At 39.6% G+C, this 64,700-nt stretch overlaps 3 protein-coding genes across 3 annotated transcripts in view; 2 read left to right on the top strand and 1 right to left on the bottom strand.

The window, feature by feature from the left end:
- Positions 1-13,681: 13,681 nt before the first annotated feature.
- On the bottom strand, positions 13,682-22,755 carry ccdc32 (coiled-coil domain containing 32). The gene is made up of 4 exons (XM_039741831.1): positions 22,415-22,755; positions 17,903-18,204; positions 17,576-17,732; positions 13,682-14,872 (listed from the first exon to the last, which is right to left on the bottom strand). The coding sequence occupies exons 2-4, from the start codon at positions 18,168-18,170 to the stop codon at positions 14,692-14,694; spliced, it is 606 nt and encodes a 201-aa protein (XP_039597765.1). The 5' UTR covers positions 18,171-18,204; positions 22,415-22,755; the 3' UTR covers positions 13,682-14,691.
- A 136-nt stretch (positions 22,756-22,891) lies between these two features.
- On the top strand, positions 22,892-41,541 carry pcmtl (l-isoaspartyl protein carboxyl methyltransferase, like). The gene is made up of 9 exons (XM_039742020.1): positions 22,892-22,959; positions 24,999-25,131; positions 25,312-25,416; positions 25,878-25,909; positions 33,912-34,016; positions 35,820-35,940; positions 36,094-36,179; positions 36,431-36,600; positions 41,273-41,541. Exons 2-9 carry the CDS (start codon positions 25,020-25,022, stop codon positions 41,283-41,285), a joined length of 744 nt encoding a protein of 247 aa, XP_039597954.1. The 5' UTR covers positions 22,892-22,959; positions 24,999-25,019; the 3' UTR covers positions 41,286-41,541.
- Positions 41,542-52,707: 11,166 nt separating this feature from the next.
- The window catches only part of rpusd2 (RNA pseudouridine synthase domain containing 2), a 15,060-nt gene continuing 3,067 nt past the window's right edge, over positions 52,708-64,700 (top strand). Inside the window, exons 1-3 of the mRNA XM_039741863.1 lie at positions 52,708-53,612; positions 59,558-59,854; positions 60,179-60,268. Of these exons, the coding sequence (XP_039597797.1) occupies positions 52,785-53,612; positions 59,558-59,854; positions 60,179-60,268 (1,215 nt within the window). The 5' untranslated portion in view covers positions 52,708-52,784. The remainder of the gene's footprint in view (positions 53,613-59,557; positions 59,855-60,178; positions 60,269-64,700) is intronic.

Consider the following 64,700-nt stretch of genomic DNA (forward strand, 5'->3'; position numbering starts at 1 on the left):
ACAACAACTGGGCCCAATATTATAACAGACCATTGTATCCTTGAAGCAGTAGTGCTAAGCCACTACACTACCATTCTGCGCTCATTTTACAATGTACAGCATTCTTCATAATAAAGAAGCACACAGATTACCAGTACATATATAAACCATATTAACCTGATTATATTAATTAATTGTCACACGTGTGAGTCTGTTATGTGTCCTACTGTGAGCGATTTGAAAGGACACAGAGGTGTAGATACATAATAAAGGTTGCAGTCTCTGTTTGGGTAACATATCTGCTACTGTCCTCATGCAAACAGAATGTGAGTGCACCTCACTTCTGCTCCATCCAAGCCAAGCCTTTCCGAACTGTAAAGGCACTCATTTAACCAGCAGGAGTTCTTGGGAGAATGTTTGGAGGATAACAGACTACTGTGAAATGAAACACCAGGCAGTCATTTTACTACTACTTTAATTGAATGGGGTTTGCCCAGGCTGGGACCCAATTCCTCTTACGACTGTTTTTTTTTACTTTTTTATATCATGTACATGTAACTTTTTTTGCATTAACTTATGTTATTTTGGACTATACTGTTTTTTGTTTTTATATTATTAATTTAGTAAAAACAAATTACACCTTTTCCCTAATTAAGGCACAAAGACCTGCGATTGGGCCAAAAATAATCTATAATATATACATCAGAGTTACCTAGGGTGAAGAAAGGGTTTCAGAAGTTTCATTTTTCGACATTAATATAACAGACAAGTCCTTTGCTGGGAGTGTGGAGGAACTTTATAAGATGGAAACTACTCTGGCAATAAGATGGAAAATATTCTGACAATACTGCCAGTTACCCCACCATTACTGGCTCTTCAAGCTCAAGTTCACTTTTATGGTTATGTGTGCATAATACAATGGAATTCTTCCTTGCAACCCTTAGCGAGAAGAAGGCCAACTGATGAACTTATTCCTGCAAACACTCACATATTTACTTACTCATAAGGGTTCAATTTAGAGTTGCCAAATGGCCCACCTGCATATTTTGGGGACATCAGAGAAAAACCGATGCAAACATGGGAAGAAAGTACAAGCTCCCCACAGATAATGGCCAAGTGCAGGGATGGAACCCAAAATACTTGATCCAATACGGTAACATTGTCAAACATACTTAAACCATTGCAGATCATGAAGGGCTGAAGCCTATACTTGCAGTCAGGCAGGTACCAACCATGGACAGTGAGCAGGTCCATTGTAGGTTTCTGTAAAAAAGACTAATTTCTCTATTAAATATTGACTATAAAAGGTGGATACTTACAGAATTCTTAACTTCATATAAATTCTTAATGTTGAAAGGTCTATTTAATTTTGCTGCAAAGTTGCCAAATTGGCCTCTACACATCATGACACTGAACTGGACTAAGCAGGTTTGATAACGAATGAATTTTTATCATTGATTATACCCTACGCTGTAAAAAACATTAAAGTGAATATAATTTGCAGCCAAAATATATAATGATATTTTTTAGTTACTGGGGTGTTAATTAGTAAGTCAGTAAAAACTGCAGAGAAGACTGCCCTCTGTCGACACAGGCTGCATCACGAAACAAACTTTCCACTTACTCTCTGCGTTTACATGAACACATTTAACTCTTTTAGGGTGTACAGTATGTCGACTTTTGTTGACAGCAGGGGTTGAGGGCGGATGTTGACATTAATCAACATCTAGGGGCAGAAGGCAATAATCAGCTGTAAATGTTGACAAAACCTGCCGTTATGTTATACGTAGGCCCTCTTTGCTAGGAGGATTTTTAGACTCGTTGAGTTGCCATCGAATCCCTGTATGTGCATTAGTAACGCAGAATAAACAAGGTCTACAATGGCATCAACATTGGGTGAGAGAGTGAAGTAAATGAGCAAGGCAAAATACTTTGTGCACATTATATATTTATTTTTTTGTTTTTTGCGTATTATTGCTGAATCTGACTTAGTGAAGTCGAAACACAAGTAGCTGTTTTTTTCCAGAAACTGCCTTTCAGTTGATGAGTGATGACACAAACAGGTATGTAATAAGTATGTGTTAAGTATGTGAATTTACAGCATAAAACAGAGTGACATTTGTTGTAAATAGTGTAAGATGAGCACTATATAGCACCCGACCTGACACAGATTCACACAGAAGCACTTGTAAAATAAAACAAATATTTATTTTTCTTCATTGTCCCACAGGCAATACACAGTCCCACAGCACAGCATGCAAGTAATGCAAAGCACTTTCTTCTTCTTCTTGGCACCACCACTCCTCCCAGACAACCTTGTCCACCTCCACCCGACTCTGGCCGCTGAGTGGTGGTCTCTGGCTCCTTTTATACTTCACCCAGAAGTGCTCCAGGTGCTTGATCACCAAGTTCTGGCTGCATTTCCGGGTGTGATGAATATGCTGCCCACACGGGCTCAAGAGTCCCAAACTCAGCACCCCCTGGCGGTGCCTGTGGGATTTAATAAGGCTGCACCCAACTCCAATTTCCATGGAGCCCTGTGGGAAACTGAGGCACTGCTCCAACCCAGGGGGGTGGCCATCTAGCATCCAGGGGGAGGTATTGCAGTGTCCAAGGCTGCTCCCCTGAATATAGTGTGCAGTGGTGTCCTGGCTGGGCATGGACCCCGGCCACCTGCCACAATAAATATTTTATGTTGACCATACCGGTACATGAGCATCTTGTGTTACACCCAATGCTGCTTGAATAATAATAATGTAGGAACTTTTACTGCAATAAAATAAGTATTGCCTTAGGTTACTTGTCACTTAATAAGTAATCGGACTATGTAACTTGTGTTACTTTATCGCGTTATCCTACTGTTCTCAAGATTGTGTTGTTGAGTTTAACACTGCGTTTTCAGCTCATCAGTACAAATTTAACGATTTCTGAAACATCGAGACAGATTATTTCAGCCAGGAGAAGGAATAATGCGATTGCCTGAGCATTAGCCTCTGGAAATTAATTTTGTGGATGTTTTTTACCCATGGGCTACTGAAAGTGTGTGTGAAGCAAATACATGCGCAGGCTGACAGAGTGCAATGGACATGCGCACACCACAAAATGCTTAACAGCAACTTAGTTATGGGTTTACATGACAACATAATCGGATTGTTCAATGAGAAATCTGTTAACCATTTTTCTCTGAAGTCAATAACCCAATTTTACTAACCGGAATAATTGGTTTACTGTATATGGCATTTTAGAAATCAGGTTTCTGTGAATAATCAGGTTATTGAAGTGCATGTAAACGTGCTAATTGTGATAAGTACATTATTGAGTTTTGAGCCATGGCCCTCAGCAGCTGCAGTATCAATTGATATTCATGTTTGTTTAAAGTCAGGTTAAACTTATTTTGTTCATTGCCAAATTTGTATCTAAGTAGTAGGCCCTAAAGATTCAAGTACCAGACAAGTGGTACTTCAGGCGGCCCTTCAAAAGCCACATTGATTGTTACTGTTATTCTCTTATTTGTTTTCTGAACGTTTTGCATCCTGTCCATGCCTACACTGTGCTGTTTCCCTAGCATTAACTAAAGACCTACCTATCAGATGGACTGACATCTTCTAACTGGACATGTGTGAGTGAGTGTGGACAAAAGAGTGAGTGTGCCAGGTCATGAATCTCCTCTTGCCTTGATTCCAGTCTTTTGCACACTTCATACACTATGCTTCTCCATGACTTTATTTTCATGTATCCATAACATAATGAAATTCTTACTTGCATTTCTCTTACAGACTAGTGACTATAATTCAATACCAACAACCGACAATGAAAACAAACCTTGACTGTGAATATCGCATCATTGATTTAAAGCAACATCAGCTGAGCTATAAAAAAATACTCACGTGGCTGCTGAGCCGCTTTAAGACCTGTGGATCAAACCAGTGGCGCACATGAGAAAAGCGATGGATGTAGGATGGTTGAGGTTTTTCATTATATTGTTTGCCTTTCTTAGGCAGTGAGTGTATAAATACTCTATATCCTGAAGAGAAAAGAGCCAAGTACCAAGAAAGTGAAATGATCCATGGATGTGAAAAAAGAAAAGATTCAACACTTTGAAAATATAAGGATGAATGGATGACACAGTACTTGCTTCCTTAGTAATAATTAAAATTATAACTAGATGCAGTAAAGTCTTCAGTATATTCAGACATCATTCATGTAATGATGCAATTAAAAGAAAATCATCATTATTCACAAAATTATTATTGAATGAGATGTGTGATTGTAGGCTGTTGAGTTTAATGTCAACATTAGTTAAAATTACTGTAATTATCCTTAATTATTAACAGCAACAATTCATTTAGTTTCAAACTGAATGTCTCATATTCTTAAAAGTTTTATTTTTAATGAGTTAATTTATAGTACCTCTACCCTGTTATTTAAAAAAAAACAGCACTTGGTTGTGAATTATTAGAATGGAGAAGCATTCTTAAATACATAACATAACATAATATAACATTCTCAAACTACCTGTGACATTTTGGGGTACCACAGAGCTAATCTCTGAACACAAACACAACCAGGTAAATGCCAATGGATAGTTAATTGAATATAAACAAAGATAAGACTAGAACTTCTTTGAGCCGACCTTATACAATACAGAATCCCTCTCTAGCCCTTGACGTGGCTTCTCCACTTTCCCAGCAATTACTACTCACTGACAAGCCTTTCAACGTCCCTCGTCACTTCCTTTTAGAACCTCTGGTCATCTGTCCTCCTTCCTGATAAGCCCATGCCAACTGCTTCTGTCCTGATTCCACAGTGATGACCACTGGCTTTTGTTTTGTCAAATCCTTATAGCACTTCAGGTCTCATTTTAAATAGACCCAGCCCTGTACAGCTATTGAGATGCTCTGTCCAGATGATACCCAGCTTCATCAAGTAACCCTGCCAACTTCTCGGCCAATTTCTTATAAAAAGCCTAGGTGACCCGTAGTGGTGGCTGTGAGGCTAAGGATCTATGCTGGTATCGGGAAGGCTGCTAGTTCAAATCCTGTTACTTTCAGAAGGGATCCAACTCTGTTGGGCCCTTGTGCAAGGTCCTTAGTCTTACAATTGTTCCAGGGGTGCTGTACAATGGCTGACCCTGTGCTCTGACCCCCAAAGGTCATGTGAAAAGAGATTAAAAAAAGTATAATAAATCAAAAACCTATCAGCGCCCATATTCTCTATTCCCCATAGTTCTTCCATTATTATTTCGTCCCCAGAATGGATATGGAATTTCTGAGTTCTTAGTCAGAATTGTCAACTAGAAGACCTTCCCCAAGACTGATTTCCTACTCAGAAACTTAAGGATGGTCTGTCAAGGCTGAGTTCAATCCAAAATGGTGACGTTTACCACAAACTTTAGTGAAAGGTGGACTGTTTATTAGCACTTCTGACTATTTGTGTCTCTTTAACCTCTATCAGTAGACATGTTGCTACAGTGTTTGGATTTTGTGGAAAATACTGTGTAATGCATTGTTCTGTAGTTGTCTGTATTCCCAAAGAGGTAGTACAACAAAGGTTTTCCTGAAGGCATCCATATTGTTTTCCCATTGTTTTATGAAATGTGGTCAATTCGGGTATGATGTCATTCCCAGCTCCGACATTTAAGGTAAATGGAACGCAGTACAAGTTTTCTCTCAAATATGACATTTTTTTTTTGTCGTTGGGGATGCAGATGACTTGTGCACAAATTCATGAATGTGTGCTTGTGTGCCATTTTGGAGGAAAGATGCGTTCACATTACATTATAGTTAGATGGATGTCATTCAGGCCATTCCGATCTGAGCAAAAAAATTGGAATTGAGCAATGACGTTTGTAATGAGAATGAAGCCTTACCAGAGAGTTGATCATAATTTTAACAATGCAGCATGGTATTTCCTACTCTCGCTTTCAGCACATTGAAACTCAATCATTTCCGCTAGTGTTTGGGGGGCAAGTGTTTGGGGTTTTGGTTTGGGATTGTTGTTTAGGGTAGGGGGATGGGGTAGGATGTGTTAATTGATGAAAAGGCCTTTGCTGTCATGGACTCCTGGATGTGCACCTAGAATGCCCCGATAGATCTGTCCCTGCTCTGCCATCTTTTGGCATCCCCACCAGGACAGCCTTGTTTCCGTGATTTACCCTTTCCAAATGCTAATTCAGGCCCTGGCCCCCTGTATCTTTACATCGCCTAACCCAATTCAGGATCACTGGTGCAAGGCATAAAGGACTCCATCATGGGGTGCACTTACCCACAAAAAGGGCCGATTTAGAATCACCAATGATCTCACGTGTGACTCTGGGATGAAGACCAGAGTACTCAGAGAAAAAGCCACAGAGATGCAGAGAGAACATGCAAATTCAACAAGAAAAGGCAGCCAGAGCATGGGATCAGCATCAGCATCAGCATTAATCTTTACACTACCATGCTGATCAGAAGTGTTCGAGTTTGTCTTGAAGTCTGACTTGAAAGTGAAGAACTTCTTAAAGAGGGTTAATAAAAGAGGCCAATAAACATGAAGTACAAATGCGACTTTGGCTTGATGTTGATAAGCCCAGAATGTCTTATCTGTGAGTTCACTCATCCCACAGTTAAGACTTTGCAAGACAGTGAGTACAACTAAATGGAGGAGTCCTATATAAGAGCCTCTCCATTAAACAGTAAATGAGTCTGATTGTGGTGAGTATTTCATCCATTCCAGTCATTTCTGGTTTGTATCCTTAGCAACCTTAGAAAAGCTACCAAAAGCAACGGGCAGAACACCACTACAAAACGATGTCCTGTCCTGTCACAAGGTGTACAGTCCTGCATGAAGATGCAACTTCTTAAGGTTAGAAATTAAAGTATGTGCTGTTTTTCCTTGCACACCCCTGTGACGTGTGGGCTCAATAAACTGGGGATCTGAAACATGCAGGTGATCTTCTCAGAGTCGATTCTTTCATTATGCATTAGTGCTGCCAGCAGATGTTCTGGTTGCTCCTGCACACTTCTCTGAATCAGGTAAGTACTGTAAGTGGGTTGGGAAAATGGGCAGCTGGTTGAAAAGATGAGCTTATAAAGCGGACTGATGATTTCATTGATCCCAGGTTTTTCTTTGACTTGCCTCTCCCTTCACCTTCCATGTCTTTGCTCTGCTTTAACACTCTAAAACAAATACATTTGAGGATTGTAGAATAATGACATAACATTTTCAAACCACTCTGTCTAAGTCAGGGATATGAGGAGTTTGAGCCTAGGAGTTTGGACTGATGAGATCTCTAGGATGTATGTTGAAAGAATTTGACCACATTCTCTACAGATGTTCCACAAACTTAAAAGTATTAAAAAAGGGACTAATAGGCATCTGCTGACCTTGTATGATCGGTGGTGAGTGGAGGTCATACTTTCCTAGCATACAGATACGCCCGACTCAATAGCAAAGTATTAAGATGAGGATCACCACTTTTAGTTCTACTCAGTTTAGTTTTATATCAAAAACATCATTTATATCAGAGACAAAGGTTTGATGGTGGCACAGGCATGCTGAGGTTTGGGGTTCATCAAAAGACTCAACCTAATCATTTGAAATTATAGAGCTATCATTTTTATTACAAACCTCCTGTTTGTTTCTATACCATACCATTTTCAAAGCTTGCTTAATCCCATGTAGAGCCTTGAGGGGCTGGAGCCTATCCTAGCATGTACAGGGTGTAAGGCAGGAACAATCCCTGGACAGGGACAGGGACACACTCACGCACGCAGACACACCAGAGCCAATTTGCTGCTGCTAATTCATTAAACCAATTAACATAACCAGTTTGTTTTACTTCAGTCTCCATGTTAATTCACAAGGCCAGCACGCCCTTTCCAAATCAGCAAGACTCTGGTGCAACTAATAAAATATATAAAAACAGAACAATACTTGGGCTGAGTCACAGTTATACAAAGACCAAAAGGCACAGAAAATGAAGCAACTCTCGACTGAGACTACAATAAATCAGAGTTAATTATAGACTGCACACTAGGGCAGCTTTACCATTTAAAGGAAATTAATTTTGTAGCTTTTGTACTTTTGCTCCCCTTCACTCCTCACACTAGAAGTCTTAATGGTTTCTTGCTACAAAATCCCTAAAGAAATCCAGCCCCCCTTGACAGAAGAACATCTACAGGACCAATCTAGTCTGAATGGAGAGTGGAACTTTAATAGAGTTAAGTGAAAATGGATATTGGTGGTTGTCTCCTAATAATTAAGACCATAAGTGGCCTTCACTCTTTCAAAAACTAAGTTGGGGCAGTGCCAGACAATTCTGTTTCCTGAATGAGGGGCTTAAATGCTCTTAACTTTCTCTTTAGTTGTTTTTATAATCAGTCTAACTGAGAAAAGGAGAAGAGAAACCCACCAGGTACATAGGACCCCAAACTGCAAAAAAAAAAAAAAACTTGCTACAAGTAAAAAAAGAATATAATAGACAAGATTAAAAGACAGGCTGGGTGGCAGAGTGGCACATTAGTCAGTACTGCTGTCACGGTGAGCCTCCATTTCAGATTTGAATCCTGTGCAGTTCTTTACTGTGTGGAGTTTGCATGACCTCCAATTGTCTGCATCGGTTTTGTTTCCGTATTGCACAGATGTGCCTGCTAAGATAATTGAAGAGTCCAAACGAGAATTCAAACATACAGAATATATGATTTAAGTATCTAAAAATAACACCTTCAATATTGCTTAATCCAAATCGGGCTTAAATGCCAGAATTTATCTTAACATTACTACTCCTGGTTATGTGTTGGTCTAACACAGAGCCCACTCATGTGCCCATAATTATAAAGAAATAGGAAAAATATATACTGTACATTCTGGAGCTTTCAATTATGGGCCAAAATAATATAATTACACAAATGTAGTAAACACTGTTGTTTCATAGAAAACAAGAACTGTCAAAATTCAGAAATGGAGGGCCAGCAACTACCTGAAAGCAGAGGTGGGTCTTCAGTTCAGATTTGAATGTCAAGACAGATGAAGCCTTACTTATTGTGATAGAGAGTTCTAGAAAGCAGACACAAATGAGCTGTTGCCTAGAGCTGGAACAGCAGGAAGATCAGAGTTAGATGACCTCTGCTGGTTTCTTAGATACAAGTAGTCAAGAAAAGCATTCTGGAGGCTTTCAGTGAACAGCTTTCCAAGTCAGTAATGTACTATTGAAGACGTTCCATATTTGAGGGGAAGCCAGTTGCCCTTCCTGCACTACAGCTAATGTCACATTACATGACTTCTAGTTAGGGGGATGTCAAATATGACGATTGCAGTTTGAACGGTATGTCAAATTATGTGACTCTGTGATGACTTTCCAGAACACTTCCAAAGTATTCCAAGTCAGACACTGAAGAAGCAATCCTGGGTGCTAAATTGGATAAAACACATTTAAGCAAAGGGTTATAGTGTGAAGAATGGTATCAGAATTAGATGTTGTAAAAAGCGGCATTCCTCAGGGGAGAGTATTTGGGTCACTGTTATTTTTAATATATATATTAAAAAATATATATCTGGATGGGAATAAAAATAACAAGCTGGTTAAATTTGCAAACAATATTAAACTAGGTTGAACAGCAGATAATCTGGAATCGACCAAATCATTACACAGGGACTTGGAGAGCATACAAGCCTGAGTAGATATGTGGCAAATGAAATTTAATGCATGTAAATGTAATTTGAAGGTGCCCCTTAGGAGAAGGACCTTAGAATCACAGGGGACTCATCCCTATCAATATGCCGACAGTGTACAGAAGCCATTAAACAGATAACAGAATCTTAGATTATATAGCACAATGTGTAGAGTACAAGTCACTGGTAAGGTCTCATCTGGAGTACTGTGTGCAGTTTTGGCCTCTTGGATACAAAAAAAAGCATAGCTGTGCTAGGAAAAAGTCCAGAGAAGAGCAACTAGGCTGATTCTGGAACTAAGAGGTATGAGCTATGAGGAGGGACTGAAGGACTTTTAGTGTAAAAGATTAAGAAGTGACATATGGAGGAATATTTCGGACAAAATTAAATAAATAAATAAATGCGTAAATAAATAAAAGTACTGTGAAATGAGAGCCTAAATAAATAAATATGTCATGAAATGAGAGCATAAATAAATAAATGTGTCACGAAATATGTTTTTTGTTGCTTATTTATTTAATTTTGTCCGTAACATTCCTGCAAACCGTCATGAAATACGACTTGAAATAAAACTGTCACTTTCACTCGTCAAAGTTGAGAGGGTGGGCTCTAACACGCCTTCTAGTTACTGATTGGTGAATCGAAGCACAAGAATTAATTAGAAAAATGCTTACTACTGCCGATGAAATGGATTCTGCCGAATATATGACCTATTTCGGAGACAGAATTGAAGATTTATTACAATGTTGGCGGCTCTTTTAGACTCCGATATAGATGAAACTATTTTTGAAATTATCGAAGAACAGGTGGAACGGACTCGATTACACTCCAGTTCAGGTGACACAGTTCCCTGCAATGGACGTCCATCCTTTGACATTCCAGCAGAGTCAATAGAATACTCTACAGTTCTGATCAGTGGCAAAGTTGTTTGAAAAAGTAGCTGCGAATATGCACCTGACTTTATACTCGTAAAACAAGGATCAAGTACTCAGTTCAAAATATTAGTTGGAATTGCTTTGGGCATTCTATTTCAAAGTACCTAAACTAATACAGCCGTTGCAGCTTACCGTATATCAAACTGGCTCATTCGCCTTGTGATCGTCTTCTCCGATACAACCATATAGATCTACAATCTGTCATACTTTTAAACCGCATAACAGAAGGTGTTCTGTTGACTCAGCTGGAATGTCAAAGAATGGACGTCCAGAGCAGGGAACTGCGTTACCAGAACTGGAGTGTAGTAGAGTCCGTTCCACCTGTTCTTCGATAATTTCAAAAATAGTTTCATCTACATCGTAGTCTAAAAGTGCCGCCAACATTGTAATTTCTTCCGATAAATCTTCAATTCTCTCTCTGAAATACGTAATATCTTCGGCAGAATCCATTTCATCGGCAGTAGTAAGCATTTTTCCTAATTAATTCCTGTGCTTCGATTCACCAATCAGTTACTAGAGGGCGTGTTAGAGCCCACCCTCTCAACTTTGACGAGTGAAAGTGACAGTTTTATTTCAAGTCGTATTTCATGACGGTTTGCAGGAATGTTACGGACAAAATGAAATAAATAAATAAGCAACAAAAAACATATTTCGTGACATTTATTTATTTATGCTGTCATTTCATGACACATTTATTTATTTATGCTCACATTTCACAGTACTTTTATTTATTTACGCATTTATTTATTTATTTTATTTTGTCCGAAATATTCCTCCATAGTGACATGACTGAAGTGTTTCAAATAATTAAAGTATTAATTCAGTGAATTGAGGCTGCTACTTTAAAATGAGTTCTGCAAGAATACAGGGACAAGGCTGGAAACTTAAGGGCAGATTTTGCACAAATGTCAAAATGTTTTTCTTCACACAAAGAACCACAGACGCATGGAATTACTTACAAGGTAGTGTGGAAGAGAGTATGCCATTACCAACCTTGAAAACTTGACTTGATGTGATTTTTGACAATCTAGATCAGGGGTGTAGAACTCCAGTCCTGGAGGGCCACAGTGGCTGCAGGTTTTCATTCTAACCATCTTCTTAATTATTGACCAGTTTTTGATGCTAATTAACTTCTTTAGTCTTAGCTTTAATTAGCTTGACTCAGGCCCCTTAGTTGTTTTTTCCTTAATTAGCAGCCGGATAGTAATGAGACATAAAACAAGCAGGACATGACCAGTTCACTGGTAACTATCAAACAAAATCTGAAAATAAAGCTGATGGTCTCAGTAAGGTTGATCCCTCAGGTTACCAAAACATTTTAGGAGTTCTTAGAAAAAAACAATATCATCAGTTTTGGAAATGTCTGCTGTGGCAAAAAGAGAGCAGCAACAAGCCATGGAATTAAATAGCTTTTTGAGCTGAATGGCCTGTACCCATCACAACTGTTCTAATGTTCTTCCTCCCCTGCATTACACAAATAAAATGATATGCTCTCGTCTCCAGTTTGTTCCGTTTTTAAGTACATTCTCTTTATCATTACAATGGTTGAGTTTTATTGTTCTTACCTTCCGCATTACACTTCTAACCACAACTCTTATCAGTTTAATATTTTAGCAAACTCTACTTTCTGTGTTGCTGAAGTTGTTTTGCACCGTTCCAAGTCAGCTGTCTAGTTCCTCCATAAATGCTGAAGAGACTATTGGTGGTTCAGCAACAGTTGTCTTTAATGACATATTTGTCTACAGTTCAAAACATAGCCCTCAGGACATTAATTCCTAGCTCAGTGATCATCTGTGTGAAATGTTCATGCTCTTCATTTTTCTACCACCTCCCAAAAATGTATGTTTGAGGTTAACTAGTGATTCAAAATTGTCTTGCAATAGCTGATCCTGTCATGACATGGCATTTCATTCAGTGTTAGGTCATCCCATGCAGTCTGATGAAGACAGAACAGATTCTGGAAAGGCAGAGCCTAATCCATCTAAGGCAGGGGTCCTCAATCACGGTCCTGGAGGGCCGCAGTGGCTGCAGGTTTTTGCTCCAACCCAATTGCTTAATAAGAAGCACTTATTGCTCAAGTAACACTTCTGCTTCACTTTAGTTGTCTCGCTCGTTAAGATTTTGAACCCTTATTGCTTATTTTAGTCTTAAGCAGCTGTATTCTTAGTTGTAATTGCGCCTAATTAGCAATAACAAGCAAATGACAAAAGAGACCAGCATTTCTCCATTTAGCTTGTTACCATTTACACCTGTGTGTATTTATCATTTACTATTGGGTTTAATTAAATACTTGGAAGGAAAGTGAAGAGAAAAAAGTGAAGGACTGAGAATTACTCATCCATTTCAGCCATCAAATCATTTGGATGATATAATTAGGAAGGGGAAAAAAAACCTAGGATATGAGAATTACCTGACTTTACAGAGTTAAAGCACTAACAAGCCATGCAATTAAATTATTGGCAAGGATTGCTTTCTAATTAAGCAACCAGGCTAGAACAGGGGTCCTCAATCCCAGTCCTGGAGAGCCGCAGTGGCTGCAGGTTTTTGTTCTGACCTGGTTGCTTAATTAGAAAGCAATTCTTGCCAATAAAGCACTAACAAGCTATGAAATTAAATTAACTCTGCTATGTCAGGTCATTCTCATATCCTAGATTTTCTTTCCCTTTCTATCATGCAAATGATTTGAAGGCTAAAATGGACGAGTAATTCTCAGTCCTTCACTTTTATCTCTTCATTTTTCTTCCAAGTATTTAATTAAACCCAATAGTGCAGATAAATACACAGAGGTGTAAATGTAAATAAGCTAAATGGAGAAATGCTGCTCTCTCTTGTCATTTGCATGTTATTGATAAGAAGGAGCAATTAAAATAGCTGTTTAAGACAAAATTAAGCAATAAGGGCTCAAAATCACTAAAGTGAAGCAGAAGTGTTACTTTAGCAATAAGTGCTTTTTATTAAGCAACTGGGTTGGAGCAAAAACCTGCAGCCACTACGGCTCTCCAGGACCGTGATTGAGGACCCCTGGCTAGAACAAAAACCTGCAGCCACTGCGGCCCTCCAGGACTGTGATTGAAGACCCCTGATCTAAGGAAAAGATCAGTTTGTACATTCCAGTGACACATATGTTTCTCAAGCCTTCCCCCTATTCATGTGGCATTGCAATTATTGGAAATATGAACTTTCAGCTGTTTAGTATAATATAATGACCATATCAAGACTATAAAACACGACCTAATACATTTTAAGACTGACAGCTCACCAAACTTCTGTCATGTAACAAGACTGCCCTTAAGGTGCAGACCATTTATACACGGTTATTTATCACCATGCATATTTCATCAAGGTGTAGATTACCTTTTTTAAAATAAGTTTAAAAATTCGGTTTATAAATATTTCAAATATCCTTTTAATTAACACATTAATGATATAAACATTATTCTAGTCTCCATTTTAGCCATTTACAATAAATGGATGAAACAATAACAAAAGAAATCACAAAAAAAAGTAAAAATTAAATGAGAACAACTAGAAGACAATAGATCCTGAATTGAAACAACTGTTACATTTCTTGGAAATGAGCAACTTAAACTACACAAGGTCTTGCTCAGTAATTTGCTAGAATAAAGACCAGTAGCCACTAGATGGTGCTAAAAAGAGAATTTGGGAATCACTGATGTAGCGCAGCTCCCCGTTATTCAGCTTAACTCAACAATTACATTTTATCTTTCTGATAAATTATCTCCAAACGCAAATTTGAAAAGTTATACATTATAACTTAATTTTTGCAAATGTGTTTTACCCACATTATAAATAATGCTGAAGAATCAATGTGAAACAAAACCTCTACAGATAAGACCTATTTGTTTCCCAATCATTTTATTTTATAAATTAATTCAGCTACAAAATAACCTACTTGTTGTAATGAAATCAATTCTTCTCCATCTTTGTGCATCTTATAAAGATCCATTCTGTAAGAAATATATTTCATACACAAAATCAAGTATCACATTAATGCACAACAGCTCTGGACCAGGAAGGTGTTCTCTTCTGTGTCTGACATTGTACAATAAAGAGGGAAAAGGTGCGTTGAGCCAGGGCCTCTCTGTCTCTGGAAAAATTAAGAGGCTTATTTCTCAGCCATCTGGCTCTCTTCTTTATCTGCTTCCTCTCCTTCCTCCTTTTGCTCATTCTGCTCCAGGTGTTCAACACATAATTGAGGTGGCTCTGGTTGAAGGAGAGCCTGCAACTCTTCTGCACTGATGGCCACCTTCTCAGGCTGTAGCCATCTTCTCAGTTGTTCCAGAGCACTGTAGAAAAATGTAAAGAAACTGAGCCTTGAATACTGTTGGGTCACACTTGTCTGTGCCTTACCAGAACAGACAGACAGATTCAAATAGCTTAAGTCAGTTACACATTCCCTTTGTACTAGAATGGGGCCCGCAGGGGTTTGTCTCATCCTGAAGCTGTTACTTTTTTTCTTCTCTTTTGCTATGAAGAAGACCATACTGTGGTGCATTAATGCAAACTACTGCAACACAGCTCTAAAGAATTTAGTCCAAATTCTGGACTCAGCACTGCCAGTGTGGAGTCTGCACATTGTCCCTTTGTCTGGGTACCTCTGTTTTCACTCACATATAAAATGTAACATTCAAGTTGTTTGTATGCGTGTGAGTGAGTCTTCGTGTGATAGTCAGGCATTCTGTCCTTTGCCAACTCCACAACGTGTGCCTTACCAAGATAGAATGTACAGTTAGGTCCATAAATATTTGGACAGAGACAACTTTTTTTCTAATTTTGGTTCTGTACATTACCACAATGAATTTGAAATGAAACAACTCAGATGCAGTTGAAGTGCAGACTTTCAGCTTTAATTCAGTGGGTTGAACAAAAAGATTGCATAAAAATGTGAGGCAACTAAAGCATTTTTTTAACACAATCCCTTCATTTCAGGGGCTCAAAAGTAATTGGACAATTGACTCAAAGGCTATTTCATGGGCAGGTGTGGTCAAGTCCGTCGTTATGTCATTATCAATTAAGCAGATAAAAGGCCTGGAGTTGATTTGAGGTGTGGTGCTGCATGTGGAAGATTTTGCTGTGAACAGACAACATGCGGTCAAAGGAGCTCTCCATGCAGGTGAAAGAAGCCGTCCTTAAGCTGCAAAAACAGAAAAAACCCATCCGAGAAATTGCTACAATATTACGAGTGGCAAAATCTACAGTTTGGTACATCCTGAGAAAGAAAGCAAACACTGGTGAACTCAGCAACGCAAAAAGACCTGGACGTCCACGGAAGACAACAGCGGTGGATGATCGCAGAATCATTTCCATGGTGAAGAGAAACCCCTTCACAACAGCCAACCAAGTGAACAACACTTTCCAGGGGGTCGGCGTATCGATATCCAAGTCTACCATAAAGAGAAGACTGCATGAAAGTAAATACAGAGGGTGCACTGCAAGGTGCAAGCCACTCATAAGCCTCAAGAATAGAAAGGCTAGATTGGACTTTGCTAAAGAACATCTAAAAAGCCAGCACAGTTCTGGAAAATCATTTTTTGGACAGATGAAACCAAGATCAACCTCTACCAGAAAGATGGCAAGAAACAAGTATGGAGAAGGTGTGGAACAGCTCATTATCCAAAGCATACCACTTCATCTGTAAAACACGGTGGAGGCAGTGTGATACCTTGGGCATGCATGGCTGCCAGTGGCACTGGGACACTAGTGTTTATTGATGATGTGACACAGGACAGAAGCAGCTGAATGAATTCTGAGGTGTTCAGAGACATACTGTCTACTCAAATCCAGCTAAATGCAGTCAAATTGATTGGGAGGCGTTTCATGATACAGATGGACAATGACCCAAAACATACAGCCAAAGCAACCCAGGAGTTTATTAAAGCAAAGAAGTGGAAAATTCTTGAATGGCCAAGTCAGTCACCTGATCTTAACCCAATTGAGCATGCATCTCACTTGAAGACTAAACTTCGGACAGAAAGGCCCACAAACAAACGGCAACTGAAAGCCACTGCAGTAAAGGCCTGGCAGAGCATTAAAAAGGAGGAAACCCAGCATCTGGTGATGTCCAGGAGTTCAAGACTTCAGGCTGTCATTGCCAGCAAAGGGTTTTCAACCAAGTATTAGAAATGAACATTTTATTTCCAGTTATTTAATTTGTCCTATTACTTTTGAGACCCTGAAATGAAGGGATTGTGTTAAAAAATGCTTTAGTTGCCTCACATTTTTATGCAATTGTTTTGTTCAACCCACTGAATTAAAGCTGAAAGTCTGCACTTCAACTGCATCTGAGTTGTTTCATTTCAAATTCATTGTGGTAATGTACAGGACCAAAATTAGAAAAAAGTTGTCTCTGTCCAAATATTTATGGACCTAACTGTAGCTTCCCACGAAAGTAAACCAGAATGTTCAGAAAATTGATAAATGCTCCTAGAAAATGTTTACTAAGTACTCTATTTTAGTAATTTTTAGCATATATGACACAGGTTTTGGTAATGATTTACATATAATTTACTTGATTTAGAGTATTAACCTTCTCTAACAAGCACAATACAATTCAGGGTACCATGTAGCCACAGCCCAACCTGGCGCATCAGGTGTCAGACAGGAACTGGCACCAACCTATGCTCACTCTCACAGGACAAATTTGGAACCTTCCAGTCACAGACTTTTTTAAACATTAAATTTCAATTCATATAATCAAAAGATGAGGACTCATTTTGCAAATTTTAGATTAACACCACTTTAAATTATTACATGAGGCCCACACAAACGAGGAAAAATAACACATCAAGATAATATTCACATTAACAGGCAAGAACTTGGCAGGTACAAACAGAAAAAAAAACACTTTGAAAGAACAGTCAATGAGCTGGATGAAAGAAAAAGAGCAAGGGGGAAAAATAACAGCAGTGTAGATGAATACACTTGGTTTTCAGTATCTGATTTCTGTAATAAGCTGGCAGGTCAGTTGTATTTTATTGTGAATGTCTTACCTTTGGTCCAAATCATTTCCTTCCTGGTAGAGATGTGACTCCTCCGCTTCATGGAGGAACCTGTCCCAGCATTCTTTTTTGGCCTGGGACAATGTTCTGAGCATACCTTGTGAGGTCACTTCTTGTGTCTGACCTTTAATCCTTCTGAGACGATTTTCTTAAAGATAGAAAAAGAAGTGTAAAACAAACAAACAAACAAACAAAAAAAAGCTACAGGCAAATTTCACAGGTTAAATAGCATTCTAAAGGAAATGAAAAGGATCTTGAGTTATGCTTTTTACAATGGATTTACAGTCAGTTTGAGAAATTAAAACAGTTTAAACTCACCTAAGCTCGCAATGTACACCTCTGAATCAGGCATGGGGGCCCAAGGATTCTGAAACATATTAAACGAAGCCATACTTGTACTGGTTTCTGGGTGCCCATTTTCCACTTGGCCTTCGCACACTGAAAGGATAGGCTCAGGTTGAAAAGAGTCTGTAAACACCTCCTCCGTAGAGCCTGCATCGTTATTTGTGTTAGGTAAGGTGGAGCAGATTTGGGCCCACAGGTCACCGCTGGACTGCACACCACAAGATTCAAAGCTGTCAATCATTATTTTTTTCGGGTTGACAACAGAACAAATGAATCTGCAAAACAGAATGCGAAAAGAAAGATTACTAAATGTCAAGCATACCACCAATACGTTTAAGGTAACCCCAAACACACAAGCAAAAAGTTTATAATAATAACATCCATCCATCCATCCATCATCTAACCCGCTCTATCCTAACACAGGGTTACGGGGGTCTGCTGGAGCCAATCCCAGCCAACACAGGGCACAAGGCAGGAACAAACCCCGGGCAGGGTGCCAGCCCACAGCACATAATAATAGCAACAAATTTTCAAAATGCAAAATGGGGACTAAGCTGCTGACTCCAAAGTGGTTAAAGAATGAGTGATGTGAAGACTTTTTTATTAGCAGCCTACTAAAACTTTCAGTTTTGCTTTATTTTCATATTTCCATCGCAGGGCCTATGTTACTACAAAAACCATGCCATAACAAAACACAAAATTAAAAATCTTGGTCAGAGGTTTGAGTGAAAATGGAGATTGGTGTCTCTATTTATAATATAGTTTTCCCCATCACTGACACTAGGGACACGCAGTTGCTTCATCCTGGGTAAAGCAGCTTACTTAAGTGAGTTATACAAAACAATCAAGAAGTCTTATCAACAAATATTTGGCCACCAAAACAGCATTCAATGTTCAGCCAAATAAGCAAAAATGACAGTTTTTTTGGGTGAATGTGTGACGCTGTTTCAATTGCTCTCCTGTGCTGGTTATAGAGGACACCTTCAAACGCCCTCCTGCTCCTCTAATAATGAGTTATATGTCATACTGCACCACAGTAATGGGGCATGGACAGCAGTTTTGGGGGACCATATTGGTTATTTACAATGAGGAATAAGTAGTCGAGACTTACTCAACAAACCACAGCCCTTATCTGAAAGCAGAAGAAAAACAGACAAAGGAAGGGAGAAGGAGAAGGAGAAGGGATCATACTGAGTAAAACAGCATTAGAAAGCAAGGCAATGCTATTTTAACAAGCTGAGCTTAATAAACAATTATCATTTACCAGCCAAGGCACAGGCAAAGCACCCCAACAAGCTGACTCTTCATACTTTGTTAATTTTCTATTCATTTGTTTATATGATTGCAGTTTAGATTTTTAAAATATGTCTCCTTAGAAAAGACAATATCAGTTTTATAATTGAATTTCATTGGAAAGTCTAAATCAAAAGTGAAATGAATATAAATTTGGGGAAAAAATAAAATGAAAAAAATGCACTTTGCTCAGTGCTTTCAGAAACTTGACTTTGACGCAACATGTTTTAACACTGCTGCCCCTATCCTTCAAGAACCTGAACAGGCCATACTTGGCCTCTTTTCCTGGAGTAAGGCCCATGCTTATGGCTTCTCTTTTAATCATGGCCTTGATGCCCCCTAGTTTGTCTCATCTTGACACATGAAGCACATCTCCACCATCTATCTCCATTTGATTTTCCGTCTGGTTCCAGAACAACCATCTGTTTTCTGCTTCTTCTATCCACTAAATCTCAAATCTTTCTGCAATGAGGGTAACATTTTAAAAAAATCTTCTACCCTCTCAGTGATTAATGCAGTAAAATGTATTTCATATTTAGTTTTTTTTTTTTTTTCCTTTACACAATCAGGAAATGTTGATTGTGTCAGAAAGCATGCTATAGTGTGAGTATGTTCCATGGTTCATTAAATCAAACAAAATCTGTGAATAAGTGGTCTATATTAATTTTATTATGGTGAAAAAAAGAAATATAAAATGTGTTTTGTAATGCAACAGTTGACAGAATGTGTTTGACCTTCCTCAACAAGCTCTTAGGGCCCCCCATAAAAAATAACTGCTCACCCCTGGTCTAAAAGCACACCAGAATGACTAAAGAGCAATTAAGATAAAAAGAAAGAAAACATCTGACATATTAAGGCATTATGCAGACGTATTGCTCTTGGTATAAAGGAGCCCCAGTAGTGTTTCTCGACTCACTTCTGCTGAATAATTAGTTGGCTGAAAGTCCTCAGTGTTAGTGTGTCAGAGAGAGGATGTGCAACATTGTTCAAAATGACACTCAGTTTTGTTTTAATTCTCTCCTTCGCTATTGGGGATCTAGAGTGTGTCCGTAACTGAACTTGGCCTTTAATTAGCATGTTGATTCAGTGGGCCTCTCTTGAAGTGATGTTACCAGCATAGAAAATTGCACTGACCATTACAGAGTTGCAAGCCGTATGCTTCAATGTTCTACCTGAAGTCCACAGAGTATGCATACTACATCCCTTGCACTCCATATCAACCTGGCACATCTGAATAATAAAAAACTGTTATGCTAGAGTCCTGTTTAAAGACTACAACTCAGCATTTAACACTATAGTGCAGAATCCTCAATTTAGGACTTAGCAACACTCTCTGTACATGGATTCTGGACATCCTAACCAACAGACCTCAGCACGTGGAGACTGGCAGCATCACATCCTCTACACTGACCATTAACACATGCACTCCACAAGGTAATGTGCTGAGCCCCTGCTGTACTCCTCATTTGCCTCTGACTGTGTGTGTGCAGACACAGCTTCATCTCCATCATTTAATTTACTGATCACCAACAACGATGAGAGGGATTATAGAAAAGAGAACTATCGCTTGACTCAGACGCACTAAGACAACAATCTTACTCTTATTGTTAGCAAAACCAAGGAACTGGTAAAATACTTCATGAAGCACAAGGCAGACCACATTTCCATCTGTATCAGAGGGCATACTGCTGAAAGAGTAAGCAACTTTAAATTTCTTGGGAGTGACACACATTTTAGCTTGCCAGTGCCTCTACTTCCGTAAATGTCTTAGGACAGTTTGGATTTCTCCCATCTATTCACACAAACTTCTACAGGTGCACAGTGGAATCCATCATAAATGTGCAGAACATGGTGAAAGTGGCACAAAACATTACCGGCATCCAGATGCCTTCTGTTCATATTAGAACATTAGAACACTCTAGACGAGAACAGACCATTCAGCCCAACAAAGCTCGCCAGTCCTATGCACTTATTTCCTCCAAGAAAACATCAAGTCGAGTTTTGAAAGTCCCTAACATCTTACTGTCTACCACACTACTTGGCAGCTTATTCCAAGTGTCTATCGTTCTTTGTGTAAAGAAAAACTTCCTAATGTTTGTGCGAAATTTACCCTTAACAAGTTTCCAACCGTGTCCTTGATGAACTCATTTTAAAATACAAGTCTCGATGCACTGTACTAATTCCCTTCATAATTTTAAACACTTCAATCATGTCACATCTTAATCTTATTTTGCTTAAACTGTAAAGGCTCAGCTCTTTTAATCTTTCCTCATAATTCAACCCCTGTAGCCCTGGAATCAGCCTAGTCGCTCTTCTCTGGACCTTTTCTAGCGCTGCTATGTCCTTTTTGTAGCCTGGAGACCAAAACTGCACACTGTACTCAAGACAAGGCCTCACCAGTGCATTATAAAGGTTGAGCATAACCTCCTTGGACTTGTACTCCACAGATCGTGCTATATAACCTAACATTCTGTTAGCCTTCTTAATGGCTTCTGAACACTGTTGGGAAGTTGATAGCTTAGAGTCCACTATGACTCCTAAATCCTTCTCATAAGGTGTACTCTCGATTTTCCGACCGCCCATTGTGTATTCATATATATAATATTATATATATAACTTATATTATAACATTTTATATATAACATTATAAATTAAATTATAACATTATATATAACATAATCTACCATAGAAAGACTAACAGTTTCATTGAAGCCTTCAGCAATCCTGCTCTTCTCACGCCTTCCTTATGGCAAACAGCGCTGGGCCAATGGTATTCACACCTCTAAATTCAGGTACATTTTCTATTCACAAGTCGTAAGGTTGCCGAATAATCAGTCAGAAGAATTTAATCAATCAAAAGAACTCAAACATAGTAACAAAAACCGGAGTATAAATATAAAGTATATTACTTAAAAAACATACTTACTAAAATAGTTGTGCTATTATGTCGCATGCTATTCATACTTTTTATTTATGCATTGTATTTTTGACATTTATTCTAAAACAGACATATAAGTAAGAATTTCATTGGCGCACAACACAATAAACTTGACCGAACCGTACCGAACCTAACGGTTTTTACAGATAGCTTATTCCATTTTATACCACGGGTGTCGGAGCCAAACCATCTTCTCAGAAAACTGCACTTAATTTAGCCACGAACATGCATATAAACAAATCAAATATACATACATTATAGGGTCCTCATTGGTGTTAAGGGGATCTTGTTCTTATTCTATTTATTTCTTCTTAAAGGCAGATAGGGGGGATTCATAGACAGTTCTGAAGCATCTGTGCTGTATAGGCCGTATCCGATCGGTCATTTAAATCGGGTTAAAGTGATGAAAACATACACAAAAATGGAATCGTGCTGTTTTCAGTAACACCGCGGCAACTTATTTTTCACTTTACCCCTCACAATAATTTTGTATTCTGCCTTTTATCAATTAAAATATAAAAAAATTGTTGTTTTAAATTATTTGAATCGTGAGAGCGGATCAGCTTCCTGTCATGTTGTACTAAGGGTTACGTCATTGAACCAATTGTCTTCAAGCGTTGTTTTCATTTGAAATGCGATTGGTCACTGGCTTAGTCAATCTCGAGCACGTGGGTAAGCCGGCTGCTTTCTTGCTGCTGTTTGGTTAAAAAGTTGTTGGTAACGACCCCGTTTCAGCCTGCATGTCTTGAGTGACAGGTTGCTGATACAGCACTACTGGAGTACAGATCCTTCGGAATTGGTGGGTTTTGAAATGAAGATTTTCTTGCTTTACTTGCTTTTGGCAGCTCGTAGATTAATCCGGTGTGGCTATGCAAAAACCAGAACGGAAGAGTGGGAAATATTTTGTACTTAACACCTGAGCGTGTACTACGTACAGTACAGTACAGCTTTATTGACTGAACGGAGTTTAGTTGAGATTGCACCATATGTAGTGAGTCAGTGAGATGGTAAGATCTTGTCAATTGAGTTCATTCAATATGTTTTTATTATATATAGATATTCATGCAGTTTCCATGGCATTTACTCAGAAAGGAGCACTGCAACATAGCCTCACGTGTAGGTAGGTCTTTTGAAAAATAACAGGAACAGTGGAATGAAGCTCGCGTGGTGGAGCATTTGATTTCTGTTGTTCAGTAATGCAACATTTCCACTTTTACCCAGGGTTCTGATCTAGTTGCAGTGCCATTTTAAAGTACAACTGAAAACATGTAAGCGACTTAACCTGACAAACCTAGTGACTGTGGGAAAATGTTAATAATTTTAGCACTTTGTAAGTTACACATTAGCTTAATAAATAGGGTAATTTAAGTAGGATACAATACAAAATGCCACTCACAATGAAAATGCATTCCATCAGTTATGTGTTCAGCTTCTTTTGCGCATATTGATGTTTGCTATAACATCCAACTTTAGTTCAAATTGACTTAGTCATTTAAACCTTTATGAAATTATTAGGCACTTCAAGATGGTGTTCATTATGAAAAGTTACCTGTAAAATAAAAGTATGTGATTAATATAATGGTTTACATCATTGAAACCTTTCTAATGACCAAAGATTTCACTTTGAATGCACAATAAAACAGTGAGACAGTGTTTACTGCAATTAGATACCTTATGGAGGAATTGCCAAATGACAATTTCATCATATTAAATGAAGCAACAGTTTATTCTGCTTATCATTTGATTGAAAGGTGAAAAAATTATAATATTAACAGAAGGCTCAGATTTAGGTTGAGGTAGCAGCACAGCAGCTATCAATTCTGGCTCACAGCTCATAAACCCTGGTTTCACTCCCAACCAGGATAAAACCTGTGTTGAACGTGAATATTTTATCATGTTTTCATGTCAAGTTCTTCTGGAAACACCTAAGTTACCTGGACAATGTGAAATGACCTAATTTGTGTGTGTAAATGTGCTCAGTAATGATCAGGTTTAGTTTCTGTCTTGCCCTGGGTGAGCAGCTTCAGAAAATGATTAGTAGGAATTAGATTAGAAGTAGATGTTAGTGTAGGAAACAATGAAGAACTGTAGTGCAGTTTGCCTTGATTAAAAATTTAAGTACAGTATGTGCGTAAAGTATAAACGTGTCTTTATACTATATTTAGTCTGAGCTGTCTTCTTTGACAGCAAATAAATAGTTTGTAGTCAAACTTCACAAAGGAGTTCATTGAGATTGAGTAAGAAAACTAGACTTTGCCAGTTTCATCCTCTGGAGTTGACTCTAGACTTTCACTTTGATCTGTGATGGGCAGGACTGGATTCCAAACTTTCATCCACTGTCACCAATTTACGGCAGCACCCGACTGTCTGTAAGTCCATCTATCCATCCACCTACCTTTTTATTTGCATATGGGAACTTTCGTCCTTTTTCTGGCAGTAGCAAGCAAATGAAAGTAACCAACCCTAAATGGCATGCTAGGGCACATTCACACAATTAGCCATTCTTACTTATTACACGTCCATTTAGAGATGTCAGTTAAGTTAACCTGCATTTCTTTGGCTTGTGCAAGAGAAATGTTGAGTGCCTGGAGAAAAGGACATGGAGACAAACTGAAGATTTCACACAAATGATGACTGGGGCATAAGGGCCCTGGAGCTGTGAGGCAGCAGCCCTAACCACTGCACCACCTTGCCACCTAAGAAACAAAATATTTTTTGAAAATGTATAGGTTGAAGTACTTCGGAATATGGTTTTTAAATCCCTATAATGTTCTTAACATAAGGAATTCTGTTCTTAAAGTTTGGCTGATAATATATTTTTTATTCTGTGGTTTGCAGAGCCAACAGTGGAGAATAATTATGGATATCCGAAAAGGTTCACTTTTGTTCTTGATGGGAATACTAAGTTCTGAAACAATGGCCTGGGTTTATAATGGCACTTCTCATGAAGATCTGATGACCAAACTCAAGGGTATCTATGAGTAAATAAATGTTGACAAAATTGTGTGTGTGTGTGTGTTTGGGGTTGTTACAGTTTGGGAGCTGGAAGTGTGTTGGTATGTTCAACATTCATACTGTGCATACCAGAGTCGCCAGCTTGAATGGCTCTATAAATTCCACAATATAAATTCTCTTTTTTTCACACTTTTAGAAATGGGGACTATTAAGACAGAAAGAGCATTTAACATCTTGATGGCCACAAACCGCAGGCATTACACAAAAACCAATCCCTACCAGGACTGGCCACAAAATATTGGTAAGACATGTTCATGGACATAATATCGCATGTGCAGTAGAATGTTTGTAAAAATATACTTTATGTGTAAATTATATGTTGCACAACTACATACATTTAAGCAACATTTTGAAAACAAAATGAAGAACAAAACCTAAAAAATACTATAAATAACCAAATATCTAACAGTAAGAACTAATTATGCAAGAAATTAGGAGAATTTTTGAATGAAGTTCAGAATGCTATGGCCAGTGTCGCTCTTGGTAAACTGAATGAAATGCCTGCAGCGTTTTTCATTACTAGACCCAATGCCCAGTTGTGCATGTATGTAGAAATGGACAATCGTGAATCAGTTTGATATATTTTATACTTTTTAAATGAAGTAGTGCTAAAAATGAATTTCCCGAAGTGCTGGCCATCATCCACCATGTCTCAGGAGTGTTATGTTATGACAGTGCTGTATTTCTGACTTGTGATTATAGGCTACAGATCTAGAATCAGTGCGGCTCATCTGGTGAGTGAGATGTTCATCCTGTATGCACCTTCTGCAGGTGTTTAGCCTCAAGTTAGCTGATTGTGTCTGCCAGGAGTGGAAAAATTGCAATCCTGAAAGTGGGCATGAACACCTAACTGTTGTGCATGGATTGTTCTGGATTGTAAACTTTTGTAAGGCCTTTTAAGCCTTAATTCTGTGCTTGAATGCCCATGAGCTTGTTTTTTGTATGTTTTATTTTTCTCTTATTTCTTTGTATGAGTACAATGCTGGAATTTTCACTTTGCTCTTTTCCAAAGCCACCAATGACATTTTCATGTTCGGTTTATTTGTAACTGGTGTTGTACTCTGTGTTAGGAGCTAAAGGGGCACAGCCTCTTTGAGAACCACCAGATGGTGCTGTTATGCAAAAACATTAATAAGCTCCCCTAAATAATTTTGACTTCTTATCAAACTGTTTATAGCAAACTCAACTTTGAGTTTTCTTAATTTTCTTTCTGGTTGTCCATCATATTCTCAATTTATATTCTTATCTAATTTTATTTTTTTGCAACATGAACTTTCAGTTTTGCGGTGGAGGCCCTCCACTTTGTAGAGAAAGGAGCATTTTTATACATTTGTTCACAAATAAAGTTTGAATTTCTCTCAGTCAAGGCTATGCAGTAAAAGTCAGTGATGAATTATGAAAAGTCCAGTATTATTTGCTCCCTTAAATGTTGCTACATTAATGGAAAAAAGAAAGAGAATATTTTCTACCAGGAATGCTTCAAGGACAAGACATTACACTGATCAGAGTAAAACTATGGAGCACCTTTTGATATTCCCTCATTGTTGCTTCTGGCAAAAGGTGTTAAAATCGATAAAAGGCCACCTCCCGGTGAGTTTATTACTGTATTCTTCATGGATTATTGGTGCGCTAACTGGTATGTGTTTGCAGTGTGCCATTTACTGCATTTGCATTCTAGTGTTCTTATCCTTTCTCAGCTATACTCTGATGCTGCCATCCCTTCATGTGGGAAATGCGGTTAAGTCCAGTGTACGCTTAAAAAATGAAATCACTGAAGTATTTTCTTTATATATTTACCTTACGTTTATTTAACTGAAAATCACCACATTTTCTTTACAATAGTGAAATAACTATTTTGAATCTAACATTGATACATTTATTTCACACACTGCATTTCTTTAAACTATCTGAGGTACAGTATAATTAGTTTCAGCAACTGTTGCCATTATCTAACTACCTTAATTTAATTAAATTTTACTCAACGTGAACACCTCTTATATTCACAAAAATGATACAGTAGTTTTCCCAACGTACATAGTGGAATTACATTAATTTAACTTAACATGAACACCTTTTTATATTTATGAACATGACAACTGTGCCTGCCATTTTGTCAAAGAAGAGGCTGCCCTCCCAGGGCCATATGAAAACTTTCCTAACAATAATATTAGTATACCTAACTAGTAATATCTGTTTTGTCTTTTGCTAATGAGTACTGTAGTTAGCTGCTCAAGTTCACACATTTTTCACATCATGAAAATCAATCAGATGATAGAATGCTGGTGCCTGGTCTGTTTTGATTAGCATCAGATTATTGTGACACCATCTGACAATGTCATCACCAGACAAAATACAGCCATATAGGTAAATGTTAAGTAAAATGACAGCCTTGATAACCAGGAAAATCCATGGTTATGAACTACCTAAATTAAAACAGCAACACCTCGAGTTTAGAGTCAAACCGCTTTGAGATGTAAATGACAACCCAGAAAAACACACAAACCATACACACTGCATGACTTGAACACAAGACACTGTGGTGCTAACCCCCATGTGGCCAACTGTTTGGACAGTGTATGGCCAGCAAGGTATTGAAAAAATATTTTCTACATACTTGTTCTTTCTGACCCAGAATTCTGTACTTTTTTGAAACAGGGGAAAGAGGAAGGAGAACACTTAAGGATTCCGGCTTGATGGCTTTTTCAAATTTAGCACTTTCAAGCAGCCCTTCCTGATCCACATTCTTATCAGCATAATGTCTTGTGCTTCAATATCTGCTTTTTTCAAATACTGAATATGACTGGGAAAAGCTTGAATAAGATGTGCAAAGGTACATGTCAATAATGTGATAGTGTCTGACTTCTTGGCCATCTACGAGGTGTGGCAGAAAAGTAATGAGACTGATTTTTTATTTACCAAAGTTTTTATTTTTTTCAAACATCAATGTTATCCCCTTCAAAGTAGTTCCCTTGGGCAGCTACACACCGATGGAGACGTTGTTCCCACTGTTGGTAGCAGCGCTGGAAGTCTTCAACCGGTATGGTCTTCAGCATGTCCGTTACACTCTTTTGGATGTTTTCTAAAGTCCCGAAATGACGTCCTTTGAGGACATTTTTCAGTTTAGGAAAAAGGAAAAAGTCACATGGACTGAGGTCAGGTGAATAAGGGGGCTGGGGAACCACAGGAATGCCTTTTGAGGTCAAAAATTCTGTTATGGAGAGGGCAGTTTTTCGGCACCATTTTGGCACAGACCTTTCGCATGTGCAAATGTTCAGTCAAAATTTCATGAACGGTAAATCTGTTCAAATTTAATTGGTCACTCAACATTCTTAATGTTAGACGACGGTCTGATCTCACAAGAGTGTTCACACGTTCGATGTTTTCATTGGTTTTCGAAGTTGAAGGCCTCCCTGAACGGTGTTCATCTTCAACGTGTTTTCTGCCTTCCAAAAATGATTTGTGCCAGCGAAAAACTTGAGCTCGGGATAAAGAATGTTCCCCATAGGCCTGTTTTAACTTTTCAAATGTCACACTTGCCGTTTAATGGCACAACGTTGCTCCAAATTCCGCTGTTCCATTTTGCGTGACGCACAACCAAAAACACAACTTCGCTAATAGCAGTCACAAAAATCACGTAGTTAACGGAAGGAGTTGAAACTCGCACTGAGCTATGGGAGGGTACTGATACACGTGCTCTATCAAGGACAACAGCGCAGCGTTAGATCGCTTGCAATGTTGCCAGTCTCATTACTTTTCTGCCACACCTGCCTTTATCTTTCATCTCCAGATTGACTATTATAAAAATGAATATTGTCCCCTACCACAATATTTTAATGCAATGCTTCCATTTCCTCTCCCTCCTTAAGTACTGATCTAATGTAAGCTCACTTTTGTCTGCCTTCTTGTGGAACACAGAAGACCCACTGTTAAACACTCCACACTGATTTGTGACAAAGTTGAGTGTGGAGTTCCCTTGCTGGATTTTGAACTATATATTGGGCTTACACAAGGCATCTAGTCTTTACGATGGATGTCCTCATTTGCTGATCCTCCCTCTTGACTATTGCTGGAGTCAAATAAGGTATCCTTAAGTTCCCTTCCCATCCTCTCTCCTGTGGTGTTAAACTTAGGTCTTGGTCCTCAAGGATGAGTCCACTAATCACCTTTGTATCAAAAATATGCAAAAGGTGGAGAGACATTGTGGCCCTTGTCCAACCTGAAACACATTCTCTCCTATTTTTCATAACCAAGTCCTGTGCATTGGAGGTGGTCCCATTTTTTAATCTCCTATTCCTCTTCCCTTTTGTTTTATCCACAAGTATGATCTGCTTTTGATCTGCTGTGTCTGATTTTCTTACATTCATTACATCCGTAAAATTTTTCCATTGTTTACCAAGCTTATTCTACTTATAGAAAATTATTTTCTTCATTTATCTAACACTAGCAAAATACCCGCGCTTCGCAGCGGAGAAGTAGTATTTTAAAGAAGTTATGAAAAAGAAAAGGAAACATTTTAAAAATAACGTAACATGATTGTCAATGTAATTGTTTTGTCACTGTTATGAGTGTTGCTGTCATCAAGGATTTGATTATTATTATTTCTTTCAATCAGGTTCGTATTTGGAGGATGTGTTGTGTTCAAGTTATATTCCGTGTTTGTCAACCGTTAAAATGCTAACAGGTTTCATTCATCGAAGTGTTCACTACCCAAATCGGTACTCGTGAATCTAAGATGTTCAACAGGAGTTCCCGGTATTAAGTTGTGGATTTGCATGCAAATATTTAGCGGTAGCGTGTCTGTAAACTTAATTTAAATTTAAGCTTTAAACCTTGCTTTCCTATTGATATGTCTACAAAGGCTTGTTCAGATTCAAAGAGTTGTTCCTTTCTTACTGCATCAATAAACAGCTCGTCTTCCTCTTCATCTGAGACATCACACACTGCATGCACGGGTTTACCTTTCCCAGTCCTGCAAAGTCAGTTCACGTGAGCCGCTCGGAGTACATGCATCGAAGGTTCTCAGCTGTGCTTGTGCTATCTCATGCGATCTCGCGATGTCCACGGCTTTATTTAATGTTAGCTCAGACCCGGCACTTCAAAGTTTCTCTTGTACTTTTGCTGAGTTTGTGCCAAACACTATTCTATCCCTGACCATCTCATCTTCATTTGCATAAGCAGAGTCCTTCACCAGCAATTTTAACTTTGTTACAGCAATTTTAAATTCATGACAAAGTGATTAAAAGTCTTGTTTATACCCTGAGTCTTCTCATTAAACTTGTATCTCGCGAATATCGTATTCGTCATAGGCATGACAAACGCCAGCGGCAGCGTGTCTCTGAACTTAATTTAAACTTAAGGTTTACACCTTGCTTTGTTTCCACAGTAGCTGCACTTATGAATATGCTTGTATGCGTCACTCGCTTCATATTCTTTTGCTGCCTTCTCAATTGTGTGATGCGTTTTTTGTTCAGCGTTCTTTGGAGCTCTTGCTTGTTCTCTGCGTACTGCGTTCACAGTCAGTTCACGTGAGCCGCTCGGAGTACATGCATCGAAGGTTCTCAGCTGTGCTTATGCTATGTCGTGCGATCTTGCGATGTCCACGGCTTTATTTAATGTTAAGACCCGACACAAGTTTCTCTTGCACTTTCGCTGAGTTTGTGCCAAACACTAGTCTATTCCTGACCATCTCATCTTCGTTTGCATAAGCACCGTCCTTCACCCGCGAATATTTAGCGGCAGCGTGTCTATTGGATGGCTGCTGACAGACGGCCATATATGGGCAGGCACTCAATTATGTGGGAGGCGTGACGATGAGGGATGCAACTCCGCCGCACACGGCGAACGAGCTGCAGGCTATGGCTGTATATATATGTACGTAAGTAGGTTCCAGTTATGACTGTTACGCGTAGAATTTCGAAATGAAGCCTGCATAACTTTGGAAGTAAGCTGTAAGGAATGAGCATGCCAAATTTCAGCCTTCTACCTACACGGGAAGTTGGAGAATTAGTGATGAGTCAGTCAGTGAGGGCTTTGCCTTTTATTAGTATAGATAAGCTATTTGATTTAAGGACAGTTGCAGCAAAATGTGTCCTTGCCTCTTGCTGGAAATTCTCCAATTCCTTTTCTCTTTCTATTTGAAAATCTATTTCTTATTGAATCTTTCTGAAATGCTTGGTGGCTGTGATCTGACATGATATAGCTAGCTCAGACATGGATGCCCCATGTTCCTAACAACAGCCATAATCCTTAGCTTTTGTTCTTCCTAATTAAGTTAGTGTGTGTTATTCCCTTGTTTGTCTATAAATTTTGAATATTGAAGGGTTGGGTTATGTTAAAGGTTTGGTGGGTGGGTGCCAATCATAGTGTTATTATTTTAAAACTCTTTTAGATTGCTTATGTTTCTTTTTAAAATATTGCCTCTTCTATTTCAATTTGAAAAATTGATAAAATGTGTATAAATATTTTAATGAAGAGACCAGAGAGTGTCACAGTGTTAGGGTGCCAAGGTGAAATGCCTATTTAATGGACTGTGAAGTCCTTTCCCTGAGGAAAAGTACAAAACAAAAAAATGGATGGACTGATGGTCCTATACATATTTAGCCTCCATAGATTGGTCTGTTTTCAATATGTTTAATGTCTGAAATGAACATCAACTTTCAGTTGTTCCTAGGTTCATATGGGAACTATGGGCTGTAAGTGACGTCAATGTTCGCTTGTAAAGTGTTCCTCTACTATAGGGGAAATAAGAAAGAAGTGTTTTTTTTGACTGGGTTTCACCATCATCCCCATCTTTTTAACTGTTGAACAATTTAAATTTAAAAATACAAAATGTATTTTGTTAATGTTGGACATCAGAATATTAATTATACCTGAGGCAACTGCCTAGTGTTAAAATGGCCAGTGTGAACTGTGGTAATGTTGCTGGTTCTTATGAATTGTTACATTTATCTACATAGAACCTGTTTACATAACAGGATTAAATATTTTCTGCATTTTTTATGTGTGATATGATTGCATCACTTAAATCTTCTTGTGTGAATATTGTATGTCCCACCAGCCAAAGACACCACTGTTTGTAACTTAGAGTATTACTTTTATTTACATTTAAATTTATGTATTAATTGATGTGATGTTTTTTACAGTGTAAATGTTTCAACCAAGAGATCAGTTTTTATTTATGATTCTGCTAATTTGTGATGATTACAGTAAAATTAAAATACTAGCTATGCTACCTGTCAAAGATAGGTAATAGAACCATTTTACAATATTTTCAATCCTTTCCCCTACATGTAACTTCAGTGCCTTTCCTCGGTATCCATGTGTGTCTGAACCTCTCTTCAATGGTGCTGTCTTTCGTGAGTGCATTCCCATAAAGCCTGCTATTCAGACTCTTGTCATTATTTTTGAGGTGCCTTACTTGCCTCCTGTCTGCTTTTATATGTGCCGTTTTTGAAGGTGTCTCTTCGCTTGATGTTTCTCCTCCTCTTATGTCTCAAACTCAAACATCCTGTTTTGTCGCGTCACCAAACCCAAGCCAACCAATCACACCAAAGCCAAACTGACCAATCGGATTACTCAGAGGGACTGGACACACAGACTTTAGTGTTTTAGTATATAGTAGATTCATTCATTCATTTCCAGAAATTGCTTATTCCAATACAGGTTTTGTGGAGCCAGGGTCTTTTTCCAGCAGCACTATTGACAAAGCAGGAGCCAACCCTGAATAGGAAGCTAAACTCACCCATATGTCCACACTCACTTACACCAGGGGTGGGCAATGTTGATCCTGGAGGACCACAGTGGCTGCAGGTTTTCATTCCAACCCAATTGCTTAATTAGAAACCATTCCTTGCCAGTCTCAGACTTTATTTAATTTTATGACTTTATAGTCTGCAATGTTGGGTTCTTATAGTGTAGATTTTTTCCTTTCCATGAATATCATCCAACTGATTTGAAGCCTAAAATGGATAACTTTTAATCTGTCACATTTTTCTCTTAAGTATTTTATTAAACCAAATAGTGCATTATGAATTCATGCAGGTGTAAATGGAAACAAGTTACATTGAGAACTGCTGGCTCCTTTGTCATTTACATCTTATTGCTAGTAAAATTGCTAGTTAAAACAATGACTGCAGCTGTTTAAGACTGAAACAAGCAATTAAGGGTGGGGAACTTTAACAAGCGAGACCACTAAAATGAACCATCAAAATGTCACTTAAGCAGCAAGTGCTTCATCGGCAATAATTGACTTCTCATTAAAAAAAGCGGGTTGGAACAAAAACCTGTATCCACTGGGGCCCTTCAGGACCGAATTTGCCCAATCCTGACTTATACAGTACCATCTTAAACTCTCCACCGAACCTGCATATCACCATAAGTTAATCAGAGTACTGAGATAAATCCTGTCCAGATATGGGAATAAGATGATAATTCTACATATACAATCTATCTTGGTAAAGGTTTGAATCTAGTATTGTAAAGTTTTAGGGTAGCAGCACCAACTACTGCCTTACTGTGTTGGTTTGCAATGAAAACAAACTGATACATGATTTATTTTCTGCTTTTATTAACAATGTCTAAATGTAGCTGTTCTGTTAGTTCTGTTATAACAAAAATCTTTAGTTGTTTATTTATCCAGTAACCGCACTTACAGAGTGGTATGTAAATTGATCAATGTTCACTACTCTACTTTTTGGACATTTCGTAAACCTTTGTCCCCTACCCCTCTTCCAACAGCATGCCTATTCCTTGGATGCACTCAATGATAAGCTGATAGAAGGAGCTACTGTACTGGATGTTGGTTCAGGGAGTGGCTATCTCACCAGCTGCTTTGCCAGGATGGTAAGTATCCACACTTTTTAATGATACTGAATGCCATCTTTACCCATGGTGACCATGTATACAGTGGAATGCAAAAGTTTGGGCAATCTTGTTAATAGTCATTATTTTCCTGTATAAATCGTTGGTTGTTACGATAAAAAATGTCAGTTAAATATATCATATAGGAGACACACACAGTGATATTTGAGAAGTGAAATGAAATTTATTGGATTTACAGAAAGTGTGCAATAATTGTTCAAACAAAATCAGGCAGGTGCATAAATTTGGGCACCACAAAAAAGAAATGAAATCAATATTTAGTAGATCCGCCTTTTGCAGAAATTACAGCCTCTAAACGCTTCCTATAGGTTCCAATGAGAGTCTGGATTGTGGTTGAAGGTATTTTGGACCATTCCTCTTTACAAAACATCTCTAGTTCATTCAGGTTTGATGGCTTCCGAGCATGGACAGCTCTCTTTAACTCACACCACAGATTTTCAATTATATTCAGGTCTGGGGACTGAGATGGCCATTCCAGAATGTTGTACTTGTTCCTCTGCATGAATGCCTTAGTGGATTTTGAGCAGTGTTTCGGGTCGTTGTCTTGTTGAAAGATCCAGCCCGGCGCAGCTTCAGCTTTGTCACTGATTCCTGGAAATTGGTCTCCAGAATCTGCTGATACTGAGTGGAATCCATATCGTAACAGCTTTCCCAGTCCCTGCACTGGCCACACAGCCCCACAGCATGATGGAACCACCACCATATTTTACTGTAGGTAGTAGGTGTTTTTTGGAATGCTGTGTTCTTTTCCTCCATGCATAACGGCCCTTGTTATGCCCAAATAACTCAATTTTAGTTTCATCAGTCCACAGCACCTTATTCCAAAATGAAGCTGGCTTGTCCAAATGTGCTTTAGCATACCTCCAGCGGCTCTGTTTCTGCTGTGGGCGGAGAAAAGGCTTCCTCTGCATCACTCTCACATACAGCATCTCCTTGTGTAAAGTGCGCCAAATGGTTGAACGATGCACAGTGACTCCATCTTCTGCAAGATGATGTTGTAGGTCTTTGGTGCTGGTCTGTGGGTTGACTCTGACTGTTCTCACCATTCGTTGCTTCTGTCTATCCAAATCTTTCTTGGTCTGCCACTTCGAGCCTTAACTTGAACTGAGCCTGTGGTCTTCCATTTCCTCAATATGTTCCTAAATGTGGAAACAGACAGCTTAAATCTCTGGGACAGCTTTCTGTATCCTTCCCCTAAACCATGATGGTGAACAATCTTTGTCTTCAGGTCCTTTGAGAGTTGTTTTGTGACCCCCATGTTGCTACTCTTCAGAGAAAATTAAAGGGGGAGGGAAACTTACAATTGACCCCTTAAATACTCTTTCTCATTATAGTATTCACCTGTGTATGTAGGTCAGGGGTCACTGAGCTTACCAAGCCAATTTGAGTTCCAATAATTAGTTCTAAAAGTTTTGGAATCAATAAAATGACAACGGTGCCCAAATTTATGCACCTGCCTGATTTTGTTTGAACAATTATTGCACACTTTCTGTAAATCCAATAAACTTCATTTCACTTCTCAAATATCACTGTGTGTGTCTCCTATATGATATATTTAACTGACATTTTTTATCATAACAACCAACGATTTATACAGGAAAATAATGACTATTAACAAGTTGCCCAAACTTTTGCATTCCACTGTAGTTACTTTATCAGGTGCATGTCAAATAAGACAAAATATTATTTAATTCTTTCAAGTTAGTGAATGTGCAAGATGAAATCCCTGATGGTGTGTTACAAAACCTCACATTCCTGGTTTAGGTTGGTCCTGCTGGCCGTGTGATTGGCATAGAACACATTCCTGAGCTTGTGGAACAGTCAATTGCCAACATCAATAGTGATGACCCCACTCTTCTCACTGGTGGTCGCATCCAGTTCTTTGGTAAGTCATAGCTGAGGACAAAAGCATATTAATTGAAATTATATGATAATAATAATATGATGTTGTTAAAGAGTAACATATTAAATCATTAGAATACATTTTATTCAAACATTTATGCACAAAGTTGGCATTTAATCTTTCCCCTCTCTTCAGTCAGTGATGGGCGTTTAGGATATCCTGCTGCTGCTCCCTATGATGTCATTTATGTTGGTGCTTCCACAGTTGAGGTTCCTAAGACGGTAAGATATAAGAAGAATAAAGGGTGGACAACAAACTCTCTAATCAGTCATGCTTCATTGGAACAATGTGCGCATATTGAAATAATTTCCTTGACGTCAATAGGAAATAATTCTGAAAGCGGAATGACTATAAACTGTTTTCACATGAATTAAATAAAAATGACTTGTGCCTATCAGCACTGTGCACATAGGTAATATTTTCTGAAATCTGTGCAAGTTAATTCTGAACTTATTATAACTGTCTTTTGCAGCTTCTTTCACAGCTGAAGCCAGGTGGCAGGATGGTCTTGCCTGTTGGGAAATATGGGGATATACAGTACTATGAGCAGCTTGACAAACAAGAGGATGGTACTGTGGTCATAAAAAAAATGATGCGTGTTCAATTCATACCTTTGACAGATGAAGCAGCACAAATGCAAAGGTATGAGCTTGCTTTTCAGAATTCTCCTACTGATAAAGAAGATTTGTTTGAAGTAGCTTGATCATCTGGTGAGATTATCTCCTTGGCAATCTCCACAACAGACCTGGATATAGGATTTATGGCCTAGGAAATGTAGAGGAGGAGTTGGAATTTATTGCCAAGCAAAAGGAAATGCAATCCATTCAGATAAGTTTGTTATCGCCTTTACCAGGATTCAAGAAATAGAAAAGAGTTGTATTAATGTATTAATGGACATAACCTAAATGACTACCATTCCTGTTTTGATTGAGCAATTTCTTGCAGTTACTTTGCAAGCCAGGATTTTGGATTTGGGAATTAGTTTATTCCGTTAATATAAAAAATGGGAGGATAGGTTTCTAATGACTAGATGACTAGTGAATAGGCAGATATTTACAGTCTATTTGTATTTATAAGGGAAAGGGGTATCAGTCTGGTTTACACTCGGTATCTGCAGAGCTGCCTAAATGGAAACAGAAATGGAAGATCACCTACACTGTTCAAGCTCCAGTGTCAATGACTCTCAACTTTTTTGAGATTAGCCAACCACAAATACTGGTTCATTGTACGACTGCCGATTCTCTGTATTCTGAATAAAAGTGGCCACAATGGAGGAAGTCTCCTGCATGTGGTGAGCCCAACTATTGTCAATAGTAATTTTAACTTGACTATGTGAGATACTCCATCAGGAAAGATACATTTTGCCCTTTAACACTAGAACCACAACACATTTTTTAGTACTATAATGCAGTGGCATCTGAACTCCTTAGTTCTCAACAATGGCCCATCAGCATCCTGATAGAACATCCAAACTGCCCTACAACTTAGATAGCCAAACAGAGCTTGAAAGAATTTAAAAATAAATAATTCTTGGCACACAGCATATGTTGTTTTCATACAGTGGTGCCTCGTACTTCGATCTTAATTCATTTCAGTAGGCCATTTGAACTCTGAATTGTTCGAAGTCTGAATCAGTTTTCATTTTAGAAGTAATGGAAAGTGAATTAATCCGTTACCAGACCCTAAACAATACCCATTTCAATAAACTTGAACAGCAAATACATATAATTTAAGGTATAAATAGCACAGTAAAATGCCCTAAATAATAAATGAAAACATAAATAAAATATGTAAATACTATATAACTATATAAATGAAATGTATAGAAACAGTAGCTTGGTGCTTTTCCTTTGGGGGCGTTGTTTGTCCTTTTGTGTATGTGTTACTGTTTGTCGTAATGACATACTGCTGGGCAGATAATGTCTACAGCTGGCACGATCCCCTAAAAATAAGACTATGCAGAGAATGGACTGGTACAGCTGAGTTCATAGCCAGGTGTCAGGGCTCCCTGTGGATTACCTTCCCACAGGTAGGAGATGAAGGCAACGCAGGGACAGGAGGAAGAAGAGGGTATGGCGTGCTGGTGAGGCTTCGAAGCTGGCCACACAAGCTGGCTCTTCCTAGTATTTTTCTCACCAATGCAAGATCCCTAGCAAATAAGATGAACAAGTTGAAGCTACGGGTTGCAGCGAATAAGATTGTTAAGGACGGTTGCATTCTGCTAATTACAGAGACATCACTTCATTCACTCATTCTGGAAACAGCTATCGAGTTAGCAGGCTGCATAGTACACCAGCAGGAATGGAACCGGACAGAGTAAGGGGGGAGGGGGGGGAATTATGCCTGTATTTCAGCAACAGCTGGTGTACTAACACTAAGGCTGTACACAACATATGACTTTTACACTCCATCATAAGCCCCATCTGTTGCTGTATTCTTTTCACTGCACGCACAGTTCGAACATAGAGGTATCGTTCGAACTCTGGATCATATTTCTCTCAAATTTAGCATTTAAACTCTGGAACGTTCAAAGTTAGAATTGTTCGAAGTATGAGGCACCACTGTGTTTCCAGTTTAAATGTAAAAAATAAATCACTGGGTTGCATTACACTGGGAAGTAAACCGCATCAGTATTTATTAGTGAAAAGTAAAACAATTATATTGTAGTTAGCGAAAAACATAAAATATCAAATTGAATAGAATTTTTTTATAGAGATGGTTTGAAAATTTACAACCATACTCACATGTGCCTTTGGATATGCAAATCATTTGTAGATGGCAAGCAGCTTACAGACAGGCTTATTATAAAATAGTCTGCACAGGCAGTCAGCACAGTTTCATAGCATCATTATGGTGACACTTCACACAATCATAATCTTTTGTATCTAGAGTCTTTCACAAGCAATAGGAGAAACGTCACGACTGTGTGGACGCAGCCCGGACACAGACAGGCGGACATGTTGTTTCTCACCACCACACATTTATTATTATTATTATATTATCCTGGTGTGGCGGAAGTGCTGAGGTAGCAGGTCCCCAAGGCATTGGGGCGCCTCCTGGCGGTGACCACGGGCCCCTACCGGGTGAGGGCTTCCATGCCCTGAACCCGTGGCCCCCAAAGCAACCAGGAAGGCGGCCCCCACATGATCCAGGGTGGGTGTAGACCCACATCCGGTCCCTCACGGCATCCCGGCCGGGTCGTTGCCCCTGGCATCCCTGACAACTGACAATATTTCACTTTCCATGGCAAAAAAAACAAGCTTGCTCTGAAACGAACTGCAATCATCTGCAAACATTTGTAGATAGCAGGTAGCTTGCCAGCTTAATATAAAACAGACAGCAGTCAGAACAGATTCTTGGCATGGTGACATTTTATGCCATCTTAATCTTTTGTTATATTGAGTATGCATCTCCCCACCTGGCACTGTGTTGTTCTATCTGGACTAAGACAATCCCAAAGGGATGCTGACATAAGTGAGTTTCCAAAGTTGCACTGTTGCTTGGCACTTCAGTATTTAATTGTAAAAGGGAAAATAATATTTTTCAATAAGCTGGAAACTTAAAATAATAAACTAAGTAAAAAGTAGTGTTTTGCTGTGTAAATGGTTTGCAAATATTACACTCATACTTACCTGTTTCACAAACAATGTATGTAAGTTGCAAGAGGCAAGATGGACTGATTATAAAACAGTACACGTCAGCAGTCTGCACTCATTTTTGAAGTTTGTGAGAGGCTCCCAAATGTTAAATAGTGGAGCCTTACTTATTTTTGTTTTACTTTGTGTGCATCCTCTCACCAGGACACTGCCTTTGTACTTTACTGATGTTTGTCTCCTTGAGCATTTCTTGTGCCACCTTTCACAGAAGTGTGGCAGCACCTGTCTAATTTTTATTGCAGTTCAATTAATGGCACACTTGTTTTTTGAAAAGTGTTTGCCATGGAGTGTAATATGAAAATATTTTCAGCAGTGAATTTTCTCCTATTACGTTTCAAAGACTCAACAAGTCGCATCACCACAGACTGTCTTTCCCTGGTAACTAAGTGGGATCCTTCTCCAAGTAAAGAATATAGCTTAATGCATGTTTGTTATTAATCTCAGATGTTATTTAAAATTTGATGCCAGGCTTGCCAGATTTGTTTGACTTGCCCTGAGTGAATAATAAGAATAATTTGTCAATGGTTATGCTCTGCCTTGACTTATAACACATGATGCAAACTGTCTGATTCAGCAACAAAGCTGTTATTATACTCGGGGGGGACCTGAAAATTCCAAGAATTGGATGACAGCATGAGAGCAGGGTGTAGTTACGGACTATGACACTAGAAATTTTATGCCTACAGTTTGATCAGTCAGTCTTCTGAGTGGCATTTTGCTGAGTTGATTGGGAGTGCATTTCTGACATTAATTTTACAAAGTATAATCATGCAATCGTGACTTTGGCAATTTTTTTCACCAAGCATATCAAGCCATATCAACCATCAGAACAATGAAAATCACATTTTTGCAAATTGACAGACTTGTTAATAAAGAGTTTACCTGTGAGTAGACTGCTAATCTGTAACATTACACTGAATTGCTTAGGTGTCTGTGGAAAAGCATCGGGAAAAAAATCATCTGGAGCAGAGGTGCATACAAAGCTACATTTTACACCATGACAAGTACACCTGCACTCACTGCATTGTTAGGCAAAGAGTTTTTGACCAAAAACAATGGGGTTGTTGTTTTGCACCGCCCAAATTCACCAGGTCTCATTCCCTGTGAGCTTTTTTTTTGTTCCCAAAGACAAAGTAAGAAGATTTGCTACTATGGAAGAAATAAAAAAAAAAACTTGTAGGAGGCTGTAGACATTATAACAAAAGAGGACAACAGGAAAAGTTTCCAGGAATAGAAAAATTGCTTGGACATTTCATCGGTTTAGTAAAAATATATCACATCTGCCATCAAACCATTATGTTTGTATGTGATTCAGCACGTTTGATTGTGTTTGTCACACTACACCAGCATTTCCACATAGCTGTACTGAAATCATGCCCCCCCCCAACTCCCCCATAGTACTGCTTGGCCACAAGTTTTCCTCCTGTTAAAAGGAAAAACACCTGTTAGTGGTATTAATGATAAAAGGTTATTATATCTTTGTACCAAGAGAAACAAGCTCTCTTAATTTTCCAGATAGAAAATATAATGTTTCACACTATTAAAATATGCATTGTGCTATAGGAACTGCAGTTGTTTGGCAGGTGGAAAAAGTAAGCCAAATGAGTTGTTACATTTTCAATTTATTATCAACACCTATTTTTTTTTCTTATTTCTAGGAATGAATTATGAGCACCATTTAAATTAAAGAAAAGTTCCTGCTGATACTCAACCATGGTCTGATGAACCATTTTGAAGGAACTCTTTGAAATATTAATCAACTATCAGTACCTACAGTACCATTCTTTAATTGAACTTCAATTCATTTACTTATACCTCAATCTGCTGATGAACTTAATAATAAATTTCTTGTCTTCTGTATTTTATTGCTGTTTATTGTATACACAACATCCCATATATTAAAGTACCACCACACGGACAAAAAACTTGATTTTTAGGATTTCTTAAAAAAGAAAAAGACAGTACTTGTGTCACAACCACATTCATATGCCTGTATCTTACTAGCCATCTGTCTTTGCACACAGTAATTCTAAAACTTGTAAACTTCCTTCTTCATCGGACACAGGAAAGAGTCTAACTTTGTACCAGTGGTGAATAAGCTGCTAGCAGAGTAGCGTAAATGATTGCTTCATACACAGACACACACACACTCACAGATTAATTTTTTTATTTTTTTATTTCAGATTTGTTACTGATTCCATTATATGGCCAATAAACAATCTTTTATCAGTTATGTACTGGATTATACAATTCCTCCCCTTACATACTTTGTTTCAAATACCCATTTTCTGAATGACATGCAGCAATTTTTGAGTTTTGTGCCTATTAAAAGTATCACTGTGTGGAAATGGTCCTTGAACTTGCCCTGACAGTGATAAGTGAAATCTGTCTCCTAATCCATTCATTTAAACACGTGCTTTAGCAGATTTAGGTACCTGAGGGGCTCAAGCACATCTTGGTAACACTGATGGCAAGGCAGGAGGAGCTCCAATAACACATACTGAGCCATCACATTGTTGCCAGTTAGCCTCGTGCACACGTTTTATGATGTGGTGGGGTACACTCCACAAACACAATTGTGTTGCACTGGTATATCACCCATTCGACTCCAGGGCCTTCCTATGCATTCCACATTTTTGATGCTACTTTATTTGGGACCGCTCCGTGACCAACTTTTATCTTTTTCAGCATTTTTGTGACCTCTTCTTTTGAAAACTTACAGTTCTTTTCTTGTAGATTCTTATAAAAAATATTAACCCATTTATTTTCGTAATTCATCATCTTATCCAAATACTTTTCCCAGTTATCCTTAATAACATTCCTATTAATACCAATGTTTCTTTCAGCATTTTTGTAACAGTTCATATTTATAAATGTGCCAGAGAAACAAATTGCCATTTTGTGACTGCTGACATTTTGTTTAAAAGTGCAGTGAACTGTGTTGCTGTTGCAAGTTTGCTAGGACAGGCTTAAGTGGACTGTGGGACAGCCGGCAATGAATTAATTGAACTGTGGCCTTTTTTTCCTATACATTCAAAACTTTACTATTATTTAGAGGCTCTTAGGATTCTGTATTATAATCTAATTTATTAATTCTATGTTGGAAAATACTTATGCATGTATTTTGTCTAAATGTCTGTTTGTTTCAGTGTATGAATACCAGAATCTCCTCCTTGAACCGTCACCTTATCGTGGTGGAGGGGTTTGCGTGTCCCAATGATCCTAGGAGCTATGTTGTCCGGGGCTTTATGCCCCTGGTAGGGCCACCCAAGGCAAACTGGTCCTGGGTGAGGGATGAGACAAAGAGCGGTTCAATAAACCTCCAATGAAAAATAAAAACTGTGGACAACGTTTTCCCTTGCCCGGACGCGGGTCACCGGGGCCCCCCTCTGGAGCCAGGCCTGGAGGTGGGGCTCGATGGCGAGCGCCTGGTGGCCGGGCCTGCACCCATGGGGCTCAGCCGGGCACAGCCCGAAGAGGTAACGTGGGTCCTCCTCCCCATGGGCTCACCACCTATGGGAGGGGCCAAGGAGGTTGGGTGCAATGTGAGTTGGGTGGTGGCCGAAGGCGGGACCTTGGCAGTCTGATCCTCGGCTACAGAAACTGGCTCTTGGGACGTGGAATGTCACCTCTCTGAAGGGGAAGGAGCCTGAGCTAGTGCGCGAGGTCGAGAGGTTCCGGCTAGATATAGTCGGACTCACCTCGACGCACAGCTTGGACTCTGGAACCAATCTCCTTGAGAGGGGCTGGACTCTCTACCACTCTGGAGTTGCCCCCGGTGAGAGGCCGAGCAGGTGTGGGCATACTTATTGCTCCCCGACTTGGAGCCTGTACATTGGGGTTTACCCCGGTGGGCGAGAGGGTGGCCTCCCTCCGCCGGGTGGGGAAGGGTTCTGACTGTTGTTTGTGCGTATGCGAACAGCAGTTTGGAGTATCCACCCTTTTGGAGTCTCTGGAGGGGTTGCTAGAGGGCATACCTTCTGGGGATTCCCTCGTTTTGCTGGGAGACTTCAATGCTCACGTGGGCAATGACAGTGAGACCTGGAAGGGCGTGATTGGGAGGAATGGCCCCAATCGGCTTCGGTTGTTGCTGAGGCAAAAACTCGGGCATGGGAGGAGTTTGGAGGCCATGGAGAGCGACTTTGGACGGCTTCGAGGAGATTCTGGTCCACCGTCCGGCGTCTCAGGAGGGAAGCAGTGCAGTGTCAACACCGTATATAGTGGGGATGGTGCGCTGCTGACCTCGACTTCGGGGCGTTGTGGGTCGGTGGGAGGAGTACTTCAAGACCTCCTCAATCCCACTAACATGCCTTCCAATGAGGAAGCAGAGCCTGGGGACTCTGAGGTGGGCTCTCCCATCTCTGGGACTGAAGTCACCGAGGTGGTCAAAAACTCCTTGGTGGCAGGGCCCGGGGTGGATGAGATACGCCCGGAGTTCCTTAAGGCTCTGGATGTTGTAGGACTGTCTTGGTTGACACGTCTCTGCAACATCGCATGGACATCGGGACAGTGCCTCTGGATTGGCAGACCGGGGTGGTGGTCCCCTCTTTAAAAGGGGACGGAGGGTGTGTTCCAACTATAGAGGGATCACACTCCTCAGCCTCCCTGGAAAAGTCTATTCGGGGTTCTGGAGAGGAGGGTCCGTCGGATAGTCAACCTCGGATTCAGGAGGAACAGTGTGGTTTCCGTCCTGGTCGCGAACAGTGGACCAGCTCTTCACCCTTAGCAGAGTCCTGGAGGTTGCATGGGAGTTTGCCCGACCGGTCTACATGTGTTTTGTGGACTTGGAAAGGCATTCGACCGTGTCCCTCGGGAATCCTGTGGGGGTGCTCGGGAGTATGGGGTACGGACCCCTGATAAGAGCTGTTGGTCTCTGTACAACCGGTGTCAGAGCTTGGTCCGCATTGCGCAGTAAGTCGAGCCCGTTTCCAGTGAGAGTTGGACTCCGCCAGGGCTGCCCTTTGTCACCGATTCTGTTCATAACTTTTATGGACAGAATTTCTAGGCGCAACCAGGGTGTTGAAGGGGTCGGTTTGGTGGACTCAGGATTGGGTCACTGCTTTTGCAGATGATGTTGTCCTGTTTGCTTCATCAGGCCGTGATCTTCAGCTCTCTCTGGATCGGCTCGCAGCTGAGTGTGAAGCGGCTGGGATGAGAATCAGCACCTCCAAATCCGAGAGCATGGTCCTCAGCCGGAAAAGGGTGGAGTGCCCTCTCAGGGTTGGGGGAGAGATCCTGCCCCAAGTGGAGGAGTTCAAGTATCTTGGGGTCTTGTTCACGAGTGAGGGAAGAATGGAGCGTGAGATCGACAGGCGGATCGGTGCGGCATCCGCAGTGATGCGGGCTCTGCATCGGTCTGTCGTGGTGAAAAAGGAGCTGAGCCGTAAGGCAAAGCTCTCAATTTACCAGTCGATCTACGCTCCTACCCTCACCTATGGTCATGAGCTATGGGTAGTGACCAAAGAACGAGATCGCGAATACAAGCGGCTGAAATGAGTTTCCTCCGCAGGGTGTCTGGGCTTTCCCTTAAAGATAGGGTGAGAAGCTCAGTCATCCGGGAGGGGCTCAGAGTAGAGCCGCTGCTCCTCCGCATCGAGAGGAGTCAGATGAGGTGGCTCGGGCATCTGATCAGGATGCCTCCTGGACGCCTCCCTGGTGAGGTGTTCGGCACGTCCAACCGGGAGGAGGCCCCGGGGAAGACCCAGGACACGCTGGAGGGACTATGTCTCCCGGCTGGCCTGGGAACGCCCTTGGGATTCTCCCGGAAGAGCTGGAAGAAGTGGCCGGGGAGAGGGAAGTCTGGGCCTCTCTGCTTAAGCTGCTGCCCCCGCGACCTGACCTCGGATAAGCGGAAGAGAATGGATGGATGGATGGATGAATACCAGAATGGTCGGTTAATTTACAACTCAAAGATCATTTGGGACGCATCCTTCTCAAGGGAATTTGATACATACAGACAAGCGTTCTTGATATTTTACAAATCCTTTAATAACCCAAGCTCTTAGGCTGAGCTTTTATCAGAGTATTTAGCTTATTATCTGTGAGTGTCACAAACCTGACCACAAGTCATAGCAAGGTTTGGAGCAGTCACGTGTATAATTGGTATCCTGACTGCAAAATCGTAAAAATGTTACACAGCACTGATATGCAGAAAACCAAGTCCAAAACAGAACTGAGGGAATAGGGAAAAGGTGGAGGCTTTTAAAGGGGAAGACAGGAAGTGAGGTCAAAGGGGTCGGGCTCATAAGGGTCTTCAGCTATAGGCTCGAGCCCGGACGTGATATCGCATGAGTCGGAGCCAGTAAGGTCTTCTTCCGTAGACTTGGACCCAGAAGTGACGTCAAGAAAGCCAGGTGGAATCTCCCATGAATGGTCTACAGGGAAGGAAGAAAAAGAGTCAGTGCACTCTGCCATATCCTGGTCTGATTCGGAATTGCCCTTACTCAAGCCCTTTAGCTGCCTCCAATGCGCACGTATGTTACATGAGAAACTTTGTGGATTCCAATACCTCACATGAGATCAATGACATAAAGGACAAATTGCCTGAGGCTATAGAGAACAACCATCTGTCTGGATGTCAGACACACCGTCCATGTAGCAAGCCTGACTTCTGAATTAAGACAAGTTGCCTCCTTCACACAGCTGCATCCTTTGGCACTACCCAGCTTTCATATCCTTAATGAAACTCTTTTTTCTTATTTGACTGGTGTGAAGCTTTTTGACTTTCAGGCCAGGGTGTATGTTGATAAGAGCTTTATATTTAGGTGTGTATTTCTATGCTTTATCTGCATGACTGAGGTAATAAAGTAAATTACAGGGCACCTGATATGAGAAGGTTGTTACTTTTTTTCCCACAGGGTTAGTGCCTGTAAAGGGACACTTCATTGTAAGTGACAGTAAAAGATGCACTTGCCTCCATTGTCATGGGGACACTAGCTTGGTTTATGTTAGTCTGGAGCACTAAAGGACTGATAAGACTATGCAGGCGCTACTCATAGGCACTGCTTAAGTGGGCCTATGCATGGGTCCTTTATGTGTATGTGTGTGCACAAGATTAGGCCAACCCATAATAAAATCTAGTGAGCCCCACTCTTCCCTTGATAATATACTTCATCCTATCTTTGGCCATCTGCTTCATGATCCTGAAAATATTCCTCTTTCCTTTCTCAATCTGCACTTCACTTGTAACTTCCCAACTCTTAGCTTCTTGTGCCTTCTCAGCTGCTTGTCTAGATTTTCACTTTATTTCCTTATAGATCGTCCGGGTACCTTATGCTTTTGTTTTCTGACACACCTTATAGCATATTCTCTTCAATTCAAGTGTCTTGTCTTGTTAATATACTCAAGAAGGTGCCTACTGTGCAAGCCTGAGCTGTGACAAGCATCTGTCACTGTATCCTCTTCTGTCAAAAAATATACCTCAGATCCTCATTTGGAGTCATTAGCAAGCTCAGATAATTTCAGTTAACACGTACTTCAGGTCTTTGATGTTCAATTCATTTGCTTATTTTCTGGAACCATTTCTTCCACTTCAGGATCACATGGAGCCTAAAGCTGTCCCATCACCACTGGCATCAAGGTAATAACCAACTCCAGATGGGAAGGCTTTTCTACTATAGAGCACCTGCCAACTCTTCTAATTTCTGGACCAATGTAAAGGTGAAAACCTAAAATGCACCCATTTTTAGAGGAAGGCAATGGGTGCATGCATAACAAAAATACAACTGATAGGACATAAAATGCAAACTCCATGCACACAGTGACTTAGCTAAAATCTGCTAGCCATGCTCCTAATACTGAGAGGCAGAAGCGCTGTACCTATCAGGCTCCTGGTCTCTATTGTTGAACTGAAATTAAACATTTTGTAACACTAGAGGGCGCAGTTGCTCCTCTAACTCAACACACAGACACTGACAACATGAGTTAAAACCACCAAGAAGTTGTTTTAATTTCTTCTTTTTGTACAACGGTTCCTCATGCAACACCACCACCAATAAACAGGCAAATTATTACACTAGTAATCACAATTAAAACACAATTCTCTCCTCCACACCTCCCTGCATGCTCTGTCCTCTACCTCCCAACTCTGGCCCGCTTGCTGGGTTCCCATCAGTCCTTTAAATAATCCTTGGCCCAGAACTGTCTTTTTTCTTCAGCCCAGAAGTACTGGGCTTCCATCCTCATGACTACCTCGTACTTCCAGGCTATATGGAAAGGGTGAGTCCCCAGGTCCTTCAACAGCTCCCCCTGGCGGCACCCAACTGGGCTGAGAAACTGAACTCCAAGTCCCAGGATGCCCTGTGGGAATGAGGCACCGCTACACTCCAGTGGAGCTGCCATCTAGCGTTTTGGGGGAAGCAGTGTCAGTAAGTAGCAGCCGGGTTGAGCTGCCTGCCATCCATCACAATTTTTTAGAGGTTACAAAATATGTGATGTCCTCTTGTGTGGACGGAGTTGATGATGGGTACTGCCAGTTTGACTTTGAGTCGAACGAGCAGTTGCTCATCGAGTCCCCAATGAGGCACATTACCTGCATTGTGAAGAAGCATCAGTTACGAGACTACGGCCATGTGGCGCGATTCCCTGAGGGTGATCCAGCTCACAGGATCATCAATGATGAGGACCCAAGTGGCCTCATAACACCTGGCTGCGGCAGGTACAGTAGATGGTCATTTCCAGAAGGTGGGAATGGACTGCCTGTCCGCCTAAGAGGGTTGCCCGCTGGGATCCCAAGCTGTTTTATCATGTGGTGGGTGTAGCAATGCAATATACCAGTACATGCTCCCCAACTTTTGTATTAGTAAAATAAAGAAGTCATATGCAAATCCCAGTGTTTTAATATCTTAAAATTGAAACACATTACTAACTTTCAACGTTGGAAAAATAAAAAGTCTACAAAAACTCTTGCATTTATTTTACATTTAAGATTTTGCCTTTTCTCATGTTCAGTATATGTTTATTGACTCAGAATGTCATTTGTTGTAATAATGCTGAGTCTAGTAGCAGTAGTTGAGGCGAGAAATAAGTACAGTAACAGTTTCAAGGACGGAAATGATTACAGCCTGAGCTGGCAGAACGCTATTCAGTCAAGCAGCTTCAGCACCACCCATTAGGGGTGGCTGATGGGTGTTGGGGGTTAAAGAAAGGTGAACCTGCCACAGCAACTCTGTCACCATCCTAGTGTAGCAAATTGCACAGGCCTTCTAATGATAGTAAGCAATTTAAAAGAGCAACAAAATACACCGAGTCACTGTGGGCTAGAACAGCACTCTGCTACAGTATTGCATGTGAGATGTAATTAATAAATGTTTATGGAGGATTTTGTTTTAAAAAACTGAAACAACTTGCAACTTGGCTGTAATACTATTGGGTTTATAAACTTAACTTACAAACACTGTGAAATCACTTGAGGTCCTGGTGCTTCCTGTCTTGCTATATGGTTGCGAGACATGGATGCTACCCAGTGACCCGAGACAAAGACTGTACTTCTTTGGTACTGTGTCTCTCTGGAAAATCCTTGGGTACCACTGGTTTGACTTTGTGTCGAATGAGCGGTTGCTCATGGAGTCCCTAATGAGGCACATTGCTTGCATTGTGAGGGAGTGTCAGTTACGGCACTACAGCTATGTGGCGTGATTCCCAGAGGGTGATTCGGCTCGTAAGATCCTCATTGTTGAGGACCTGAACGGCTGGACCTGGACCAAGCTATAGGGACGCCCACATAACACCCGGCCGTGGCAGATAAATGGTCATTTCCAGAGGGTGGGACTGGACTGCATGTCTGCCTAGGGGGATTGCCAGCCAGGATCCCAAGTGCTGTGTGGTGGGTTCGGCAACAAGCTATTATCAGTGCATGCTCCCCAACCTGACCTGACCCGAGGGTCAGTGATCACAAATATGATTTCTTTTTAACTTTTTTGTTACATATTTTTATATCTTTTACTAGGAATCTAGCCAACTATGAACCTCTATCATATTATGAAAAATTACATTTTTTTGTTCCAATCAAGACGATTTCTACTTTAAATTTGAGCATATATGTTGATATTTTAAATATCTGACTCTGCTATTAGTGTTTATAATACACTTCAAACTCATGAAGTAAATCATTAAATTCACTGGGGAACAATTTTGAACAAATTATTTGTTGACTTCAATTTTTAAGCTTATTTACACTAAAATAGGTATGCTGATTCTGAAAGTGCAGTTAGTTTTCTTCTATCACGTCAGGTTTTTTCCTACCGCTTATATTAGTGCAATTACTGTAGTGTGGATTTGTATAGGCTATTCATTTACACGCAAGACAGTGTGGTCAGAGGTTGTGCGCTGCTATACGTAGTGAATAAGCAATATCTATTTTTTTACTTACACACGTATCTCCTTTCCTTCAGATCATGTCTGGCTCTGCTGTTTCTCATCGTAAGTGCCTAAACAACCCTTATTAATTTTGTTATATCTGTGGCAGTTTCACCATTCCCAGTCAAAGGGCAAACATCAACACATTTGTAGAGCAAGCCTATTTGGCATATTTCAAAGTTAAACTTGGTGATCAAGATAAGTCTTGGGCCCCTCAATAAGGTATGCAAACAGTGTGTTGAGGGTTTACGGATGTGGACAAAGGGAACACGTGATAAGATGCCATTTGGTATACCTATGGTTTGGCGAGAGGCAGGAGATCATTTCAGTGACTGTTACCTTTGTATAGTGAAAACTTCAGGATATAACAAGAAAAATAAATGTAACATAGAGTATCCTAGTCTATCATTGGCTATATGCCCAGTGGCTCATTCAGATGAAATCCCAGTGCTGGTTTTTGTTACACTACTCTCTCTTGAAGAACATGATTATGGTGATGAACTAGGTGACAACAATGATGAAGAGTTTGAAATTGAAGAGGACTCTGTTTGTAAGGGATTTGATCAGGATGAGTTGAGAGATTTGGCACGTGATTTGAGACTATTGAAGAAGGCTTCAGAACTCCTAGCATCAAGACTGCATGAGAAAAACTTATTTGAAAATTGGAATGAAGGTATCGTACTTTCGAACCAGAGAAATTGTATTTCTGCAGTACTTTAGAACTGACAGTGGCTTTATGTACTGCCATAACATACCTGGATTAATGGAGGAATTGGGAATTCCAATCTATAACTCAACTGAATGGTGACTATTCATCGATACCTCAAAGCGGAGCTTAAATTGTGTCCTCCTTCACAATGGCAATATATTTGGGTCAGTCCCAATTGGTCATTCAGTTTCTCTTTGTGAAGAATATGCAGACATAAAGGGAGTCATTGAGTTGTTGCAATATCACCAACACAATTGGGTCATCTTAAAATGGTATGCTTCCTTTTTGGCCAGCAACGCGGGTACACCAAGTATCCCTGATAGATAGATAGATAGATAGATAGATAGATAGATATGGTATAGTAGGCAGGAATAGATAGATAGATAGATAGATAGATAGATAGATAGATAGATAGATAGATACTTTATTAATCCCAAGGTGAAATTCACATAATCCAGCAGCAGTATACTGATACAAAAAACAATATTAAAGAGTAATAAAAATGCAGGTAAAAGCAGACAATAACTTTGAATAATGTTAGCGTTTACCCTAGGGTTGGAATTGAAGAGTCGCATAGTGTGGGGGAGGAACGATCTCCTCAGTCTGTCAGTGGAGCAGGACAGTGACAGCAGTCTGTCGCTGAAGGTGCTCCTCTGTCTGGAGATGACACTGTTCAGTGGATGCAGTGGATTCTCCATGATTGACAGGAGCCTGCTCAGCGCCCATTGCTCTGCCACGGATGTCAAACTGTCCAGCTTCATTCCTGCAATAGAGCCTGCCTTCCTAACAAGTTTGTCTGTTATCTGTTGATGTGGGACAGCAGAGATCGTGAGAGGCATTGGGTGGAAAGGAGTTGGCCTCCAAGATCTGCCCTAAAACCAGGTGATCCAAACATTCTACATGAGCCACTTGTTGATAGAAAGAATATTATATTCCCGCCTCTGCACATGAAACTGGGTCTGATGAAGCAGTTGGTGAAAGCTTTGCCAACTGAAGGAGACTGTTTCAAATACCTCATTTTGGCATTTCCTACCCCGTCATTTCAAAAAAAATAAAGCCGGTGTGTTTGATGGTCCACAGATTCGGCAGCTCATCAAAGATGAACATTTCATCAGGACAATGTCAGAAGTCAAAAAGAATGCTTGGTTATCATTCAAAGCCAATATCAAGGACTTTCTTGGAAATACATGTGCAAATAATTACACAGAAATTGTCCAGAAACTCTTGGGAGAGCTACAAAATGCTTGGTTGCAATATGAGCATCATGGTGCATTTTCTGCATAGCCATCTTTCTAACATCCCAGAAAACCTTGGTGCAGTCAGTGATGAGCAAGGTGAACGATTCCACCATGATTTGAAGGTCATGGAAGGACGGTATCAGGGTAGATGGGATGTACATATGATGGCTGACTATTGTTGGAGCATCTGGCCGGATTGTCCTAACACTGAACACTCCAGGAAAAGCTCTAAGTGTAAATTTTTACCTTAACCGCTTACCCGATTAATTTTCAAATGTTTTACTGTGAAAAAAAATATCATAGAGTAACAATAAATCCTTTGTATGAACAAAAGAAATGTAAATAAACAGGACATTCAAGTCATTATTTCATTATGTTTTCATTGTATGTAAAATTTGTATGTTTTTTGTCAAATGGAGGGTACACTGTATTATAAAAACTGGATCTGATAGCAAAAAAAAACTGGGGTCATTTCTGGACTCACCACCCAAAAATTAATAAAAAACAAGTGTAAGATCTAACTCAACAAAAATACGTTCCCCAGTGATTTCTTTGAACACCCCGAATTAGAGCGGCGAGCGGCTTACACGAATGCAGACTTTTTTTTTGTTTAACGTAACTCCTCTGTCACTGCTGTATTTTTCTTCTATTATCTCTTTCGACATTAACAGTTCATTATAATAAAATAAACAAGATGGCACAAATTATCGAGTCAGAGCTCCGGTATCATTTTAATCTGTCTTGAAGGTTTCCGTACTCGTGATTTTTTTTTTGTCAGGCATCGGCCCAGTCCCCCTCATTACGCGTCACGAGCGCGACTTGTGACGTAAGTCCCTAGTCACTCAGCAAGGTGCGCGTGTAGAATCCATGCTTTGGCTTGCATTCACAAGTACCGGCAAACTCGGAGTTCAGGTCGTGCGCAAGACCTGGTTTGTTAGTTGCAATCGAACTGCAAATGGAAGTCGTATTCTCGATTTTTTATGGAGCACAAAGCTTGTGAATAAAGATATTCAGCATCAAATTGAAACTGAACACCACAACATCGAAGCGGCGTCCATTCTAACTCGTGTAGCCAGTGTCGGAAATCTGTTCTCCGAAAACTTGTGTGCTCCCACCTTATGGTATCTCCACACTGTGCTGACATTCAGTTGGGAAAACTTGTGGCGAATCAGACAAACGAGTCTTTGTACAGCTGTACCTTCTGGTTTAAATCTACCCATAGTTCTCCCAATGGACTCCCTAGAAAATCCCTCGCCTAATGCTGCAGGTACCGGCCAGTCTGAGGTTGGCTGTGCCAGTACACAACCAAACGAACCGACCAACAAGCGGAAAAGTGATGAGCACGACGTGTCTGAGAAACGTCGCAAGAAGAGGCGAAGGGGACGCGGCGGGAAGAAACTTCCACCTGGAGAGAGGTACGTGCCCCCTCCGCAGAAGCGAAACCCTGGCATCAGTTTCGGACCGGAACATTTCCAGGAGACCAGCTATTACTTCGAAGGGGGTCTCCGTAAGGTTCGACCCTATTACTTCGATTTCAGGACGTACTGTAAGGGCCGTTGGGTTGGCAAGACGCTTCTGGAGGTGTTCAGCTCCGAGTTCCGGGCGGAGACCATCGAATACTATGAGGAAGCTGCCCGAATTGGGCGGATCAGACTGAACGAACAGCCGATAAAGGACCTCCGGATCACTCTGAAGGTAAAACCTCCAGCAGACACAGTAGGTTTTGTGACACAAAGCAGAGGCTGACGTGGTTTGGGTTAAAATGTAGGTAGTCCCAATATAGCGAGCGCTTTATAAATCCGTCAATAGCAAATGTAGAAATGAAACTGCGCATTATGCACTATTCAGAACATAACTTATAATAACTTTACACTTCAACAGAAAACGAGAAGATATATTTGTTAACAGGTGAGGTTAAGTTGTATATTAGCAATGAAAACGATAGTTGAGTAATAATCTAAACACATTGGGGTCAGTTTGTTTGAATGCTGAAAGCAGAGAAAGATGCATTGTCAATTTTAAGGTGACTGGAGATTTATTGTTTAGTCTCATTTGAATTGAGGTGACATTTATTTAGTGTGGCACAGCTCCCCTCTAATTCTTGCTCCGGAATGAATGAATTATTTATTCCAGGGACGTCGAACTCCAGTCCTGGAGGGTCACAGTGGCTGTAGGTTTTCATTGTAATCATCTTCTTCATTAGTGACCAGTTTTTGCTGCTAATTAACTTCTTTTGCCTTTGTTTTAATTAACTTGACTCAGACCTCTAAGTTCTTTCTTTTTCTTTAATGAGAAGCCAAACAATAATGAGATACAAATTAAGCTGCCACATCACCAGCTAACCACATTATCTGAACATAAAGAAAGGTGAGGGCCTCAGTAAGGTTGATCTTTCAGGTCACCAAAACATCTTGGTGTTCTTAGGGGGAAAAAAAAGAAAATCAACAGTTTTGGAAATGTCTGCTGTGGCAGAATGAGAGCAGCAACAAGCCATGGAATTAAGTAATTGGTTTAATTAACATCAAGAATTGGCTTCTCATTAAAGAACTGGTTGGAGTTAAATTGGCAGGAGTTTGAAGCCCCAGTTTAGCTGGTCATCTTTTGGCTCATTTCTGTTTGGCTGCCATTTAATAAAGAAAAGAATCGGTTCAGAGCACTGAATCCGTAAAAACAGGGCTGTTAAAATGAAGGGAAAACAAGTTAATTAGCAGTAAAAACTTGTCACTGATTAGGGAAAGGGTTAGAATGAAAACCTGCGGCCCTCCAGGCCCGGAGTTCGACACCTGTGATTTATTTTTAAAGTGGATATTATCATGACGGTTTATGGAAGACACTACAGGAAGTAACATTGTCAGATCCACTTAATTCAGGGTCATTTGGAGTGGAAGCCTCTTTCTAGCAACTTTTGATGCATGGCTACTCCCTGGGGTGGGGATACTGCTTATTAGAGCCCATTAATGCATGTAACCTTACAGATCCCATTTGGAACTGCCAGACAACCGAATGACCATATATTTGGGATGTGGGGAAAAACTGGAGCAGTCCGATGCGGGGAGAACAATCACAAAGACAATAACGGGACATATTATTTAAGGGTATGGGATATTGGCAAAAAAGTTGTATCTCAATATTTTCTGGGACTCCGACAATAACGGTAATTAGATGCATCCTTTAAAAATGCATTTGTAAACGTTTTAGCGATCTAGCTTGATCTTGATAATAGGATATTAATTGTGGCTTACTAATGAGATTATTGGAAACAGTTAAGGAAAACAGGTCTGTCTTACTTAAAACTGAAGCAAAAATAAACAAAAACATTAACCAGTCAAAGTATTACTGAGATCAAACAGTGCAAGTACGAGAAAACCATTTCAAAATGCCATCCATCTTCTTCCGCTTATCTGAGGTTGGGTCGTGGGGGCAGCAGCTTGAGCAGAGAAGCCCAGACTTCCCTGTCCCCAGCCGCCACTTCTAGCTCTTCCGGGAGAATCTCAAGGCGTTCTCAGGCCAGCCGGGAGACATAGTCCCTCCAGCGTGTCCTGGGTCTTCCCTGGGGCCTTCTCCCGGTTGGACGTGCCTGGAACACCTCACCAGGGAGGCGTCCAGGAGGCATCCTGATCCGATGCCTGAGCCACCTCATCTGACTCTTCTCGATGTGGAGGAGCAGCAGCTCTACTCTGAGCCCCTCCTGGATGACTGATCTTCTCACCCTATCTTTAAGGAAAAGCCCAGACACCCTGCGGAGGAAACTCATTTCAGCCACTTGTATTCACAATCTCATTCTTTTGGTCACTACCCATAGCTCATGAGCATAGGTGAGGTTAGAAACTTAGATCGAAAATTTCAAAATGGCCTATAGAATTTTCACAAAAATTGCACTAAGACCAACAAAACTGTCATAATGTATTTTAAACAGACATTTAAACTTAATGTAAACAATATATGAATCCAAAGGGAATAAAATAATCATAATTGAACTACAGGACATGAACATTACAGTCTGGATGAACAAACTGCTGTAAGGTGAATAGTGTAGCATACAAACAAGAACAAAAATCTAACATACTGTAGTATAGTGTAAAAATCCAAAATTCTGCTGCACAGGCAAAAACACTATAGCATTTGTAAACAGGTTCTGCCATATATTGCACAAAGATACAAAAAAACTATCACATTTTTAAAAAAAATTACTGACTTCATGTTCTGTCCAATATTGCACAAAGATATCAGAAAAAATAAAACGATTGTAAGTCTACTGAAGAAACTTCAAGCAGGGCTGTGGAGTCGGAGTCGAGGAGTCAGAGTCGGAGACAATTTTGGGTACCTGGAGTCGGAGTTGGCAAAAAGTTAACCGACTCCGACTCCTACTAAATTTAAATGGGAATTAAAAAAGTAAGTTGAAACCAATTCACAAACAGTCATAATGAACTACTTCTCTGCTGTAAGAATAAAGCCCAATGCATGCAGTGCATAATGTTACCGCAAAACGAACATGTCAAGTAACCATGAAGCATGCTTTTCATTGACTGTATGCGTCACTATATGGGATGTAATGCACAGGTAAGGTGCGGCACCGCTTTCCATTGTGTCGTGTTCCACTGTTGCAGAGAACTGTGAACCTAGCCTAAAGCCCCCCATACATTTACAGATGCACTGCCGATTTTTCGGCCGTTCAACGAGTCATCACGCGTCAAACGCCTGAAAAATCATCTGGTGTGTTCTCAGCTCCGTCGGCTCCCCTTCGCTATGCACTAGTGAAGGGGGCCGAAGGAGCCGAGAACACAGATCTCCCTTCCTGTCTCCAGCAGAGGCTCGTTCTGCAGATCAGCTGGCCGGTGAGTGACACAATGCACTAAACTTCCGGCTGGCTGACAGAGGAGACAGCCACTGCAGCAGACAGAGGCATCACATTACTTTGGATGGGGGCGGTGGTTGAGATTTTCAGCAAGCTGGATCTGCACGTCCATGTGGACACCCGCAATCTGCGGCCGCCAATCAATTGCCGCAATTGTACACGCACATCGGTCAGTGGCAAAATCGGCCACGGATCGCTGTGTATTTGAGGGCCTTAACTCTCGCTGATAATTAGGTAAATGTTTTTTGCAGGACTAGAGACACTTGTATAAGTGAAGGGAATAAACTTAAACTTTAAACCTGACTATGGGATTCAAACATGATTCATGATTTCCTTTAACTATAACTGTATTCCAAGTTTAATATAGCTTTTCCAGATATTGTTTTTAGTTCATATAGTTAAGCTTTTTTTTTTTTAAAAGTTAAAACTACCAAAGAATGTGGTTTGTATTTTTGAACCAATACATTTCCTGTTCCTGATTTTTATGCCTGCTATTACTATCCAGACACTTGTTTAAAAAAATAAACAAAACCTTGTTTTCATTGTGTTTGTCTTTAATCTGGCATTATAGTAGAGTGTTGGCTTCCTAGCCAGTAGCTCTGTGGTGAAATGACATGTATGTTGCCTTCCTTTCCTTCAATGGATGTAGAAAATACATTAGCATAGTATATACAGGGAGTCGGAAGATTTAGAAACTGAGGAGTCGGAGCATATATCTACTGACTCCACAGCCCTGACTTCAAGTTGTGTGACAAACGCCGGTCTGTCCACAGCATCTGGCTTCAGAACAGCACAGTTACGTGTTGCAACATTTCCTCTGGTGATGTAAGCCCTCTCAGAAGGGCTGCTTAAGGTGGGGATGCACTGGTGGTACTTTGCAGGTTTCCTGAATTTTGGGAAAATGTGCTACTTGTGTTTTCCACTGCTCGGATGGATTTATATCGCTGTCCACCTGAGGTTTTTTTTTTTTTTTTAATAGTTGCTAAAGGGTTTTTTTTTTTTTGTTTGTTTTTTGCTCCCTCTATTTGTGTCTTCACAGTGGGGCAAGGAGGCAGAGATCTGTGCAGGTGTTTTAAATAATAAAAGAAAAAAATGCACTTTGGCATTGAGGACTCCCAACCGCTCTGTACTAGATCGATTTCACTTCTCTGATGGTGAAACAATTTATTTGTTGAGCAATTTCCAATATAGTTTGCAGATTGCCATTTTCTGAGCTACATCAATCTTTTCAAAGCCAAACCACCTCCACGCGAGTGAGGATGATCCACGTCTTGCAATTAATTCTAACGACATAGATTTCAAGGCTATTTATCCCCTGGCACTGTTGCTCACTATGCTTTAGGCAGCCAAGCTATCTTCACTTGTGGTGCACTGACCATGCATGCATGTGCAGTAATATATCTTGTTAGGTTACATGAGACAATGAATGGGTGGACTCTCAAGGTGTGTTTTTGATTGTTTTTTGCAAAGTGAGTGACATACTCAATAATTTCAGTTTGCAAAACGTCAAAACAACAATTAAGATATTATCATAGATGATACATATCACACACTCATACGTATCATAGAGTGATATTGGTGCATTTTCATCAGCTTATTGCAGTTTACCTATGATTCACTCACCTTTGGGTGGAAAAGCAATCCATTCTTTTAAGCTGCCATTTTCAATAGGGAAAGACACTTTAGTTAGAAAACCTTTGACTAGAACCAGGGATCCAGCCCAACAAAGATCGCCAATCCTATTCACCTGATTTATTCAAACAGCATCAAGTTGAGTTTTGAGTGCTCTTAAAAGGCAGCTCTGTACCACAGTGTTTGATAATTTATTTCATGTGTCTGTGATTCTCTGTGTTTCAAAAAAACATTTTAATGTTTGTGTAAAGTTTACCCTTAGCAAATTTCAAACTGTCCCCATGTTCCTAAAGAACTCATTTTAAAGTAAGTATATTTTAAAAATTGTAATTTTGAAAACTTTAGTCATGTCACTTCTTAATCTCTGTTTAATCTGTCTTCCTTATAGCTCACACAGAACTATGGTCGAGTTGTTTATATACCTTGAATTTTTAATTGTTGTAGAATTGGCTGGTGACATAATTTGCCAAAAGGACATCCTGAATGTTAAGTGAGGGCAATTCCCCTTTCTTATAGACCAAAGTCAGTATGAAACAAATATTCAAAGTCTTCTGCAGCCCTAAAACTGATCATTTCCTTAAAATTCTCAAGCAAATTAAGGAACTTAATTGTGTACAGCATAACCTAGACTGGACATAATGTTCTGATTTATTCTTAGCAAAATTTCAGTCAAAAGCTTGGCTTTAATGATCCCATAAACCATAGCAAACTTATAGCGACTTATTCTGATATGAATTTTGTCAGTGTAATCAATAGTAACCAGGCTTATAAGCTTTGAATTATAGAACAAAGCGTGTTTTCTTTTCAAAGTTGGCAGTTAGTATTGACCCAGGGCTCTGGTGGTATAAACTGCAGTTATCTTAATTACGAGACTGCATTGCCTAGAAATGGGTTGCTGTATGCAATGCCAGTAAGTGCCAGCCTTGCAGAGCATGATCCCTTAATTAAAAACAATAAATAAAATCATTCATTTTTTTGTTGCTGTTTTTTTGCAGTATGTACTGTACTATTATAGAAATAATGGTGTAAATGGAGGCAGTATTTGAGGGAAAAATGGAAAATATACATGTTGGCGAGTGTGCTTTTAAGTCAAGTCTGTTTGTCACTCTCTAGTAAGTAATAACAGTCTGAGTATAATGCTGTTTTCTTTTAGCACAATGACTTCATGAAGAATACTGTCCACCGTCATGAACCACCAGTGTGCGCCCAACCACTTGAGATACTGGCCCAAGATGATGATCTGGTAATAGTTAACAAACCGGCTTCTCTCCCTGTACATCCTTGTGGCCGCTTTCGCCACAATACCGTTATCTTCATTTTGGGAAAAGAGCATGGGATTAGTGGTCTTCACACTGTCCATCGACTAGATCGCCTGACTTCAGGGGTACTACTGTTCGCTCGCACTTTAGAAGCATCACAGAGACTAGATCAACTGGTTCGTGACAGACAGGTTTGTTCCTCTCTTGTCAATCTGTGTCTTTATTCTAATGTGTAATACTAGCTGTTGAACTCTAGCAATTTTTTTACTTTTATCTGCCTCTTGACCTTAGCTCTCCCTGTCTTTCTGATTTTGTTTTTTGAGATTTAACCTGTACATCTAAAACTCTGTTGAGTTTACTTTCTTTTGCCTATTTTATAGTGTCTAAATTTGCTTTGTTGTTGTTTTCTTTTTAAGCATATTCAGAATAATCTGTGTCTGTTGCACTGTATAAATTCTGGATAAACTCTGTATTAGCAGACAACTTTCTGAGATGCTTTTTCTTCTATGTTTCAGCTAGAGAAGGAATATGTATGCCGAGTCAGAGGAGTGTTTCCAGAGGAGGAGGTGACCTGTGAGGAACCAATCTTGGTAGTCTCATATAAGGTGGGAGCTAATACTTTGTTTTTGGTTGTTAACTCTTTATCTCTTTTTTTCCGTATTTCAAGTTAATGTCCATATTTATTTAACACCAAATGAACGTATTACAGTGCCTTGAGGTCATGTAAGTGTAACCTACACAGTTTTGCCTTAATGTAAGAGAAATAATAATACAGGGAGTGCAGAATTATTAGGCAAGTTGTATTTTTGAGGATTAATTTTAATATGGAACAAACACAGTGCTATCAGTCAATCCAAAATGTTAATAAACCTGAAACCTGAATGTTTCACAACGGAAATGTGAGTGTGAACATCATCAGGGGAATACATATGTGCGCACAATTATTAGGCAACTATTAGTGTACAGATTTATTATGCAACTAAAGGAAAAATGAAAATTTTCCCATCTCACTTGTTTATTTTCATCTGTTATAGTGAGAATAATAAACAAACACCACAAAATTTACAAATAAACATCTCTGACATTTCAAAAAAAATAAATCAATCAATCAATGACCAATATAGCCACCCTTCTTTCCAATAACAGTCATAAGCCTTTCCATTCATGGAGTCTGTCAGTTTCTTGATCTGTTGACGATCAGCTTTTTGTGGAGCAGTGACTACAGCCTCCCAGACACTCTTCAGAGAGGTGTATTGTTTTTCTCCCCCGTAAATCTAGCGTTTAAGAAGTGCCCACAAGTTCTGGATAGGGTTTAGGTCAGATGAGGAAAGGGGGCCATGTCATTATTCCTTCATCTTTAAGGCCTTTACTGGCTGGCCATGCAGTGGAGAACTTCGATGCAAGTGATGGAGCATTGGCCTGCATAAAAATCATGGTCTTTTTCCTGTATCACTGTTTGAAGAAAGTGTCTTCGAAAAACTGGCAGTAGGTTTGGGAGTTGATTTTGAGTTCATCTTCAATGCAAAAAGATCCAACTAGCTAATCTTTAAAAATACCAGCTCATACCAGTACCCCACCTCCACGTTGGAGTGGAGCTCTGTGCCCATTACTGATCCACAGGTCCATCCATCTGGTCCATCAAGAGTCACTCTCATCTCATCGGTCCATAAAACCTTTGAAAAAAAATCTGTCTTCAGATATTTCTTGGCCCAGTTTTGACGTTTCAACTTATGTTTCTTGTTCAGTGGTGGTTGGGTTTCAGCCCTCCTTACCTTGGCCATGTCTTTGAGCACTGAACACCTTGTACTTCTGGGCACTCCAGGTAGGTTGCAGCTCTGGAATATGAAAGTACTGGAGGATAATGGGTTCCTGGTAGCTTCACGTTTGATTCTTCTCAACACGTTTCTTGCGACCCTGTTGACTATTTGCAACAAAATGTTTGATGGTTCTGTGATCACACACCAATATCTTAGCAATTCCAAAAGTGCTGCATCCCTCTGAAAGACTTTTTACAATTTTTGACTTTTCAGAGTCAGTTAAATCTCTTTTTTGGCCCATTTTGCCTGAGGAAAACTAGCTGCCTAATAATTCTGCACACCTTGATATAGGGTGTTGATCTCCTTAGGCCACACCCTCCCTCATTACACAAATACACATCACCTGACGTGCTTAAACCCAATAAGCATTCAAGTTAATACAGCTTGGAGTTGGAATATACGCATTAAAAATGATGATATGGTCAAAATACTCACTTGCCTAATAATTGTGCACACAGTGTATCAATTGTAATTGTGCATAATTCAATGGCTAATAAAATAAAAATAATGATTTTGCCTTTCTGCCATTGACTGAAAGACTTTGGTTTCTGACTATCCCCAGCAGTAGTGGGCTTATTGTTTCACATTAAATGCCATATTCTATTGAAAGACATATTTCCAATAACAGAGTACCATAAAACCTTGATTACCATCAGTCTCCATTAACCATCAGGGCCAAAGTACTACTACTGCTGTGCAGTACGCTGTGACCTTTACACACTGGAACAACTTTCCCTTATGCTAGTGCGCAGTGTTCTCCCACAGCACCACAGTGTCAGTTACGTACCTTCAGTTTTAGCAGCATTTCGGAACTTTTCTCTGTTGTTATAAGGGAGTTTTGAGTAGGGAGTCAGGAAACAATAAGCAGAAATGTTTTCAATATGGAGACAAAGTTGTAAGTGTTAGGAGATAAAGTAACTTGTAGGATAAGGTTTCTTTTATTGTTTTGGAGATGTGTTCTGTAAGTCAGATAACGGAGTTTAAGACAGGGCACTTTTTTTTTTTAAGACTCCAAGTAAAACATAGAAAAATCCACTACCTCTGAATTGTATTTTCTTATTGCGCTGGTTGTTAGACAATATTATTTTAATTCATTAATTTTGTTAAAACTATATTATATTTTGTTAATATAGTTTTGTTTTGTAAATAAATATGACTACTCACTAAACTATTCTACTGTATATAATTTTTAAAGTAGGTGTTCTGTTATCTGTCTTCTCTCTTATCCGTCACAGCCTCGGTCTCGACCTCTGATGAATAATTGAGGTTTTATTGTACTCGGATATTGTACTATTTAATGATATAACACAATGCAAGTAGAAAATCCTTGATAATTAAATTCTGAAGTATTGGAATCACGAAACATTGGAACATATGCAATGTGGTATTCAATCTGATTATGTAAATTGTTAAATTGCAGATGCACATAACAACCATACTTTCTTAACTTGAATGAAACCAGTGTTATAAAATGTGTGTGTGACTTTCCTTTGGAATATATATAACATGTTGGTCTTGGTTCTTAACTTCAAAGATAAAATTATTAAAGTGTGCAACAAAATAGGTCATGCAAGGTCAATACCAATTGCCAATTTTTCCATATAATAATTTTCAAAAGCACACAGTATTAAGTGCATTAGTGATGATGATGATGAACGTCGCATGTATCTGTTATTTCGATTAGAAAACCAAATGAACCAGAAAATAGACATTGGTTTTAAATAACAGATCCAAACAAGCTACTCAACTGAAATATAAATTTAAATTCTGTAAATATCAGCTTTAACAAAACTCGTTATGTTAATTTATATTAAAACCAAAATGTCAGTAGCAATCTTCAGCTTAACATGTTCCATTCTGTTTAATGATGTGAGAGTTTCCAGTGAACAGTGGTTCTCTTTCTGTGTGACTGAAAAAGGCAGAGAAATGTGCATACTTTCTGCTGACAAACTCAATTGTTGCTGTCTGTGAAAGGGAACATCATAAGCAGTATTTGTTTTCCTTTCAAGCTTTCAAAAATAGTTAGAAGTTATAATTTGCACAAATTAGTGAAATATATACATTAAAAATTGTTACAGAAGATGTAATAAGCATGAAATATACAGTGGGCAGTTTCATAATGGAGTCAACATCTGGACTGTGTTTCAGCTTTTTTTATATATATATATATATATATATATATATATATATATATATATATATATATATATATATATATATATATATATAATTCAACTGATGTTATACAGTTATGACAATTTGTGGTGAACTTCTGCATTCAAATATTCCAACAGTCTTCCAGATGTATTAATTTGCTAAATGTGTGTAACCACACTTTAAAAATAAAAAAAGCTTTGTTAGTAGAGAGCATGCAGGAAGGTATTGATCACAGCCATATCCCAACTCCTGTGATGTTATTACAGTGTATAAATTTCAGTGACTGTGGTGGGTTGTTAAAACATGACATTACATTTTTATTATGAGTTGCAATAATTAGGTTTATGAGGGATGCTGTCAAAATTGTGGTGTCTTACACATGTTCTAGGAAGATTTGCAAGTTATAACATTTGGGTTTGATCAAGTAGTGCAGGCTGGGAAGACATCCTGTGACGCACACATCTTTTCCATAATGTTTCAATGAAATGACTTGAAAACGAGCAGATATTCCTAAAATGTGTTTAAGCCAAATACACTGGGGCATTACCGGAATTTGAAGTCCTAATAGCTTTGCTATTCTTATGAGGTTTAATAGATGCACACATTTTGACCTATATAAATTCAATTTTACCTTTATTTAATTAAATAAGAATGAGAAACAGTTTGCTGGAAACAGCAGAATGAAATCACTATGTTAAAATATTTTGCAAAACATAAAAAATTAGTTTCCTATACTGGCTAAAGTATCGTAGTATCATCATACTGTGGTATTTACGGTGACTCCCACTAATAGTCTATACATCATGAATCCTTTCTCCTACTTGTGTGCTAAAAGTAGGCATTGTGATTTAGATCTTTGTTGCATGTTTTGACTTGAAATGGCACCTTTTATTTGGGGAGACACAATAAGCTGTCCAAAAAATAACTTAAGCTTAAATAAACTTGAAAAGTTGTGCACATGTCCTTTTGAATGGTAAAATACCTTTAACAGCTGCTGGACACCCTCCTTTGTAGAATAATTTACTATATTGTGTGTTAGCTTTGTAAGATATAAAATATTGAA

The sequence above is a fragment of the Polypterus senegalus genome, chromosome 18 (genome assembly GCF_016835505.1).
Source record: "Polypterus senegalus isolate Bchr_013 chromosome 18, ASM1683550v1, whole genome shotgun sequence".
NCBI classification, from domain to species: Eukaryota; Metazoa; Chordata; class Cladistia; order Polypteriformes; family Polypteridae; genus Polypterus; species Polypterus senegalus.

Bases quoted from the DNA above. Each gene is read 5' to 3' on its own strand.
- ccdc32 (XM_039741831.1), bottom strand. From the start codon at position 18,170: ATGATTGACAGCTTTGAATCTTGTGGTGTGCAGTCCAGCGGTGACCTG. The intron at 17,733-17,902 runs GTGAGTTTAAAC...TCTATCTTTAAG, and splicing joins GGTGTACATTGCGAGCTTAG to AAAATCGTCTCAGAAGGATT. The intron at 14,873-17,575 runs GTAAGACATTCA...ATTTTTCTACAG, and splicing joins GGAAATGATTTGGACCAAAG to TGCTCTGGAACAACTGAGAA.
- pcmtl (XM_039742020.1), top strand. From the start codon at position 25,020: ATGGATATCCGAAAAGGTTCACTTTTGTTCTTGATGGGAATACTAAGT. The intron at 34,017-35,819 runs GTAAGTATCCAC...TTCCTGGTTTAG, and splicing joins CCAGCTGCTTTGCCAGGATG to GTTGGTCCTGCTGGCCGTGT. The intron at 36,180-36,430 runs GTAAGATATAAG...TGTCTTTTGCAG, and splicing joins CAGTTGAGGTTCCTAAGACG to CTTCTTTCACAGCTGAAGCC.